Here is a 72,089-nt window from a genome sequence, read left to right on the forward strand (position 1 = left end):
AGAGCCACCGCTCCGTTCTCCCTGGAGGAGCACTGCCACTCCGCGGGGAGAAGGCAGGAGGTGGAGGGTGCCGATGACTTGGGCTTGGCACCCTGGTGGTGCCAGCGGGACTTGGTGAGTGCTGGTGCCGGATATCCGGTGATGATGGAGCCAGTCCATGGCAGGGTGGTGTTGTTGGCGGCCGTCATGGTATGGTCACTAGCGCCGGAAGCCTTAAGATGGGCGAGGAACTTCGCCTGAGTTGAGGCGACGGTGGAAAATTCCAGGAGGATTTTGTTCTTCTCCTTGAGGTCAGCCTTCAGGCCAGAGACGTTCTCCCTCAGTTTTGAGAGTGTGGGGAGACAGGACTCGCATACAGCCATCAAATCGCAGCCTGTGCTGGGGATCCGTCACCCCGGGATACAGAACCGTCACATAGAGGTGAGTTAATTTAAATTCCGGCCCTGGAGCGGAATGTCCAGGGAGATCCTTCTTTACTCCTTGGCAGGCAGCCCACTTCACGGGTTGTTTTTGGATCCCGCTGAGTTGATAAAATGTTTTAAAATTGGCGCCTCGCTAGTGCGATTCGGCGTCACGACTTCCGTGTTTTTCTTCTCCGGTGTGATCAGAGGCAACCGCAGGCCCAATCGTTAAATGCTTCGGTCCATCGTTTGAAGAAATAAATACAATAAAAGCTGGACACGAGTAATTCCAAATATGGAATCGATAAACTAAGTTAAAAACAATATTTTCCGGGGCCGAAGTGGAGGGAAACCCAGTGAAATCAAGCGACGCTGCGCATGCGTATGAGTAGATGACGTAGACAGTACAATGCAATGCAATACAATGCGATACAATACAGACCAATACAGACTAATACCAATACAGACCAATACAGACCTCTAGGTGGCGGTGGTGGCGGTGTCAGCAGTGTCAGTTTTCTTTCATAGAGGATTTACTGTCTAATCAGCTAGAATAACTGCCACCACTGCATATATGTTCATATATACACACACACCACAGCATATATGTTTATATATGTTGCGTATATGTTTATATATACACACACACTTACAATGAAACATGTGATTGACAGCTGACTGAACAGATAAAGCAGCAAGATTAATCAAGCCTCCGCCAGGCTAACGGCACAGAATAAATCTTCATGGTAACTTATGTGCCTCTGCTTTTGTACAACCAAGTCATGGATAAAGTAAGCCCGGCTTAATCCCTCATCTAGGCTTCATGCAACAGCCCCCGGTGGCACATCAATTACCATGGAGATTTATTCTGTGCTGTTATCGTGCCCAGACTAGGCTAACAGCCAAACTTGAAATTCTTGAGATAGTTCGTTCATATTGTTGTCAGAAGTTTGTTAAATAGATTATGACATGCAAATGATGTTCACTAGATGGAGCTCTTAAAACCAAGAGCTTCATCTAGTGGGATCTACAAACACAACTATTGGTTCATGAGGCCCCGTGAAGCCTCATTTACCCATGTCTCCAGATTATTATATTTATTTGTTTGGAGTAATATAAATGATTGATAAAGTTGCTGATGAGATTACAGGTAAGTCAGTGACGACAGCAAACGGCCTGGTGATTCTCCTTTCTTATTGTTGAGAAAGGACTTGCTTTTGGACGTAGACAAGAATGCTGCACACGTCTTCTCCATGATTGCCTCAGTAAATCTGTGGTCGCTGTTGGCTCTTCCTTTGAAAACTGAACACATTTTTGACATTTTTGTGTAACATTCGTGTGTGAAAAAAAAAAAATACAACAAATACATGAAAGGAAATTTAGTAAATTCAATTTTATTAACAATGCAAGTTATGACTCAAGTATGGTATGTAAAGTACCCATCAGTAGTCATCAAACCCAGGAACCTTTCAAACTGTTACGACCTGATATATTCTTGGACTGCTTTTCTTCAGTCGACCTTAACAAATTAACCTCTACTATTTCAGCATCAAAACCTTCTACTTGTCTTCTAGACTCTATTCCAACTAGGTTACTTAAAGAAGTGTTACCTTTAATTAGCACTCCTGTATTAGATATGATTAACATGTCTTTATCAGCAGGTTATGTACCAATGTCTTTTAAAGTAGCTGTAATTAAACCTCTTCTTAAAAAGCCCAGTCTTGATCCTGAGGTACTAGCCAACTATAGACCTATATCTAACCTTCCTTTTCTCTCTAAGATCCTCGAGAAATTAGTTGCCAATCAGTTGTGTGACTTTTTACATAATAATGAGTTATTTGAGGATTTCCAGTCAGGATTTAGAGCAAATCATAGCACTGAGACAGCACTGGTGAAAATTACTAACGACCTTCTAATAGCTTCAGACAAAGGACTTGTCTCTGTACTTGTCTTACTAGATCTTAGTGCTGCCTTCGACACTATTGACCATCACATCCTGCTACACAGACTAGAGCATCTGATCGGCATTAAAGGAACCGCACTGAGCTGGTTTAAGTCATATTTATCAGATAGATCTCAGTTTGTACATGTTAATGACAAATCCTCCATGCACACTAAAGTTAGTCACGGAGTCCCACAGGGTTCTGTCCTTGGACCGATTCCTTTCACCTTATATATGCTTCCCTTAGGAAATATTATAAGGAAGCACTCCATAAATTTCCATTGTTATGCTGATGATACACAATTATATTTGTCGATCAAACCAGAAGAAACCCATCAGTTAGATAAACTTCAAATGTGCATTAAGGAAATAAAAAGCTGGATGACCTGCAATTTCCTGATGTTAAACTCAGACAAAACTGAAATTATTGTACTTGGCCCCAAAGGCCTCCGAAATTCAATAGCTAAAGACATTGTTACTCTGGATGATGTTGTGTTGTCCTCCAGCACCACAGTAAGGAATCTGGGTGTTATTTTTGATCAGGATATGTCCTTCGATTCTCACATAAAACTAACAAGAAGGACTGCATATTTTCACCTGCGTAATATTGCAAAAATTAGGAACATTGTGTCTCAGAAAGATGCAGAGAAACTTGTTCATGCATTTGTTACTTCTAGGCTGGACTATTGCAATTCCTTATTATCAGGCTGCTCCAATAAGTCTGTTAAGAGTCTCCAGTTGGTCCAAAATGCTGCAGCTCGTGTACTAACTAAAACAAATAGAAGAGAACATATTTCTCCTGTATTAGCTTCTCTGCACTGGCTACCTGTAAAATCTAGAATAGAATTTAAAATCCTTCTCCTTACGTACAAAGCTCTTATTGGTCAGGCTCCGTCGTATCTTAAAGAGCTCATAGTATCGTATCACCCAACTAGATCTCTGCGCTCTGAGAATGCAGGGCTACTCGTCGTTCCTAGAGTCTCCAAAAGTAGAATGGGAGGCAGAGCCTTCAGCTACCAAGCTCCTCTCCTGTGGAACAAACTCCCAAATGTTATTCGGGAGGCAGACACTGTCCCCTTATTTAAAAGTAAACTTAAAACTTTCCTTTTTGATAAAGCTTACAGCTAGGGCTTACGATGAGACTTTATTCTGCTTAATTATGCTGCTATAGGCCTAGTCTGCCGGGGTATAATACTTTTCCTGATACTCTGAGCTTCTCTCCTCTCTGTCTGAATCATTCATGTCCCATCAATGCATGTTACTGATTCAGCTTCTTCCCCGGAGTTGTTTGTGCTTTGTCGTCTCGCAGGTCTCTGCTGATCGTGGTGGTGCTTGCTGCCGTGGTCCTACATGACGCTTCCTGCTGCTATTGTCACTGTTACTCATATATACTATCACTAGTTTAATAAACTATAAAATTTGTAGCTGTATCGTAGCTGCTATTGTCACTACTCATCATTGATCATGTTTGCCACCATAATTATTATCATTTTCATATTCTGTCACCTTAGCTGTGCTTGTTTCTACTATTCTGTTGTATTAACTGCCTTAACATATACGTCATATTCACATTACTATAAATATTATAGTTACTGTTAGGCTTTGCTTGCATCTCTGGAAGTGTGTCTGTCTGTCTCTCTCTGTCCATCTCTCTTTCTCTTTCCTTTTCTTCCTCCCCAACCGGTCAAGACAGATGGCCGTCCTCCACAGAGCTGGGTCTGTCTGACGTTCCTGCCTGCTATAGGGAAGGTTTTCGTTGCCACTGTACTCTACAGAGGAATTGTTGGGTCTATGTAAATCATAAATAAGTCATTGAGTGTGGTCTTTACCTACTCTGTAAAGTGTCCTGAGATAACTTTTGTTATGATTTGACACTATAAATAAAATTGAATTGAATTGAATTGAATTAAAGTAGCAATAATAACACTGATTCTAATAGAAATATGACAACATGAGGAACAATGGACACACTAAAATAACATGTAAACTTGCAACAACAGCATTTCTGAGAATGGAAATAGGAAAAGTTGTAGTAGGAGGCGTCAGGCAGGATTTGGCAGCGGGCATAACCACGATCCAGGTGACAACACCATCCAAGGAGATCTATCAGACGAGAAAGCGCAAGTACTTGGGATGATGTTAACTGAGCACTATTGTCAGTGCCTTTGCTTTAGGACAATACATGTTAGAGAAACCTATTAGTAGTTAATACTTTATGGTTTTACAAATTCATGAAGAAAAACAATATTATTTAATACAAAATACATGCAATTTCACACAACTTTTACCGAACTGAACTTAATCTACTTTGTCACTACTGCAGTTAAAACAACACATGATCCCCTCGTGGCCGCTAAAATAAGTTGGCATCACTACTGTCTCAACATCATAACATGCGGTTTTGACACATGATCAATGAAGGTCCTTTTCTCTGTTTTGGCTAGTGTCACAATTTGAGAAAAGCTTTTGTTTGTCATATATTGTATGTGCATAGTGTTGAGGACTTGCCAATGTCATCCTTAAAGTCTCCCATCACAGCGATTGTGTTACATAGTTGTTTCATCCAATCAAGTAACTTGCCTTACTGTTCTTTAAACAAAACTATGGGATATGATGGTGGGCGATAAACTATTGCTAATAAAATACCAAATTCTGCAAAGCTGTAAACTGAACACTCCAAATTCTTACAAGTTTTAGAATTAAGTTTAGAATGCTGTTGCACAGATGTTCCAATGTCCTTAAGCTGGTCATCTTCTGATGGTAATTCACATGTAATATACCTATCAATAAATTCCATAAATTCGAAGACCTCTTCATCTGTGTTTTTATCAATTACTGGCGCAAAACCCCAAACAAACCATGCACATGCGGTGAGCCACGCTGCTGGAATTCCACCCTATAAAAGTAGTCCTTTATTTTGCCAATATGATTAGATGGAGACATGAGCACCTCCCTCAAAAAACAATACCAGCGTAAATCAAACATTCTTCTCATTCAGTGACAGGATTGTGACGCAAAAGGATTGATCCGTCTGCCCATTCTAATTCCTCAGCTGTTTGGGCTCTATCTTTCTGTTTTAAAATACTGTTAAAGGAGATTTTTCCACCGCACATCAGCAGAGGAAAAGCTAGCAAACCAGGTTGGGATACCGACGCCACACAACACAAGCCAACAGGCCACGCTGTGTGGTTTGAGAAAAGAAACTCATCATCAAACTCTTAAAACTTTTTCAAAGACTCTTCATTGAATTGATCACTTTCTGAGTTTTACAACCTCCTTTTCCCTTTCTTTGTGCTATGGAAACATTTGACACAACTTGTTGAACCTCAGACATGTACAGAGCAAAAAATATATTCTGTGAAAACCTAGTATCAGCATTCAAAATCCTGTTATTAAAATAACATGACAATAACATGACAAGGATGCTGTCTACTATCATGATATGTAGAGCAACAACTAGGAAACAACATCGGGAAACATTTAGCTTTATTTGTAGGATCAGACAACAATTTGACAGGACTACTGCCTTCTGCTGGAGCCGCATTCAATATTTCCTAAAAAATACTGATCAGCAGATGTTTGGACACCTACATCTACATTAGCATCTTTGTCATTTTCTAACACATCACACTCAAGGTTTTTTCTCAAATCATTTAACCACGATTCATTAAACGTTATATCTTTATAATACACATTTATCTCTTTTAAATATCGCGATGCCTGTTTTACGCGCATAATATCGACGTACTGGTACTCATAATGTCCTTTATATGTTAATTTCCATTTCAGTTTCACTTGAATCAAAGAACCTTCCATATCAGAACGTGGCAGCAAATTACTTCTCTGAACTACAGTACATTTGCTGGCACACAGCTACACGGACCATGAACACCTGATTGTGAACCTGTGAAGGGCCAACATTTTCATAAATGGGAGATTTAAGGCTATTAAATGTGTTTCCAAACTATTTAAACACGCCAACTGTTTTGGAATTGGATAAACTGCTAAATTGTTTTGTGCACATTCTGCTGGCACTTGATCTTTCTTAATCTTATTATGACACGTGTGACAAATCCATAGCTGGCCTTTAGATGATTCCAACCATTGACACGGCATGACACAGACTTAACTACACTTAAATATGCATCAAAAAATATATAAAACTGCAATTAAAGTTATTTATCTCCTTGTCTTATAACCATGTGTTATTACACATTAAAAACCGATGCTTAAATAATAACCTAAAACAACAACAGCAGATAAAATCCGGCCTATCTTTTACCTTTTCTAAAAACTGCTCCATAATCAAAGTCTTTTCCCTTGTCTTTTATTTGTTGCCTCTTTAACTTATTATCTACTGTTACACACTTCTTAAAGGCAGGATTTCTATATTACGTGAAACTCGCTAGTTTGACTTTCTCTTTATGCAACTCATTTTGACTGTATTTAGCTGTACTTGCTAATTTAACACGTTTCCTATGCAACTCATTTTGACTGTATTTAGCTGTACTTGCTTGTTTTACTTGTTCCCTATGCAACTCGCTTTGATTATATTTCATTGTACTTCGTAGTTTTTAAACTATTCTGTATTACTGAAAGTAAAAATGTCCACTTCAAAATCATTAGCTGCAGCTTGAATTTCCAATACTGTTGCTCTAGCGCCAACATAATTCATTCTAGATTTCTTTAAGTACAGTGCCACTGAAACTTAACAACCTTCTTCTGAATATCAATACTATGACTCTCTCTATATATTTAACAACAGCAAGTCTAATCATACGCTGACCTTTCGCAGAACCACAAATAACTTAAGACAATGCACTAAAAAAAAGCTTTTACCATTCTCTACAATTTTAGTAGACTTACTCACAGCACCCAAAGAGCCATAAACTGTATGATCTTGAACACTCGGTTTCTGAAATTCTAAATCAAATGCAACACATATCCTCTTTGCAACGTCTGTGCATAGAGGAGAAACATTTTTTTAAACATGGCCTTACTGGCCTCATCTGCAACATAACTCAATGTCTTCATCTCATCTACCATGTACACAACGTCTACAACAGGCTTATTTTAAAAAAAGTTGCATTCTGCCTGTTTCTACTTCAGCCTTTGAGTTCGCTTTTTGAAACTTTCTTAACTTTTATTCTCCTTTTGTTGTTCTGTTTCTTCACCCGAATGAGGTTACCTTCGCTAGTTTTCGTGTTTCTTTTCGTGCTGTTTTTATCAAATCCGCTTCCACAGGGACACGCTGTCTTTGTTTACTCCGGAGAACAGCTGATCGTGATAACGCCGGTCAGCATAGCGACCAGACCAGCTGAGATTCCACCTGAATGCTGAAGAAAAAAACACTGGGGACGCAGAGGTGGGGAGCAACGGCAATAGAGGAGTGTTGTGGAAATGGATTTCTTCAATAAAGATCAACAAACAGGATCAGCTTTTTCTCCGTGGTTTATTTTGCCAAAGCATTTTCTTCTGCAGACAAAAATTCGTTCACCCCTGCGTCCTCACAAAGCCTAGAGTCTAGCAGAAATGACAACGAGCCAAATGGTATTCAGTCTTTTAGGGGAAGAGACAGGACACGATTAGCCTTGGTTGGGTGACGTCTTTAGACCAAAAAAAAAAACATGCCTTAGACATTACAATTCTGAGCATTCTGAACCTCTCTCATCACAAGGTCTCTAACACAGAGTGCAGATGCACACATATGCCATTATACCATCAAGAGTTAGTTATTCGCGTTATCCATTAAGAAGGAAAAGACAGAGGAGACGCTGAACTGTGTCGGACCTGACGAAACTATGATTATGAATTACAAATATCCAAAATCCACTTTGAACATTTGCTGCTCACTACAACAGGAAATTTGTAATTTATCTATATTTCAATTTTTGAAAAGGGTTAACATAGCATGCATCAAAACTGGAGAAAAAGCTTTTTACATTATAGAGGAATAAAGTTGATTTTGGTAAAAACAGTGATTGGAACAGTCACAAAAGGTAATTATGTAATAAATGAGTGAGGGGTAAAGGAACAAACGATAAATAGCATAATACAGATAAACCCCTTTCTTTCTTTCCCCACCACAGGCCACAAATTTACCTGATGGTTTGAAACCTCCACCCTGAAGGGGAAAAATGATAAAATATGATTAAAAAAGAAGATGCTGATACAGCATACATGTATTTGGCCAAACTTCTAACCACCGTCACCGCTCAGCTACTTTCTAATTTCTACAGCCGCCTTGACAAAGTCGGTTGTCACTCTTCACCGGGTTGAGACGAAGGATATCTAAACAATCCCCCCGCCCTTCGTAGCGGTCTGGTCAAGCTGTAGAAGGTAAAGGAGTTAAGGTCGGACAGGCAGGCAGGCAGGCAGTTCCTGAGTGAGACAGTTTGCACACAATTACATGTCATGGTTTGCACAAAAGGGTGAAAATTTGTATCGTTATCACGCATGTGGTTGTAGTGTATTCACCCTCTAACATTCACATTTTGTGTTTACATCAGTTTGACTCAATATCTGAATCCAAATACGGTGGATCTTCATCTGGGGTTATGGTGAGTCGTGGGTACTACCCAGTGGCGGAGCTCACTAAGGAAACCACGAGAGCTCTGCAGCAAGGCAGCACGCAACAAATGACCAATAACATTACCACCACCAAAATCAACTTAGGGAGTAGGAATCTGACAGCGGTGGATTTTCCATCCCCCGCATCGTGAGCCAGGACCAAAGGTCCCAGCCTTCATCGGCTTCAGAGCCTTTGCTTTTCTCTCTGTGCAACAGTTCGTTCAAGTGGGGGACAACGTGAGTCAAGTTGTCGCCTAATACAGGCACATGGGTGCAGCATTTTGTCCCGATAATGTGGCACACAACCCCTTGAGAGGCCAGGCTGTGGGTGTGCGTGAGGTTTGGTCTGCCCAGGAAAGGGCCCTTGTTCTTGCACTCAAGGTTGGTGTAGGCAGCACTCCATGCGCTGTTGCACGTGGCGCTCACTGTCTGGTTTCAAAAGGACGTGCCCAGATATTGGTCAAGTGATGTCCAGTACTTTCTTACAAAGCACACAGCTCCTGGTTGCTTGCGGGGTTTGTCGTCATTACTGAATGATGCACCTGAGAGTAGTTGTGACGTTTCTGAATCTGACTGTCGATCCCTCGTAGTTGACGGCACTGATGTTCAGAACCCCCAACCAGCGAGCGAGGCCTGCAATGGTTGAGTCCGCCGACTGCACTGGCTGGGTAAAGGCTATCATGACCCCCAGAGTTTCAGAAACATTCAGCGGCCAGGGGGCCAAAGGCAGTGCCGTGCCCACACCGTGAGGAAGTTGGGCACAAACACAGCAACTGTCATTCGTCATCAGCCTGGCGGTTAGAGCCACAGCTCGTTACCAGACATTCTGCTCTGGTCGGGTAACCGGGGAGATGTCCACGATGTGTAGTTCCTGTCCGTTTCGATCTGCGAGGCTGGAGTAGGACTCAGCAGCAGGAGTAGTAGGAGGTGTTGAGCCGCAAACAGGTCCAGGCAGCGTCTCACCCCCCCCTGGAGTGGCTGGCCTTGGAAGATCGATGCCATCAGGTTCCCTCGGATCTGTCTGTGCAAGGGCGTCGTCTGATGGCTCCGTGACTCTTTTGCAGTGGCTGGCGTGGATCCAGGTGGCCCTCTCTGCGGCCTTTACTGCGGTTTCCGTGACGAGCAGCACCTGGTAGGGCCCATTCCACCTTTGTGATCGCCAAGATTTCCTTCTCAGATCTCGGAACCACGACCCAGTCATCTGGCTCCAGGTTGTGCTGCCTTTTTGTGGTGGGTGTCGGCAGTGCGTCTTTCACCTGCTTGTGAATATCAGAGAGAACATAGGTTAGATGTGTACAATATCGCAACATCTCATCTTCACAACACCCTGTCTCAGGGAATTGCCTTGGCTCAGACCTCATCCCAGTTCGCAAAGGCCGACCAAACAGGATTTCAAACGGGCTTAGATTATTTCTGGATCTGATTCTCCCCCTCATGTACATCAACACGATGGGGAGGGCCTTTGTCCAGGGCAGTTTTGTTTCCTTACAGCATTTAGCGAGTTTGTTCTTTAGGGTCCCATTTTCACGTTCTACTGCCTCGCTGCTTGCCGGATGGTAGCTGCAATGCCGCCTCAGGTCAAAACCGAGGTACTGACTGATGTTTTAAGCGCGGCGTTTACAAAAGGGGTCCCATTGTTGCTTGATATTCGTGAGGGCACTCCCCATCTGGGAAGTATCTGTGTTAGTAAGGCTTTTGCCACTGCTGACGCATCTTGCTTTGAAGTGGGAAAAGCCTCTACATACTTTGAGAACATGTCGACCATGACGAGGCAAAATTTCTTTCCCTCACTTGGTGTTAGTTCTATGAAGTCCATTTGTAAGTGATCATAAGGTCTCCTGCTGGGGGATGGGCGCTCTGTTTGACCCTAATGCCTCTGCCTGCATTGTTAGTTGCACAGATCACGCATTTTTGCAAAGATTTTGTATAGTGATAAAACTTTTATTAACCAATGAACCTTTGAATATCACGTGTCATCCAATGTCTTTGGATATCACGTGTCATCCCCCCTTTTGAGGCGAGGTCTCGACCATGCGTCAATTTAGCGTAATGGTGAAACAAATAGTCCGGCAAACAGGGCTTGTCATTAGATCCATACCAAACGTTTTGTTTCATCACACTGCCAGCTTGCTTCCACGCCCATTTCTCTTTTGGTGTGGCTCTGTTCTGCAGTTCTTGTAAGTCTGCATAGGGTGTTACAGCGGGCTGGAAGTGATAGGCAAGGCAAGGCAAGGCAACTTTATTTGTATAGCACTTTTCATACACAAGGCAGACTCAAAGTGCTTCACAGCACAACATGTCATGAATTAAAATGCATTACAGAAAGACAAAGAGAATAAAAACATAAAAACAGTGCAGACGTTAAAAGTGCAAAGATTTAGCAGAAAGCTAAGGTGAACATAAAAGTTTTCAGTCTAGTTTTAAAAGTGGTCAGAGTGGGTGAAAGTCTAACATCTTCAGGAGTTTATTCCAGCTGTTTGTTGCATAATGACTGAAAGATGCTTTACCTTGATTTGAGTTTACTCTGCGAACCATCCATTGTCCGGCAACAGTGGAGCAAACCTGTTCTTTAGTTGAACACTTGCTTGCTGGGGAGGTTTCTTGGTACTTTTCCTCTTCTCAGCTGTCCGCTGCTGTGTCCTACGTGGCAGTGGAGTTGATGAAGCGCTACGCCTGGATGGAGATGGTAGCGCAGGCCAACCGGTCAGATCAGAGATGTCGGGGCGCTGGGTCCTGCCAGTTATCCGTTCTACCTTGTCGCAGGGAGGTGGTCTTCTCTTTGGCTTTGCACCAAGTGTGTTCCAGGGAGGATTATCGCTGGTAGATTTATTACCCTGTACAGGGACCTCCCGTTTCCTCGTAGCTTCGTTAGCTGGGTTCTAGCATGCCCCTGTCCACTGTTTCCAGTCAGTGCTAGAGTGGTGTTGTTTCCACAATATCCATTCACTTCTATATATACTTCTAACCGATTATTTTTTGTTTCCAACAGTAAAATCTTCTGTAGTGGTTTGTGGTAATCTTCCGTAGAAAAGGGAGGCATCTTCTGCTGATTACCTTTAGCACTGTAGCACAGGCTTAGGCTTATCTTGAATGGTAGGCCTCCCTGCCTAGCGTTGAGGAAGTCGTAAAAATATTGAAAAATGCCTCTGTTATCTAAAAGAAATATAATCCCACTGGTTTTGTAAGTATCCAGGAGCTGTTGCTCTTTGTTTCTTATTGAGGAGAAGCAAATAGTAACAGATAGTAGAAAAAAAATGCAAGCAAAGGCGAGAGCAAGCAGTGTAGCAAAGCAGGAAGCTGTGTTATCAGCGGTTGTTTAGCTGCGACCTTGGCTGCAGCATTTGCACGGGCATTCCCTAGTGAAACATAGTCTGTTTTATGTGTATGTGCTTCACTTTTACATATGGCGATGTGATGTGGCAACAGCAAAGCATCAAGGAGGGAAGTGACCAATTTGTGATGGGCGATGGGTTTGCCAGATGCAGTGAGAAAATCTCGATTGGCCCAAATTTGTCCAAACGAGTGGCAACCCCCCCCTACATATCTGCTATCTGTGAAAATAGTGACAGTCTTACCTCTAGCCAATTTGCATGCTTCAGTCATGGCCACAAGCTCAGCGGCTTGTGCTGAAAAGTTAGACGGGAGAGGCTCTGGCAAAAGGTTTTTGTGTAATGTGGTGACTGTGAAACCTGATTGGTTAAGGCCTGTTCCTGGATCGAGCCGTCCACAAAAAGCTCCATGTTGGTGAGTTGTGTTTCGCGTAGATCAGGTCTGGGGGAACAGATTTCGTTAATAATAGCCAGCAGTCATGGGGCTCCCTATCCTCAGCAGTAGGGAGCAACGTGGCAGGATTGAGTACAGTGCAGTGCCGTACAGTGATATTGGGCAGTTCGAGCAGAATGGTGTTGTATTTTTACCATTTTGCGGAGGACAGATGTGAGGTCTTTTCTCTAACAGAATCATAAAGACTGCATGTGGTACTAACAAGGTTAGTGGAGAGTAACCGGCAATGTTGCGAGACGCTATGACCGCCTTCTCCGCAGCTGCCACAGCTCTAAGGCAGGCTGGGAGACCGGCTGCCATAGGGTCTAGTTTGAATGAGAAGTATGCAACCGGTTGTTTTTTTTTGCCGGACATATTACCGTGCGGACGGGTGAGTTCTCACAGGGGCTGATGATGCCTGCCCTGAGGAGGGCCTTAAACCGGTGTTTGCCTCTTTCCGTAATGGACACTGTCGCTGGCAGGGCCTGTAGGAGGATTTTGGGATGATTACAACAGGTTTGGTATTTTTTTAGCAAACCTACATTGTGCTGGTGTGCCCACACTTGTGGTGGCACTCGTTTTAGTTCTGGTATGTCAGTGACATTATTAATCATTATCTTTCCGTGTGGTGCAGTGAAGTGTGATGGAGGATACCTCTGGGTTTTGAAGTTTAATCTCGACCGTTCTCGGATCAGTTACTGCTTTTTGAATTGTTATTCGTTGCACCTTTAAACCTTCATGATACTCAGTTGCGGGGTCGGCCGTTTGATTCCATCCAGTCGCCTTGATGCATTTTGTCAGCCAAGGTTCCAGATTTTGCCGCTCCTCTGTTTTGATCAAGGAAACATACGGTAACTGCGGCACTTGGAAAGAAACATTAGGCAGGCACAAAGAGCTTGAGTGTATGAATTATTCTAATTATGGTTACACATAAGATCAAAACACATCTCCCGCTTATTTTGGGTGATGTTGTCGATAACAGATTCTGTCGCTCCGGAATCTACTAGTAATGTGAGGGGTACATCTGCAACAGTGAGTGTTAGAGTGGGTAGATTCTTATAGGCAGCAGAGTTTAGTAAAGCATACATTCCTGCAAGTTTTGTGATGTGTTAGTGTTTTCTAAGCATTCAATAGCCTGCAGTACGGAATTTAAACTGTGTCGTGGAGAGAGTGTGACTGTGTTGGTGTGCTCAAGTGTTCCGTTCGGATGGCCTGTGTCCGGTCCAGATGCGCCCGTCACTCTCCCCAGCCCTCCGGCCAGTAAATCGCACCCATGTCGGAATCCCTGGCGGTTGGTCTGCCATTGTTCACGCTCTGGGCAGTTGTTTCGCCAGTGTCCATGCTTTCCGCAGATGAAACAGCTGTCGTCTTGCCCCCTTGGCCCTCGTCCACGCCTTCTACCTCTTTCGCGACCTCTGTGTCGATTGTCTCTTCGTGGTGGGTCGGAAATATTGGCAAAAAGTCAGGAGCTCCGCTGCAAATTTTTGTCCTCATCCTTGACCTTGGGGAACAGGGCGGCAACCTCTTTCATGTCTGTCATGCCGTTCGGGTTTTTGCTCCTGGTGTAGTGGGAGCCAGGCTCGTGCACGTAGGCGGGGGATTGTGTAGATGATCGCGATCGCTGGGGTGGAGTCCTCTGCCTCTTCCCCTAGATCTGCCTGTCGTGGTGATCGGCTGGCCACCTCCCCCCCTCCCCAGTGCAGTCAGGTTGTCGAGGGGGTAGAGTGGTTGGTGCGGTTGTGGTGCGGGCTGGGCAGCCTCTTGGATCTGAGGCTGAGCCTGCTGATCCTGCTGCTGGTTGGCTGGTTGGAGAGCCGGCCTGGTCGGAGGAGCCGAGTTGAGGTTGAGGGTTGCCTCTAGTTTAAGACACAGAGAAGAAGGAGGGGGAGGAGAGGTTACCCTTTCCCTGCCTGTCTGCTGCCTTCTGTCTCTCAGCCTGGCTTCCTGTAGCCAGCTATCTCGGCGGCCCAATCAGCTTTGAAAGGCTCCTTTCTTCTGCCCCTCCTGCTCTTTTGCTTTTTCCTGTCATCTTTCTCCTTCTGCCTGAGGTTCCTTTTCAGAATCCAATTGTCTGAGACTAAAACTGCCTGTATTGGGAAAACCGCACTCAGTGGCCCAAAATTTGAATTGGTCAACGCAAGATTTACCGTAGTTTTGTTCATATACTGGAGATTTGGGCTTAGGCCTATGCCTTCGTTGGGTTTACTTTGTGTTGGCCCCATCTCGCTTAGTTTAGGTCTGTCTAGGGTCGCACTGGCGTGTCAATTATGTGATTTATTGTTCCTCTTAGGATGCTATTTCTATGTTTTACTGGTAGTAAGTTTGGGTCTAGCTTACCTTGGTGATGCTAAGCTCGTCTTTAGTGATATTGACATCAATTGAACCATTAACTCTTTAGCTTTAATGCTAGCTAGTTTAGCTTTAGCTATATTGGTAATGTTAAGCTAGGTTATGGCATGACCCACAGTCTAATTTTTATATGCTATTTTTTCTCAATGCTAATTAGCTTAGCATTAGCTATGCTGGTTATGCTAAGCTAGGCTATGATAATATCCATAGTCTAATTTCATATGGTAGTTTTGCTCAATGCTAATTAGCTTAGCATTAGCTATGTTAGTTATGCTAAGCTAGTCTATGACAATAGCCAAAGTCTAAATTAATATGCTTTTTTTAGCTCAATGCTATTTAGCTTAGCATTAGCTATGCTAGTTATGCTAAACTAGTCTATGGAAATAGCTGCAATCAATCATAAATGCTAAAACTTAGCTTAGCCTTTCTGGTAGCTATACTACTTTTTCTCTGAATTTGGATCACAGCTGAGTCATATTAACCTTTTCTACTCGGAAGCATGAAAGCCAGCTGCTCAACATGCAGATAGCAGTTTGCCAAGGCACATACAGTATCTCAATTGGTCCTTTGGTCAGTCAAAACATGTCTCACACGCACCACACACATACGCACGCACACACAGGCCTGCAACATTCATTCCAATGCAAACATCCTTGTTAAAAGCGGGTCAGTCAGTGATTTACCCGTTCAGTCAAAGATTTTCTAGAATACAGTTTATGGATCTACATATATATTTATGGGTTATAGATAGGTCTTTACAGATTTATATATATATTTATTTTCGAAAGTAACTTTACCTTATTAATTGGTGCTTTACATATCATACATCCAGTGGATATATGAGTATATACTGTATATATATATATATATATATATACCTGTGGGAGTTTTCACAAGCAGAGTTTTCACCCTACCGACTGAATTACTTTATTTTGTTTCTAGTTATTTATTGCTGTTAAAAACAATCTCTCCCTATACTATCTTATGCTCCCTCTTCCCTCAGCGCGAAAGAAAGGGAGGATAGTCATGTTGATGTGACCTTGAGCTAAAACAAACCTTTACACACACTCCTCTTTCCACAGCTGTCGAACACACACGAACACACACAGATGGGGTAGAGAGGGAAAAGAGAAAAAAAGACGCTCATGGGAACAACACACACATAGACTTACAACAAACTCCCTAGCATACTGTCCGGAATCATCTCTTACTTTGGTCATGAGCTAACCAGAAACGTTGCTGTAATTCACCTCAAACAGACTCGAACTGTGAGACAACGTTTTCACAAACCAGTACTACTAATCAGACTTTAACTGAAAAGAGAGCAGCTGATCAAACTGCTGGCCGGCCCTCCCACAGACTCTCGCTGTACGTCAAAAAACAGAAGAGGGACTGGCACCCTCGTCGTCTAGACGTCAACAACAACCAAAAGAAACTCACCGGAGATTATTGAAGAGATCCTCCACTGAGTTCAGTAGGCACCAGCAGTGAAAGGACATGCCTGCTGTTGGACGTTAGGCCCCCACTTCTCAGCTGAATTTGTGGCAAGGTTAAGGAAGGAGCTTCACTCCACTGTGCACAGGTTTCACCGTCAGTCCTGTCCAGCCCGTGCCTCTCACTCCGGGTGCCCACCCAGGGACTCCAAATTGTTGTGGAAATGGATTTCTTCAATAAAGATCAACAAACAGGATCAGCTTTCTCTCCGTGGTTTATTTTGCCAAAGCATTTTCTTCTGCAGACAAAAATATGTTCACCCCTGCGTCCTCACAAAGCCTGGAGTCTAGCAGCAATGGCAACGAGCCAAATGGTGCCCAGTCTTTTAGGGGAAGAGACAGGACGCGATAAGGCTTGGTTGGGTGACGTCTTTAGACCAAACAAAAAACATGCCTTAGACATTACAATTCTGAACATTCTGAACCTCTCTCATCGCAAGGTCTCTAACACAGAGTGTAGATGCACACATATGCCATTATACCATCAAGAGTTAGTTATTCGCGTTAGCCATTAAGAAGGAAAAGACAGAGGAGACACTGAATTGTGTCGGACCTGACAAAACTATGATTATGAATTACAAATATCCAAAATTCCAACAACAGGAGGGTGGAGATGAGAAAGGCTTATGGAGAGGAGAAGATTTAAGCAGTGTTTCCCCTCTGTTGTTATGGGAAATTTACAGCTGGACTAAAGACAGGCGTCAACGCCACTTTAATTTGGCGCCTTTCATTGTACCCGACTAACTTTACAATGACCGAAACAGCTCTGCGAAGAGGATTTAAAAAGGCACACTACAGTTCCAGGTGATTAACATGGCTGTTTTCTCAGTAGATACCCTGCTTTGACAAACATCTATTCCTGCATTTATGTTCTAGCAATCGGTCATTCAAATATGTAAAAATACTAACACCTAAAACATCTGCTGTTGCTTGGATTTCCAATTCCGTGGCCCAACTCCCAAGACAATGCATTTTTAAAGTGTTTTATTTTGTGCCACAGAAGAATATTCAAATCTCAACATATTTTCATAATCAACTGCATTTCGTTTCAAATAATTGACACCAGCACGCCTCATCCTTCTTTGGTTCACCTGAGAGCCAGTCACGGCTTGGGAGACTGCTCTTAACAGTTGCAATTAGGGATGTCAAAGAACCGATACTTCTGATACCTTTCGGTTCTAAAATAAAAAAACACAGACAATGCTATTTTTTTTAGGCAGCGGAAACACAGAGGCATCATACGTTTCGGAGCTGTGTCTCTTCCGGAACTAATGGGGGCAGTATAGAGTGTTCCAGTCATACTTGGATTCAGAAGTAGGAGGTCACAAAGAAGTGTAGCTCACATGACCTAACAAACTACATGTGGAAGTGAACTACAGCGATCGCTTCGCCCCGACTTGTTGATAAAAAAGGCACTAAGAGTCATAAATGGAAGTATTTTACGCGTGAGGCAGATGTCCGTGGAGTTAGCATAAATCCACAGAAGCCACTATACAAACAATGCTAACAAAACTATAAAGACAGATCAGATAGGTAAAATTCTTTTCAACTTTGTAATGAAAGACTAAACAAGGAGGCATTCATGAAGACAGCTGGTACAGCTGCTGATTCAAGGTGATTTCTGATTCATATAAATAAACATCCAAACGTTTTGACGATTTAACATTTTCTTTTTTATTTGTCATACTGAAATAAATGTTACATGATGTTTGGATTATCGTTGACAAATCTGTTGCATTAATGCCTTATGTAATGTAGCATAGGTGACGTCCCTTTACTGTCTGCTTCAATCGGCCGAATCATTGGGCTCCGTGTTTCAATTTCCCACCAATGCTAGTGCATGAAGAGTAGGGTTGAGAGAGTCAGTTAGCTTTCTGGTTTGGTAGGCAGCTAGGGGAAAGGATGTTCCACATTGTGGCTGTTGCACTGTTTGTTTTGCTGTGTAGGTTGGTCTAACTTGAGACTTGAGTTTTGCCAGGAATTTTTGTTTCTCTCCCTTTTTGAGTCTGGTTGCTGTGGGGTGAACCATGTCTGCGGTTGAGGAGTTTTTTGCAGAATTCCAGGGAGGATCTGTTAAACACCTTCACTGAGAAGCAATTATTTAAGGTGGCTGATTATTTTCAAGTAGAAATCCCCAATAAGGCCCTCAAAGACTATATCTTGAGTACAATTAAGGACCGGTTGGTGCAATCAGGGGTGTTACCTGCTGCTGTTGAAGGCGGTGATGCTGCAAGTGGATCAACTCCTGCCTTATCTGCAGGTTTTACACAGGCCAGTCCCCCAGAACAGGCTTTGAAATTTGTGCGTCCTGTGGTTGGTATGCCTTTGACTTTTGAGCAACAAAAAGAGTTGTTGACCCTGCATCATAAATTGGAAATGGAGCGTGAGGAAAAGGTTCAGGAGAGGGCCCAGATTCTTGAACTGGAGAAACTGAAATGCACCGCAAAGTTACGTGAGGCTGAATTACTTCATATTTTGATGTATCTACATGTTTACGGTTGGTGCCAAAATTCTCAGAGCGGGACCCTGACACTTTTTTCTTACTCTTTGAGCGATTAGCCAGTAGCAGGAACTGGAGTGATTAAGAGCAGACCTTGCTGCTCCAGTGTGTGTTAACAGGGAAGGCCCAGGAAGCCTATTCTGCTCTATCGATGTCAGACAGTAAAAGCTATCTGATGGTCAAACAGGCTGTATTAAAGGCCTTTGAACTGGTACCAGAGTCATATCGGCAGAAGTTCAGGGGTATCCGGAGACAGGACCAGGAAACATATGTCGAATTTGCTCGTGAACTGTCTACTCTTTTTGGTCGTTGGCGGTTGGCTTTTAAGGTAAGACTTTTGAACAACTGTGTGAATTGGTTTTGGTCGAACAATTCAGGGAAACCCTTCCTGAGAACCTGACCACCTATCTGAGTGAGAGGAGTGCTGGAACTTTAGCTGAGGCTGCTGTTTTAGCCGACGAATATGCTCTGACTCATAAAGTCCGGGGGGAAATTGGATGTAAGGGCGGAGTTGGTGGTTATCCTAGGAGTTCAGTGAGTGACTCTCCTGCTTTCAAAACAACTAGCAATGTTGGAAAATGGGATTCTAGTCGAACTTGTAACTATTGTTTGGGCAAAGGTCACTGGAAAGTTGACTGTCCTGTTTTAAGGTCCAAGCATAAGTCTCACACAGGTTTCCGTCCTGTGAAACCTGCAGCCTTAGTTGCTCCTGTGCGAGGGACGTTAAACATGCTACGTGAAAAAGCTGAGGCTATCACTGCAGTACAGCAGCACACTAAGCCTGTTCCATTTGTTTCCAGCCTCTCATCTGAGGAGCCGTTTTGCCCCCCTGAGAAATCCTTTTCTCTGAACACTTTAGAGAAAAAACACAGAAGTGACAAGATTGAAGATATTGATCCTGGTGATCTAAAACATGTGAGTGATGGGGGTTGTTTCATTGGTAGGGAGTGAGAAAAAAATTCCAGTCAAAATCTTGAGAGATTCTGGTGCTCTGGACTCTTTCACCACGCCGACGATGTTCTCTGTATCTAACCTGTACTAACACACTAACATCCTGACACTTATTCTACCTGTACTAACACACTAACATCCTGACACTTACTCTTCTTTTACACTTTATTCTTGTGTTAGGTTAAAATGTTTTTTGTATAATTGCACTGTCGTGATTTGCTGCTCTGTGTGCCCTGAATTGCCCACCGGGGACAGATAAAGTTTTTTGAATTGAATTGAATTGTAGCCTCTGTGTTGCCATTTTCAACAGACACTGCCACTGGAGACTCTCTGCTGGTGAAAGGTATGGGGTTGAATGTGTTCAGGATCCTGTTGGTGGCAGTGTCCATGAGTGGGTCCTGGAACACCAAACCCGCTTACAGATGGCTTTCCAGGGAGCTCGTGACCGGTTGAAGGCTGCTGCAGAGTGGCGTAAGCGAAATCATGACCAACATGTCCGTGATGTTCCTCTAAAGGAGGGCCAGTTGGTATGGTTGCGAGATCTTGGTCTTCGGGGACGCCACAAGATCCAGGATCAGTGGGCCTCTGTGATGTATTATGTCTTGAGGGCACCAAGGGAAGGGGGATCGGTCTACACCATTGCCCCTAGGGATGATCCGACCAGAGCCAGACAGGTGCATCGCTCGTTGCTGAAGGCTGTGGTAGGGGTCAATCCTCCAGGTCCCGCTGCTGCTTCTTCCCCACCACCTCCTCCTGAGCAGTCTCAGCCAGAGGATGAGCTGTCAGAGGATGGTGATTGGCTGATCTTGAGGGGGCGCTGAACAAGGAGGTGGAAATCCTTCTGTCCCTGTGTCTAATGCTGTTGCAGCACTATTTAGGCCATGGAGTTAAGTTTGTTTACTTTTGGTTATTCCATCGTCGGGACGACGATTCAATTGCAGGGGGTGGACTGTAGCAGGACGCAGTCATTTGGCCTGTGACATCACGCAGGAGGCGGCCCCAGCCAATTGCGGTGGGTGAAGGCCGCATAAAAGGGGGTGGAGAGTACCTGTCTTCCTCTTGCTTGCCGGAGGCCAGGCCACGTCATTTCCTGGTGTCCGTCACTTCCGCCCCTCTGTTAGCAGAGGCTCGCTTCGGTGTTGCTGCTGGCTGCATGCTGCTCACCGCTTCGTACCGCTCCGTACGCTGCTCGCTGCTGGTAGGTGAGCTTTCTGCCTCCCGTGTCTTCCCCTGTGGCATTGCACGTGTGGCAACCTGTGTGTTTGTTTACAGGTTGTTTTCGTGTAGCGCCGAACTCTCCCCACGCTGCGTTGGCCGCGACTGCCTGACCGGTATGTAGTAGAGTGACAGTAGCTTCCTCCTTCAGCCACTTGTAAGTTTCTCATGTTTGTTTATTATTGTAGGCTAAAGATGTCTATGTAGCGGCTTAGCGCCGGCTAATCTGACCACTAAACCACTGCTGTTTTGCCTGGCCGGAGCTGCTTTGCCTGGCTGGAGCTGCTTTGCCTTGCTGGAGCTACCGTGTCTCGCCGGACCTCCTTGGCGTTTAGACACCGCTTATTGCTGCAGATCGATCGCTTGCCGTACCACCTTTTGCTGCTGTGCTTGAGCTCCCATTGCCGCCTCGGCCGCCTCGGCCCCCCGCCTGCTCTGTTAGGCTTTGACTGTTTGGCTGGCTGGGTGTCTTCGGTGCTGCCCGTCGCTGCCTGGGCGTACCTGTGGTTCAGCAACGCTGTCGCTTCATTTACTCTGCCACGTCTTAATGTGTGTGTGTGTGTGTGTGTGTGTGTGTGTATGAGAGAACAGTGTGGGAATGTTTATGGTGGTTTCTGTTATCTTGTGTGTTTGTTTAGTAGTTGTTTGCTGTATGTTCATTATTATAATTTTCTTTTCTTTTGCAACCCATAGATTTGGTTAGCCATTATTTCTTTTTGAGGTTTTGAGGGTTGTGATTTTGTATATTTTGGGTAAGCTATTTGATTTGCTATTGTGCCTAATTATTGTGTGTATATATTGTAAATTCAAGTTTATTCATTTCTTTACTTATTAGTTATTATATTGTTTTCTTTGTCCCTAAACTGTTTCTCTGGTGTCCCCCCTTTCAGGTGCTGAGCCTATGGTGGTGGATTGGTGTCTGGTGGTGGTGCCTTCCCTTTTTTTGTGTTGTGTCTACACTGGCTGAGTTTTCACTTTATCCTTATTTTGCTGCACGTGTGGTGTTCCTGGTATCCCCGTTTTGTTGACCCATCTGTCACTAGTAGGTCTCAGCCCTGATTGGTTTCATTTAATTTCCCCATAGTGAATGGGTATGACGTCCCTGTACTGTCTACTTCAATCAGTACCTTGGAGGAAAGCCTCGAAGCAGTGGGCCGTCCTAAGCAGACCCCACCTTAGGGTGTGGCTTCATTGATAAAAGGCCGCCTCAGTAAGTCTGACTGCTGCTATGGCCTACAACTTGCTGTAGTGTTTGTCTCTTATATACATATACACATACACATGCACACACACACACACACCTGCACACAAACACACACACACACACACACACACACACACACACACACACACACACACACACACACACACACACACACACACACACACTCCATTTGATGCAACACTCACCCACATTACATTATGTTCTTTTGGGGTTGTTTAGTTAAATAAACACTACATTATATTCAGAGCTTTGTGTGTCTTCTCTCCTTTGTTTCAACCTGAGAGCTGTAGATTTAACGTTAGCCTGTACCTCGTAGCAATGCAGCCTTGGTTAATCAGTTAGCACGCCTCAACAAATTTTTTTAGCATGAACTACCTGCCACCAGCATATCTGTGTTTTGCTGCATGTACTGTAATTGTGTGTTTGTGTGTGTGTGCATGTGTGTGTGAATCTTAACTTTGTTATATTCTGTTTGTCTGTTATAGAAATTACATTTTATGTATTTGCAAATTTGCTAATGAAGAAGTTCATGTTTAAGTAATCTTAGGAAATCCTTTTTATTGTTTACCGTGGTATCGAATTGGCATCGAGAATCATGTAATTTCACTGGTATTGGCACCGACTACTGAAGTTTTGGTATTGTGACATCTCTAGTTGCCATCACCTACAATTTCCTCTTTTGTACATGGCCTACCCAGGGAAACAGGTGTACTGCATGAACAACATCAAACCATGCAGCTCTGCCTGGGTTGTATTTGAGGCACAACCGCTCTTTTTGTGTGTCCCTTCTGGCTTCTTATGTAAAAAAACAAACTTCAGCCACATTCAGGACAACTGTATTGGTTCAACTCCTTGATCGCATTTACATTCCCAGCCGAGTCACCTATGGACTGAGCTACTTGCCCCATATGTCGTCATCAAAAGAATGGGGACACATTTTGTGATGACGCCCCTAGATGTCAGTCTGATCAGAAATCCCTGATGCCTTATCAGACATCTAATCTCCCTCCCTGGCCTGTCTTTGCCTTATCTCTGTTCCTTGACCCAGCTACGAACTGGCCCTCCCTTCTCTACTCTCAGGACATTTTGGAGGAACCTGAAACTCATTGAAGAGTAAACAAAATGACGTCAAGGTCATTAAATGAAGAACCATGAACCAAGACTTATTTATGTTAGACAAACAGACACTGTCAAAAGGGGAAATTTATCTGTTAACTAATGGAGTAAAGGCTTTCTCAACAGATAAGTTTATTGCACCCTGACTCTAACTCAAGACCCTCGAATTTCCTCACAGAGACCTTTGACACTTTTTACGACTCTGAGCAACCCACAGACCTGATCTGATAAGATCTGATTAGAAGAGACGGAGACTTACATTTTGAATATGTTCTTAAATAAAACTATTATAGGAAGTTTAAACTGTTATAATGAGTATTTTATTCATTTGTAAAGAAATTAGTATTGTTTGGAACGACTGGTCGTTCCATGATCAAGATTGCCGAAGTTACAGAAATGTGGTGATATTTAACCTGATTATGTAGGTATTGACATTAAGGATCCACTAAGGGTTATATTTTAAGTTTGTCCCAGTCTGTATGCATGTATCATTCAATCATACCGTATATTATGTCAGGATCCCAGTTCTGGCAGCCCTTTCCCTTTTCCTTTTGTGCTTGTGTTTGTCTCCCTCTGTCTGTGTTTCCCTGTATGGGTCTCCCCTCTCTGTGTTTGTGTGTTTGGAGACGGAAGGCGTGGTTCTGGACCAACTGAAGCCCACTAATCACCTCCCCAACAGTATAAGAAGCCGGATGTTCGACACGTCCGGCGCCAGATCGTTTCATCATCTACTCGGTATCGCGTCATTGGCTCCATGTTGTGTTTGAGAAAGTTAGTTTGTTCCATGTTTTCTGTGTTCATTATTTCTTTGTTTCTTTTTGTTTTAGTTTCCTGTGATCCTGTTTCCCTGCCCGCACCCATTCGTGTTTTTTCCGTGATCACTTCGTTGTTTGTTTATTCACCGTCACTGGACTGGCTCTTTTGGACATTGTTCTTTCATTAAAGGCTTGTTTAAACCTGACTCCGTTTCCGTGTTTGCATTTGGGTCCCAGCTCTCTGTGTTGTTCTCAGAACCGTTCATGACAGAACAATCTGGCCATAACATGGACCCTGCAAACACTGAAGCGGACCCTCAGGGTTTTTCCGTCTGTCAGGCAGTGTCCGCCCAAGGAGTTATGCTCAGTCAACATTCTCAGATCCTGCAAGATATCCTAGAAAATCTTAGTCAGCTAGCCACCTGTGTTTCCCATGTTGAGGGAAAACAGGCTAGGCCTCTCGTTACCCCCTCTGCCCCTGCTGACACCCGCTACACCCGTGAGCAATTTCCTACCCCGTGAACCATTTGTCCCGGCACCAGAGCGATATGATGGGAAGCTAGGAGAGTGTAAGATTTTTTCGGTTCCAATGCTCCTTTGTGTTAGGGTTGCTTACAGGCAGGGCCAGGAATTGGGGGGCAGCATTTTGGAACAACCCTCTCACCCAGTATTTCTACCTTTCAGCAGTTCTCAAATGAGATTCTCACTGTGTTTGACCACCCGGTTTTTGACTGTGACACCAGCAACCAGCTGCTCAACCTGCGCCAGGGCTCCACCAGTGCTGCGGATTATTCAGTTGATTTTCGTATCCTAGCAGCAGATTTGAGGTGGGATGACAGGGCTTCACAGAGCATATTTTTCAAGGGATTAAATGAGGAGTTTAAGGTTAAGGTTTAGTGGGTAGGTCCAGCAATAAAGAGATTTCCCCCTTCAAGCTCTTATCGACTCAGGGGCGGACACTAATATTATCGACACCGGGTTGGTATTTACTAATTAGTTCCCGACTATTTCCGTGGAGACTCCGTTGGTAGTAAACGGTCTTAGTGGTGACGAATTAACTCAGATCCAAGCCGAGACGGTTTCCATGACCCTGTCGCTAGCGGGTAATCACGTTGAAACCATAGCTTTTCACATTATTTCATCTGCTAATGCCCCTGTAGTTCTTGGGCTCCCCTGGCTCATTGATCACAATCCGGTTATTGACTGGGTAGCAGGTAGGGTTGGGAGTTGGAGCAGCGGTTGTCACTCGTCATGTCTTCGTTCAGCCCCACCTGTCTACCATGACTTAGCTGAGGTTTTTAGCAAGACTAAGGCGTTATCCCTGCCACCTCACCGCCCCTATGACTGTCCAATAGATTTGCTACCCGGGTCGACCTTCCCTACTAGTTGTCTCTACAACCTGTCAGGGCCTGAACGTGAGGCCATAGAGACCTATATTAATGACTCCCTCAAGTCAGGGATCATTCGTCCTTCCTCCTCTCCCCTGGGAGTGGGTTTTTTTTTCGTGGCCAAAAAGGTCGCTACGGCCATGCATCGATTACCGTGGTTTTAATCACTGTGAAGAACAAGTACCCTTTGCCCCTGATTAACTCCGCTTTTGACGCGTACCATCTGGTGAGGATCAAGGAGGAAGATAAGTGGAAGACCGCGTTCAACACACCACTAGGCCATTTTGAATACCTGGTCATGCCTTTCGGTTTAACTAATACCCCTGCCGTCTTCCAGGCATTAGTAAATGACGTTCTTCGGGACCTGTTGAACCGCTCTGTTTTTGTTTACCTGGATGACATTCAGATTTTCTCCAAGGACGTGTCGGAGCATGTCTTACAGCGTTTACAAGAGAACCAGCTGTTTGTCAAGGCGTTTCCTCAGTGTCTTTCCTGGTCTACATCGTGGAGAGTGGGCAGGTGAAGGCGGATCCGGCAAAGGTCCAAGCGGTGGCGTAGTGGCCGCCGCCTTCTTCCAGGAAACAACTACAACATTTTCTGGGGTTCGCTAATTTCTATCGTTGGTTCATCTGAAATTACAGACAGGTTGTTTCCCCGATGACCAGATTTACCTCTCCGACTACTCCCTTTGTGTGGTCTCCTGCTGCTGAGAATGCGTTTCAGGCTCTGAAGAAGCGCTTCTCTTCCGCACCTGTGTTGGTCCAGCCCGATCCCTCGTGCCAGTTCATTGTGGAGGTGGACAACAAGGTGCACCCCTGCGCTTTCTTCTCCAAGAAACTGTCCCCGGCAGAAAGGAACTACGACGTAGGTAAAAGAGAACTGCTGGCAGTGAAGTTGGCCTCAGAGGAGTGGCGCCACTGGAAGGAGGGGGCAGAGACTCGATCTGTGGTCTGGATGGACCACAAAAACGTGTCGTACATTCAGACGGCCAAGAGACTGAACTCTCGTCAAGCCTGGTGGGCGTTGTTTTTTGGACGATTTAACTCTACCCTGACCTACATTCCTGGAAGCAAGAATGTCAAGCCGGATGCCCTATCCAGACAGTTTGGACTGGCTGAGGAGGAGGAAGCCGGTTCAGACCACATCATTCCCTCTTCCTGCGTTATGGCCGCCCTCCCCTGGGAGATTGAGACAACGGTGAGACAAGCTCAACGCACTGAACCCTGACCCTGGTGGTGGTCCACCGGGTCGTCTGTTTGTTCCCGCCAGTGTTCGTTCTCAGGTACTCCAGTGGGGTCACTCCTCTCGACTCGCATGCCATTCCGAGATCACTAGGACCTTATCTCTCCTTCACCAGCATTTCTGGTGGAGATCTATGACCAAGGATACCCGGGAGTTTGTCCAGGCCTGCACTGTCTACGCTCATCGTGCCGTTGATGTTATTGTGTCACTGACTGTCATGATCACATCAGGGTAACTCCCCCTCTCCTTTTTAGTCTCTGTTTTTGTCTCCCTCTGTCTGTGTTTTTCTGTATGTGCTCCCCTTTCTGTGTTTTCCTGTTGTGAGCTCGTTTTCGCTGCAGGTGTTTTTTCGTTGGAACTGATCACCTGCCTCTCAGTATATTAAGCCGGTCCTGAGTCTCAATCGGGGCGGGATCATTATTCCATATACTCCAGATGTCTCCCAGCGTACCTCCCTCCTGTGCTCATTCCCTGTGACCAGTTTTTGTCAGTTCTCTCCGTGTTTTCCCTTTGTTCTCTGTGCACCTTTTTGTTGAGTAAGTTTATTAAATCTGTTAAACTGACTCTTGAGTTCCGTGTCTGCATTTGGGTCCAATCCTCCATGTATTCCCCGTCACCTCCCATGACACTGACACTTCCACAGGATTATTAACTAAGAGGAACATGTGTGTAATCACTGTTAAATTCATACACTTGGCCTGATTTGTATATTTATATGAAAATCTCTTTATAGACAAAGGAAAGAGGGAGTTTCTCCCACTATAGGCAGGGAATGAATGCATCTCATTATCCAGGCCCCATCTTTGAACTTAAAGGTGGCAGACCCAAGCTGTCTCTTCAGATTTCTGGAAGATTTCCTCAGACTTCTCACTTCTTTTTGTCTTAGTCTTGTCTATTGTACAGTCTTTTATGTTGTAACATATATCTAGTTTATTTCTGTCTTTATTTTTATAAGTAACTTTCTGCCTGACTATGTTTCTGACTTTGTTGACTTTGTTTTATGGACTGCTCAAGATGGCCGCAGCAAGAAACAAAGGCTAAGAAAAGCTCAGGCAGTTCGTCTTAAATTTATCATACTAAATGGAATAATTATGCTGTAATAAGCAGTGTAATATAACAAGGGAATAATTATGATTTGAACATCCTGAAGATGTGGCAGATGAACTAATTGTGCAATTTCAAGCTCAAAGCAGACAAACAAACAAAGGTGGGCCCACTTGGGGTCCATTTCACAAAGCAGGTTCAACAAACTCTGAGTCTGACCCTGAACTCTGAGTTGATCTACTCTGAGATAGGAAACTCTGAGTTTTCGGTTCCAGAACAGCTGATTTGCGTTAGATTTATCAACTCGGCGTAGTTTCACCTGGAAATAAGCACGTGCACCAGTGACGTGCGGTCAGGGGAGGCAGGTGAGGCTGTGCCTCCCCTGTCATCATGAGAGGAAAAAGAAACGAAATAATAAAATAACACAAGTATTAATATTTGTCCTCTGGACTATGATTTTGGTGTGGTTCTTAATGTATTTTGACCGTTTTTATAGTAAAAATCGCAGAAAATTCATTCTGTATTTCCTGCTTAAATAAACGGAGTCTCTTCGGAGACAAGAGGTGAGGCACGGACAGCCGTGCCTCCCTCCAGATTGCGCAATCACTAACAAACTGTATTGAGCGCGTGCAGAGGGCGCGTGCTTGTTCCCATTTCTGTTTATGTTTCCAATATGATGGTTGAGGACACTTTTATGAAATAAAAGCATATGTCTTCTTTTCCATGGTGTTCAGTAATGTATTTTACGTATGTGTGTAATATTTACATCTTATTGATAAGACATAAATCCACAGGGCAAATGCTGCCTTGAGGCAGGCAGTACCTCTGCCTCAAGGAAGGCGGCGATAGTGAGCAGCCTGATAGCCTGCAGCCAGATCACGGTAAACTCTAACCTGTGTGCAAAAAGTAAACACAAGAAGTGTACTGTGCGACGCTGTAGAGTTTAGCGACAAGCTGTCATTTCTCCCCCTGAAAATGGAGGATTTGATTTCTAAACTAAGACATTTTTCAAAGCTGGACTTTCAGTCAGTAAAGGTAAGATATACTGCAATATACAGTCATTTACAGTAAAGGTAAGATATGCTGCAATATATAGTCATTTACAGTAAAGGTAAGATATACTGCAATATACAGTCATTTACAGTAAAGGTAAGATATGCTGCAATATATAGTCATTTACAGTAAAGGTAAGATATACTGCAATATACAGTCATTTACAGTAAAGGTAAGATATGCTGCAATATATAGTCATTTACAGTAAAGGTAAGATATACTGCAATATACAGTCATTTACAGTAAAGGTAAGATATACTGCAATATATAGTCATTTACAGTAAAGGTAAGATATACTGCAATATACAGTCATTTACAGTAAAGGTAAGATATACTGCAATATATAGTCATTTACAGTAAAGGTCAGATATACTGCAATATACAGTTGCACTGGTGTTTTAAAATGGTTTTCAGCATCCTATTCTCTCCTCCTATCCTATTGGAATCCTACTGTATGTTTGTAAATCTGACTTGTGAGTCAGTGCCTCCCCAACCCCAACCCTCACTGCACGTCAAGTATAAAAAGACAGCATCAATGGAGCCCCGATTCGATGAGTCACAATGGCAACGGGGTAGAGGAGGGCTACGCTGCCACTGGAATTGGAAATATTAATGCACTCATAAGGTGAGTTTGAGCCCGTTTTTTTTTACAAAGTGTAACACCGCTGCAGCAGCAAAAGAGAGGGAGACGGCGTGGGAGAACATTGCTGCTTGGGTCAATGTGTAAGTTTAAATGTAGTCCTTTGCAATCCCCATAATATCACAGGGAAAACTGCTTGAGTGGGAGCCTATTAGTTTATTTAATTTAAGTGCAACCCCACGGGAGAGAAGCGCACTTGGCAGCAGCTTAAGATGAAACATAAAAACATTGTTCAAACAGGTAAAACATCGGCAAAATCTCATGGTGACGCCTCATTTTGAGCATGTTTTACATGGTAAAGTAAATATTACCGTAAGTGGCTGTTTTTTATAAAACATATAAATGTTGTATAAAAAACTCCCATTTGCAAAAAAACGCAGCGCAACACACAATATCTGCTGTGATATGAGAGCATTACTGGTTGTTAATGTTGGAAATGTAAGGAGGGATGAGATGGACTGTGACATGAAACGGTGTTGTGCCGTATTCAGAACCCCTGCCGTGAAATGCACCCCTCGCATTATAGGTGATATTCTGGATCAGAAGGCTATATAGGAGTAGTTTATATATCGGTAACCCAACTAAAAGCACACACTTTGTGAATTGCAAGAAAAGCTGGGATTATATTTAGGAAACGCTGAGTCAAATACATTCAACTTGCTCAAAAGATCCATTTCATTCATTTTGTAATTATGGCTGCAGTATATTAAGGACGTCTATGCGCGGTCTGATAATCATCTCCCGACGAATATTTAATTCTCTTTGCTGTAATGCGTCACCTTCATCCACGGGATCGTTATCAAAAGGACATGTCATGGTAGTGAAATAGTCACCACCTAATATAACTTCTATATAGGCCTACTGAATGATTTTTATACATTGTATACAAAAACTCCTGTTTGCAAAAAAACGCAGCGCAACACAGAATATCTGCTGTGATATGAAACGGTACCGCTCAAAAAGGGAATTGCCTGAAAATGCAAGAACATCTATAATCAATAGTTTGATAATCATCTCCCGACAAATATATAATTCTCTGTGCAGTAATTCTGCACCTTCATCCACGGGATCATTATCAAAAGGACATGCCATGGTAGTGAAATAGTCACCACCTAATATAACTCATAATGTCTGATTTTTGCAGTGATTTTCTGAAAAAACAGACGGAACTATACTACGCCAAAACTCGCCCGCTGACTGGATGAATGAGGAAATCAAACGCCGTGTGTGGCTGAAAGAGGGCGGAGACAGAGAGAAAGTCAAGGTTTTCTGAGAAAAACCTGGTCCTGACCAGGTTAGTTTCAGAGAGCATGTTACCATGGTAACTGACCGAGAGGTTAAGTTACCTCTCTTTGTGAAACAGGCTAGAGTTACCCCTCGGTTTCTTTGTGAAACGGAAAACTCAGAGTTTCCCTCATTTCAGGGTTAACAGACTCAGAGTTTTCACTAAACCTGCTTTGTGAAACAGGCCCCCGGTTGACGATGTTGTGACCTGCGGATATATACTTAAATGGTTAATTGATTTAAACTATACAACCTGTAGGTGCAACCGGCATCCCAAATATGATTGTTCATTTCTGGATTAATGTGAACTTTCAGTTTGATTATGAGAAGGCTTCGGCCTGATCAAACAAAGGAAAAGACTAGGCCCAAAAGCCTGGTAGCCTTGTCCCTGAGTTCATGGTCACAGACAAAAGAACTGCCATGCAACCCTTCCCCAAAAGGTCACGCCCAGGTGTGAACTCCCCAAGGGACCCAAAACTGTCAGTCCATTGGCTGACTTGACCTCTAGTGATGACATTGTGGAGTTATCCTACATTTGTTGTAATGTCATAGTGACCTCTTGTGGTAGCAATCCCCCCTCTTTAGGTTATGTGGGGCGGATCCTTTTTTTTTTCTGTATTCATGCTGTTGTTTTGACTGGTGAAGCTGAGCTGCTGAGTTAAGAGATGTAATGTGATTACACCTTATGTTGAATATTATAAGCATGTTCATTTAAGCGGATTTTACAGTGCATAATATGTCGTGTCATTAATATTGTGGATTTGTTTTATTTTGTGTCATTTCAGTTGATTACCTGGCGAACTGCACGGTTACTGGTCAGGCGCTAGTTAGCATAGCCTGCTTGTAAAAGAAAGCTTATGCAAATAAACAAGTGGAAGACAGTAATCAGATGTCCAAGTTTGAGTGTGACACTGTTTCACCGGTTGAACCCTTTACTGTGGGAGTTATCACCAGACATCACCATCATATAAAACTGGAGGACACCCTCTTGCTCTCTCTCTTCTTGGATTCTCTTTCTTGGAATTTCTTCACTCGACTCAACTCTCTTCTCCTGGATCCAGGGACCAGCGGCCCGCTTTCCCTAGGCCCTGAACATGGCCTGAATGGAGTAGGATCATCAGCCAGGTTAACCAACCGGTTACCAACCCAACTGAGCAGAACAAAGAGCGATCTGATTCCTCTTTTGTCTAAGAGCAAACAGCAAGGACAAGAAACTTTTCTTCAACCAGCTTCCTTCACAAGGACCAGCCACTGGCATCAAAGCAACCAGACTTATCTTTCCCATCTCATGGACTGGTAACTAATCACTAACTGGGTATTACTACATGTTATAAGACTTTATGAACGGCTAAGCACAGAACTGTGACTTTGTTACGACTGATGTTTAATGGTGATTATGTGTGACTGTGTTGATTCAGTTGGGGATGTTTGTTAGCAATGTTCCACACAGTTATTGCACGCACTAACACTCTTTTAACTATAACTGTATTTGAACAGACTACACACACATAACCTGAATGTAGAACTTCTTAGGTCTTCAGCCTGCTGGCTTTTGTGTGACTTAAATGTTCACAAAATCTCGGCAGGGGTCCAAGCCCACACCCCCTCCTCTCCTCTTTGACACACACACACACACACACACACACACACACACACACACACACACACACACACACACACACACACACACACACACACACACACACACACACACACACACACACACACACACACACACACACACACACACACACACACACACACACACACACACACACACACACACACACACACACACACACACTTGTTGTTTAGCTTTAGTTTATTGTGTGATTTTTGTTTGTGCATTTATTAATTTGTTAATTAATGTTTGTGTTTACCATATGTCTAATTAGTAGTTTAATATGTTTAATGAGACTTTTAAATTAGTTGTCACTCCATCTGTGACGGTGGAGGAACTCTAGTTTAACTAGAGTCATTTTAATTAATTTAATTAAACTGTCAGGAATGGTACGGGGATAGCACAAAAGGTGGACCCAATGCAGACACGGACAAAAAGTAAAGTTACAAATGAAACGTTTAATATAATAGACGCAAAAACGCAAAACACTACAGAGAATACAAATACAAAGATTAACTAAACGAACACGGGAATAACAGGAACAGGAAGACGACGGAAGATCAGGGAGACGGACGGGAACACGGGAAACTACGGAGAAAAACAGAAAACAAACACGATTAATCAACTTACTTTGGGGTGTGTGAAAACCACAACGAGAAAGGGGATGCCAGTCCGAGGGGAATAGTTTTACCAATACAGGGTCGACGACGGTCCGGGGCTGCATGCCTGTCAGCTTCAGGTTTTTATGGTGGTGGGGTAATCAGCATAACAGGCTGCAGCTTGGGGAAACGCCTGCCGGACCTAGACAGGGACAAGGGAAGACACATGCAGGGAAACACAGAGAGAGGGAGACAAACTCACACAAAACGGAAGAGAGGAGGGTACTGACAGAACCAGATCTTGACATGACCTGACAAAACTATGATTATGAATAACAAATATACACACAACGTGCTGGTGGTTAAGGGCTTGACTTGGGAAACATGGAAGGTCGGGTGGATTCTGAGGGACGCAGGAAGCTTCAGGCGGACAGCACTGGGGTTCATGATAGCTTCGATCTCGAAGGGTCCAATGAAACTAGGGGCGAGTTTCTTAGACGAGACACTCAGGGGAATGTCACGAGAATTCAGCCAAACCTTTAGTCCAGGTCTGTATTTGGGTGCAGGGGTGCGATGACGATCTGCCATCTTGCGGTTCTGCTCCGCCGTTCGGAGCAACGGAACGGATGGCACCACTATCTCGGCTTCCTGGGCCGGGAACAAAGCCCAACGAAGCCTCGAAGGGGGACATACCTGTAGCGGTGCTGGTCAGGGAGTTGTGCGAGTACTTGACCCAGGAGAGCTGCGAAGACCACGAAGAAGGGTTGCGGGCACAGATGCAACGAAGAGCAGTCTCCAAATCCTGATTCGCCCTCTCCGTTTGGCCATTCGACTGGGGGTGGAACCCCGAGGATAAACTGACCTTGGCCCCTAAGGCCTGGCAGAAGGCCTTCCAGACCCGGGAGGTAAATTGCGGACAACGGTCAGAGACGATGTCCGCAGGTATGCCATGGAGGCGAAACACGTGGTCCACAAGGATTTGTGCCGTCTCCATGGCCGACGGCAACTTCGGGAGAGGAACAAAGTGCACCATCTTGGAGAAACGATCCACTATCGTAACGATGGTGTCTTTACCTTGAGACACGGGGAGTCCGGTAACGAAATCCAACGCGATGTGGGACCATGGTCGACCGGGGACCCGGAGAGGACAAAGAAGACCAGCTGGAGGTCGATGAGATGCCTTCCCTCGGGCGCAGACGGTGCAGGCCAGGACAAACTCCTTCGTATCTGGCACCATGGATTTCCACCAGAAGTGGCGATGAAGAAGTTTGAGGGTTCTGGTGATACCGGGATGGCAGGAGAGACGAGACGAGTGTCCCCACTGGAGTACCTGAGAGCGAACACTGGCAGGAACATACAGGCTCCCTGGTGGTCCACCACCAGGATCGGGATGCGAGCGCTGCGCCTGCCTAACCGTAGCCTCGATCTCCGAGGTCAATGCTGCCATGACACAAGACGAGGGGAATTGCCGTGAAAGGGCATAAGGCTTAACGTTCTTACTTCCTGGAATGTATGTCAAAGTGAAATTAAAGCGACCAAAGAACAAAGCACATCGGGCTTGGCGGGAGTTAAGCCTTTTGGCCGTCTGGATAGACAGCCAGCAACTCACGGTTTCCGACATCATAATTTCTTTCTGCAGGAGACAGTTTCTTGGAGATGAAAGCACAGGGGTGAACCTTATTGTCGGACCTCGCTAGCTGGGACAAAACCGCCCCTACTCCCAGATCCGAAGCGTCCACCTCAAGGATGAACTGAAGACCAGAGTCAGGCTGCACTAGCACAGGAGCGGATGAAAAACACCTCGTCAAAGTCAAAATGGCGCTGTTGGTGGCAGGGGATCAGTCGAACGGAGTAGAGGGAGAGGTCAACCTGGTCATTGGAGAAACTACCTGACTGTAGTTGCGGATAAATCGTCGGTAGAAATTGGCGAAACCCAAAAACCTCTGAAGTTGTTTGCGAGAGGTAGGTGTGGGCCACTCAGTCACAGCCGTGACTTTCGCAGGGTCAGTCCTCACCTGTCCGCTCTCAACAATATAACCCAAGAAGGCTACCGACGATACATGAAACTCTCATTTCTCGGCTTTCACAAATAACCGATTCTCCTGGAGACACTGAAGAACCTGACGAACGTGCACCACGTGTTCGTTCAAGTCCTTAGAGAATACCAGGATGTCGTCTAGGTACACAAATACGGAACGGTTGAGCAGTCATTAACTGGGGAAACGCCTGCCGGACCTAGACAGGGACAAGGGAAGACACATGCAGAGAAACACAGACAGAGGGAGACAAACTCACACAAAACGGAAGAGAGGAGGGCACTGACAGACACAGATCATGACATAAACACTCCAACAACAAGAAGGCGATTAAGGAACTATCTGAAAAATGGAAAACCTAACAAAGGGCTTAGATTTAGTTTGGCCAAAAGATTGGACAGTCGGTGTGGGACTGTGTGAGGACATGAAGCTTCGTATTAAAGAATACAAAGCAAAGGATAAGAGTAATAAACGACAGCGAAAATGAGATAAAGAACTAGAAACATTAAAACTATTCAGAGATGAAGGCATTAATTAATTGGGAAAACATAAAGAGAATTCTAACAAATAAAAAGGCATGGAAAAGGAAACGCCTAGATTAGCAGCCGCCCTGAGAGGGGGGAGAACAGCGACAGTTGATAGGACATGCAATAACATTCACACCCCAGATAGATGCACTGACCCTGGTCAATATCCAACACTGATAAGGGGTCACAGGGGGATTACTCCCCTTGGCAAACCCAAGACCTTGAGGCATTGATCCACAGATTACCTGAAATCCACGAGGGAGCTAGCCATTGGCAGGAGTTTGGGGCATAACCACAATGGAAAATTTTCAGCGAGACAAGTCCTGAGAAAAAAGTATCCTGTCAAAATTGACCCTAAAACATTGAAGGGTGAGATCCTCATTGACACAGAAAATACAGCCATAGACATCAGCCGTCAGCTGAAAAGAGGGAAACAAAAAACTGAGGACACGGCTGAAAATAGCTTACTGTTGATGAGTTTTTTCAGAACCTCAATTGTGGAAACATTGCCAGGTCCAGCCCAAAACAGACTGGATGAGACATTCAAATGAAACTTGCTCAACTTCAGCTCAGAGTGATAAAACATGGGAAAAAGATTCCCTATTCAGAGAACCAGAACTGTCCAGAAAATCAGTGACTGGATCCCAAAAAGATGAAGAGGGGTTTTTGGATCAGCCACCCAACATAGACTAACAGGCCAGTGTATCAGTGGGTGGGTGTGTAATTTCAAATTCAAAGGTTGATTAAAAATAAAATAAAAAATAATAAAATGTTTACGGGAACAGAATGTTTAAATAAAAAGGTAACCAGAACGTGCACAAGTGTATTGGTTTGAGGACGTAACAGATTCAGTAGTCTAAAGGTTATGGAGCAGGAGAAGTTATACATGTTCATCAAAATCCTAAAAGCTACAAAACAACACTGAAACTTGGTAACCCAGTAAGATAGAGCTAAAGCCAAACATGAAGCAGCTAAAGGAGTTTAATATTTTTGAAATCTAATGATTGCTAGACCAGTAATATTGGTTGACATAAATAGTCCCTGTAAATCTCCAATATCACCAGTGTCACTGGCAGATACATTTGAAATATTAACTGATTCAAGTTTGCAAGTGTAAGTCAAGTAAATTCTAATAGTGATTTGTGTGTAATTGTTTTAGCATTTCTGCGGCTGAAGAATCCAGGATACCTATTTGTTTACATGTAAAGACGTAAGCAGTTTACCTACACCTATAGTTATTAAAGGACACGTAATGACAGTATATGACGTTTAAAAAAATAAAAGTGGCTACTTTGAAATCATTAGCATCACCAGAGTCAAGCAGCTGAGGGGGGTGAAGGTAAATTAGAAAGAATTGTTATTGGTAACCAGATTCGCACAGGATAAGTCACTGTGCGGGGGGGGGGGAATGAGAACAGTAAAACAGAATAATGGGAAGTTGGGCCTTAAACAATGAGTGGAAATAAGTAAATAAAGCAGCAGTGCCTGAAGGGCTGGATCCAAACAATGATCAGAGGCAGGAATCAGATGAGTATGATGCAACGGCACAGGCGTTAAAAAAAGTAGCAGACAGAGAGTCAAGCCCAACTCAGGGTTTAGCTCAGAAGTTACCTATTAATAAGGTGGCAGCTCCAACCAGAGCTGACATCTCAGAATTAAATATATCACGAATAGAACAGAGTTAAGATGCTAAGGTCTCATCACACAAAGGCACAGTTAGACGTTCAGAGTCCTTTTCCAGTGTACCTACTCTAAAGACAGGTTCTACACCCAATCTCCCAGTAAGGAGCTTAGACCACCCCTCTAGACAAGACACCTGTTTTAACAATCCTAATCCTACTAAGGTTGAGGTCACTACTAGCCCTGCAGACGAAATAGTATGTAGACGTATAGCTTTCAGGAGTGTGCTAAGGCACAACAGACGAGTGTAGAGAAGGTAACTTCACGCCCATAGAGTGCCCAGAAAATTTTAGGCTGCCTATATACGGCATCCAACGTAGATGAATCTATGGATCACAACATAAACATCACTTGTTAAAACCATCTTTAAGTTTCGAGAAGCATGTGTAGACTTTCAAATTGCAACATCCCAGAGCGAGCCCCCCAAAGATTATAAAGAAGATACACTGGCTGAATATGAATGCTTCGTCTGTGAATGATTTTCAGAGACGAGCAGGAACAGGACTGGAGTGTATGTAGATAAAAAAAACTTGGGTGTTATCTTGGTCTCCACATGCTAACATGCCTTTCAGTTTCCCAAATAGACCAGTGTGGTTTGAGAATCCTGGCCCAACAGATCAAACTTGTCACAACATAACTCTGACACTACACACGTTACATGTGCTGAGTGAGCGGACATACACAGTAGCGGTTAGCTATTGGATGTGCTGGAGATTAACATTCTTCCACCACATTGGATCTGTCTTTGTACTTAAGTAAGAATTAAAATTCCAATACAGGTAATTTACAAGGGAGTGTTGTGGGAATTTGGGATATTTGTTATTCATAATCATAGTTTTGTCAGGTCATGTCAAGATCTGGTTCTGTCAGTACCCTCCTCTCTTCCGTTTTGTCTGAGTTTGTCTCCCTCTGTCTGTGTTTCCCTGCATGTGTCTTCCAGGCGTTTCCCCAAGCTGCAGCCTGTTATGCTGATTACCCCACCACCATAAATACCTGAAGCTGATAGGCATGCAGCGCCGGACTGCCGTCGACCCTGTATTGGTAAAACTATTCCCCCCGGACTGGCATCCCCTTTCTCGTTGTGGTTTTCACGCTCCCAGAAGTAAGTTGATTAATCGTGTTTGTTTTCTGTTTTTCTCCGTAGTTTCCCGTGTTCCCGTTTCCCGTCCGTCTCCCTGATCTTCCGTCGTCTTCCTTTTCCAGTTATTCCCGTGTTCGTTTAGTTAGTCTTTGTGATTGTATACTCTGTAGTGTTTTTGCGTTTGTCCGTTCTTTATATTAAACGTTTGTTTTATAACTTTACTTTTTGTCTGTGTCTGCATTGGGTCCACCTTTTTGTGTTCATGACAGAACGGTCCGGCCATAACATGGACCCCGCAGACATGAAAACTGAACCCCCGGGTTTTTCCGTGCGTCACGCTCCTCGGTAAACATTCACAGACGCTGCAAGGAATTCTGGAGAATCTCAGTCAGTTGACTGCCTGCGTCACTCGTCTGGAGTCAAGACAGGTGGGACCTTTCCTTGCTGCTCCCGTGAATGTTGAGTCACCCACTACTACCGTGAGTACTCTCCTCCCTCGTGAGCCCTGTGTTTCGGCACCAGAGTGTTACTGTGGAGCGTTGGGTGAATGCAGAATTTTTCTTTTCCAGTGTTCTCTGGTGTTTGGTCAACAGCCCCGCACATATGCTAACGATAGCACCAAGATAGCATATGTGCTAGGCTTGTTGTCAGGTAGGGCTCGAGCCTGGGGAGCTGCGTTTTGGAACAATCCCCTGACTCGGCAGGCAACGTTCCAACAGTTCTCCAGTGAGATAATGTCTGTATTCGATCATCCCGTCTCTAATAGCGATTCCAGCAGCCGGTTACTGGATTTTCGCCAGGGTTCCGCTAGTGCTGCAGATTACGCCGTTGAGTTTCGCACGTTAGCGGCAGAATTAGGATGGGATGATCGGGCTCTTCAGAGCATTTTCTTTAAGGGGCTTAATGAGGAGGTTAAGGGCAGTTTAGTGGGTAGATCTGAGACTGCTAACCTTCAGGAGCTCATTAGCCTCTCTATCAAGATTGATAACCGTCTGCGTGAAAGATGCCGCGAGAGACGGTCAGGTTTTCCCGTAAGAAGGTCGCGGCGGTGACCGAGTGGCCCACACCTACCTCTCGCAAGCAACTTCAGAGATTTTTGGGTTTCGCTAATTTCTACCGCCGGTTTATTCGTAACTACAGTCAGGTAGTCTCACCTATGACCAAATTGACCTCTCCCTCTGCTCCGTTTGACTGGACCCCTGCCGCCAACGTCATCGTCGAGGTGGACGCTTCAGATCTAGGAGTGGGGGCGGTCTTGTCCCAGCGAGTGGTTTCCGACAAGAAGATTCACCCTTGTGCGTTCTTTTCTAAGAAACTGTCCCCAGCAGAGAGAAACTACGATGTCGGAAACCATGAGTTGCTAGCCGTGAAGCTAGCACTGGAGGAGTGGCGACATTGGCTAGAGGGGGCAGAGGTTCCATTTGTGGTGTAGACGGACCACAAGAATTTGGCCTACATTCAGACGGCCAAGAGGCTTAATTCCCGTCAGGCCAGGTGGGCCTTGTTCTTTGGGCGATTTAACTTTACCTTTACCTACATTACAGGGAGCAAGAACATCAAGCCTGACGCACTTTCGCGGCAGTTTGGACCTGCCGAGGAGGAGGAGTGCGGCGTGGAGAACATTGTCCCTTCATCTTGTGTTATGGCAGCATTAACCTGGGAGATCGAGGCCACTGTCAGGCAGGCGGAGCGCTCACATCCCGACCCTGGTGGTGGACCACCGGGATGCCTGTTTGTTCCTTCCAGCGTTCGCTCTCAGGTACTCCAGTGGGGACACTCGTCTCGACTCTCCTGTCATCCCGGAATCACCAGAACCCTCAACCTTCTTCGTCGCCACTTCTGGTGGAAATCTATGGTGCCGGATACTAAGCAGTTTGTCCTGGCCTGCACCGTCTGCGCTCGAGGGAAGGCATCTCATCGACCTCCAGTGGGTCTTCTTCATCCTCTCTCGGTTCCCGGTCGACCATGGTCGCACATCGCACTGGATTTCATTACCTTGACTTCCCTTGTCTCAAGTAAAGACACCATTGTGACTATAATTGATCGCTTTTCGAAGATGGTGCACTTTGTTCCTCTACCGAAGCTGCCGTCTTCCATGGAAACAGCACAGATCCTCGTGGACCACGTATTTCGCCTCCATGGGATACCTGCGGACATCGTCTCCGACCGTGGCCCCCAATTCACTTCCCGGGTCTGGGAGGCTTTCTGCCAGGCCTTAGGGGCCAAGGTCAGTTTATCCTCGGGGTTCAAATGGTCAAACTGAGAGGGCCAATCAAGATTTGGAACTGCCCTCCTTTGCATCTGTGCTCGCAACCCTTCTTCGTGGTCTTCGCAGCTTTCTTGGGTCGAGTACTCCCACAACTCCCTAACCAGCACCGCTACAGGTATGTCCCCCTTCGAGGCGTTTTTGGGCTACTTACCACCTCTGTTTCCGACCCAGGAAGCGGAGATTGCCATGCCATCCGTCCAACACCATCCCCAAAGAGTGCGTCGGATTTGGAGGGAGACCCGTGGGGCGTTACTTCGAACGGCGGAGCAGAACCTTAAGATGGCAGATCGTCGTCGCATCCCTGCACCCAAGTACAGACCTGGACAAATGGTATGGTTAAACTCTAGAGACATTCCCCTGAGTGTCTCTTCTAAGAAACTTGCCCCTCGATTCATTGGTCCTTTCGAGGTCGAGGCCATCGTGAACCCCACTTCTCAGGATCCACCCAACTTTTCATGTTTCCCAGCTCAAGCCAGTAACCACCAGCACGTTGTGCCCTCCTGCCGTCGTCCCACCACCCCCCCTTACCGTTGACGGCCATCCGGCGTACACAGTCAGGACAATCCTAGACATGCGACGTCGTGGTCGGGGGTTTCAGTACCTGGTGGACTGGGAGGGTTACGGTCCAGAGGAGAGGAGCTGGATCTCCAGAGCTCTCATCCTGGATCCGTCCCTAATCCGGGATTTCTACCGGGCTCACCCTGAGAGGCCCAGTAGAGCGCCTGGAGGCGCTCGTTGAGGGGGGGGGGGGGGGTACTGTCAAGATCTGGTTCTGTCTGTACCCTCCTCTCTTCCGTTATGTGTGAGTTTGTCTCCCCCTGTCTGTGTTTTCCTGCATGTTCTCTCCCTCGTCTCTGTGTAGGTCCGGTAGGCGTTCCCCCAAGCTGCAGCCTGTTATGCTGATTACCCCAACACCTTAAATACCTGAAGCTGACAGGCATGCAGCGCTGGTTGCCGTCGTCGACCCTGTATTGGTAAAACTATTCCCCCCGGACTGGCATCCCCTTTCTCGTTGTGGTTTTCACGCTCCCCGTAGTAAGTTGATTATTCGTGTTTGTTTTCTGTTTTCTCCGTTTCCCGTGTTCCCGTTTCCCGTCCGTCTCCCTGATCTTCCGTCGTCTTCCTGTTCAAGTTATTCCCGTGTTCGTTTAGTAAGTCTTTGTGTTTGTATACTCTGTAGTGTTTTTGCGTTTGTCCGTTCTTTATATTAAACGTTTGTTTTGTAACTTTACTTTTTGTCTGTGTCTGCATTGGGTCCACCTTTTTGTGTTCATGACAGAACGGTCCGGCCATAACATGGACCCCGCAGACATGAAAACTGAACCCCCGGGTTTTTCCGTGCGTCACACTCCTAAACATTCACAGGCGCTGCAAGGAATTCTGGAGAATCTCAGTCAGTTGACTGCCTGCGTCACTCGTCTGGAGACAAGACAGGTGGGACCTTTCCTTGCTGCTCCTGTGAATGTTGAGTCACCCACTACTACCGTGAGTACTCTCCTCCCTCGTGAGCCCTGTGTTTCGGCACCAGAGTGTAACTGTGGAGCGTTGGGTGAATGCAGAATTCTGGTATAACACCTGTACCGTTCAGACACAGTTCAGTGTCTCCTCTGTCTCACCTTCTTAATGGATAATGCGAATAACTAACTCATGATGATATATTGGCATATTTGTGCATCTGCACCCTGTGTTAGAGACCTTGTGATGAGAGAGGTTCAGAATGTTCAGAATTGTAATGTCTAAGGCATGTTTTTGTTTGGTCTAAAGACGTCCTGTCCCTTCCTCTAAAAGACTGGCCACGATTTGGCTCGTGGTCATTCCTGCTAGACTCTAACTTTGTGACGACGCAGGGATGAACGTATTTTTGTCTGCAGAGGAAAATGCTAAACCACGGAGAGAAAGCTGATCCTGTTTGTTGGTCTTTATTGAAGAATCCATTTCTGCAACAATTTGGCGTCCCTGGGTGGGCACCCGGAGTGAGAGGCACGGGCTGGACAGGACTGACGGTGAAACCTGTGCACAGTGGAGTGAAGCTCCTTCCTCAACCTCGCCACAAATTCAGCTGAGAAGTGGGGGCCTAACGTCCAACAGCAGGCGTGTCCTCTCACTGCTGGTGCCTACTGAACTCGATTGAGAATCTCTTCAATAATCTCCGGTGAGTTTCTTTTTGTTGTTGCTAGAGGATAGGGTGCCAGTCCCTGTTCTGCAAATGGTTCAAGTCCATTTGTTTGTTGTTGACGTCCACTAGGGCCCTAGAAGACGAGGGTGCGGGACCCTCCTCTGCAGGAAGTTTGAGTCTTTCTGTTTTTTGACGTACAGCGAGAGTCTGTGCGAGGGCCGGCCAGCAGTTTGATCAGCTGCTCTCTTTTCAGTTCGAGTCTGATTAGTAGTACTGGTTTGTGAAAACGTTGTCTCACAGTTCGAGTCTGTTTGAGGTGAATTACAGCAACGTTTCTGGTTAGCTCATGAGCAAACAAGAGATGATTCCGGACAGTATGGTAGATAGTTTGTTGTAAGTCTATATGTGCATTGTTCCCATCTGCGTCTCTTTTTCTCTTTCCCTCTCTACCCCATCTGTGTGTGTGTGCGTGCGTGTTCCACAGCTGTGGAAAGAGGAGAGTGTGTAAAGGCTTTGTTTAAGATCAAGGTCACATCAAAAGTACTATCCTCCCTTTCCTTCGCGCTGAGGGAAGAGGGAGCATAAGATAATATAGGGAGAGATTGTTTTAACAGCAATAAATAACTAGAACAAAATAAAGTAATTCAGTCGGTAGGGTGAAAATTCAGCTTGTGAAAACTTCCACAGGAATATATATATATATATATATATATATATATATATACAGTATATACTCATATAACCACTGCATGTACGATATGTAAAACACCAATTAATAAGGTAAAGTTACTGTCGGAAATAAATATATAGATCTGTAAAAACCTATCTATAACCCATAAATATATATGTAGATCCATAAACTGGATTCTAGAAAATCTTTGACTGAACAGGTAAATCACTGACTGACCCACTTTTAACAAGGATGTTTGCATTGGAATGAATGTTGCAGGTCTGTGTGTGCGTGCGTATGTGTGTGCGTGCATGTGAGACGTGTTTTGACTGACCAGATGACCAATTGAGATACTGTATGTGCCATGTTGAGCAGCTGGCTTTCATGGTTCCGAGTAGAAAAGGTTAATATGACTCAGCTGTGATCCAAATTGAAAGAAAAAAAAGCAAAATAGAATTGTTACATCCATGCTGTGAATCAAACAAATGAAGTTTTGCGGGCGTCGTCATTTTGACAATTCAAATTCAAAGTTGGGTGTGGCTATAAAGGCTAATCGCCATTTTGGAACAGTGGCGCAGAAGAAAATCAGAAATAGGTGTGGTTGTGCTATCAATCGCCATTTTGAAGTTGGGGCGCAGTTGAAATTTAGGTATTGGGCGTGGCTTGGAGGCCCGCCATTTTAGAACCTGGTCGCCATTTAAATCAAACGTTGTACAGTTTAAATTCTTGGTACACGTCACTTTTGCCAGGAGTGGTTTGGCAGAGCACCAGACAGGAGGGGGTGCAACAGATAGCACCAGCTGAGAGGAACTAGTAGTTAGCCATAGGCCCTAGTAGCATAGCTACCAGAAAGGCTAAGCTAAGTGTTAGCATTTATGATTGATTGCAGCTATTACCATGGATTAGTTTAGCATAACTAGCATAGCTAATGCTAAGCTAATTAGCATTGAGCAAAACTACCATATGAAATTAGACAATGGATATTGAAATAGCCTAGCTTAGCATAACTAGCATAGCTAATGCTAAGCTAATTAGCATTGAGCAAAATAAAAACCTAGCATATCAATTTAGACTGTGGGTTTTATCGTAGCCTAGCTTAGCATAATTAGCATAGCTAATGCTAAGCTATTTAGCATCGAGAAAAATAGCATATACAAAATTAGACTTTGTGTATTGCCATAACCTAGCTTAGCATTACCAATATAGCTAAAGCTAAACTAGCTAGCATTAAAGCTCAAGAGTTAATGGGTTAAAATGATTTCAATATCACTAAAGACGAGCTTAGCATAACCAAGGTAAGCTAGAGCCAAACTTACTAGCAGTAAAACATAGAAATAGCATCCTAAGAGGAACAATAAATCACATAATTGACACGCCAGTGCAACTCTAGACAGACCTAAACTAAGCGAGATGGGCCAACTCAAAGCAAGCGCAACGAAGACATAGCCCTAAGCCCAAATCTCCAGTATATGAACAAAACTACAGTGAATCGTGCCTTGACCAATTCAAATTTTGGGCCACTGAGTGCGGTTTTCCCAATACAGGCAGTTTTAGTCTCAGACAATTGGATTCTGAAAAGGAACCTCAGGCAGAAGGAGAAAGATGACAGGGAAAAGCAAAAGAGTAGGAGGGGCAGAAGAAAGGAGCCTTTCAAAGCTAATTGGGTCGACGAGATAGCTGGCTACAGGAAGCCAGGCTGAGAGACAGAAGGCAGCAGACAGGCAGGGAAAGGGTAACCTCTCCTCCCCCTCCTTCTTCTCTGTGTCTTAAACTAGATGCGACCCTCGACCTCGACTCGGCTCCTCCGACCAGGCTGGCTCCCCAACCAGCCAACCAGCAGCAAGCTCAGCAGGCTCAGCGGCTGCCCAGCCTGCACCACAACCGCACCAACCACTCTACCCCCTCAATGACCTGGCTGCACTGGGGAGGGGAAGAGGTGGCCAGCCGGCCACCACGACAGGCAGATCCAGGGGAAGAGGCAGAGGACTCGGCCCCCGACACGCGATCATCTACACAACCTCCCCACCTACGTGCACTAGCTGGCTCCCACTACACCAGCAGCAAAAACCTGAATGGCGTGACGAACATGAAAGAGGCTGCCGCCCTGTTCCCCAAGGTCAAGGATGGAGGACAGAAATATGCAGCGGAGCTCCTGACTTTTTGTCAATATTTCCGACCTACCACGAAGAGACAATCACCCCGGATGTCGTGAAGGAGGCAGAGGGCGTGGCCGAGGGCCAAGGGGGCGAGACGACAGCTGTTTCATCTGCGGAAAGCATGGACACTGCCGATACGACTGCCCTGAGCGTGAACAATGGCAGACCAACTGCCAGGGATTTCGACACAGGGGCGATTGACTGGCCGGAGGGCTGGGGAGAGTGAGGGGTGCATCTGGACCGGACACAGGCCATCCGAACGGAACACGTGAATACACCAACACATCCACACTCTCTCTACGACACAGTTTAAATTCCGTACTGCAGGCTATTGAATGCTTAGAAAACACACACACACACACACATCACAAAACTTGCAGGAATATATGCTTCACTAAACTCTGCTGCCTATAAGAATCTACCCACACTAACACTCACTGTGGCAGACGTACACATACCAATATTGGTTTGCATTCACATTTTAAGGTAAAGCATCAAGTTTACCCGACTGTGTCAGGGGCTGTCCTTAAGTCTGCCACAAAACAGCGCCTTAATGGCACATGTGGATGATTTAGTGATTTGCTCTCCTACATGGGAGGCTTGCGTCACGGACATGCTAGCCTTGCTAACACACATTATATCGCAAGAGGGGAAAATACTTTCCCAAAAGTGCATCTCTGCCATCCAAGAAATCCCAAAACCAATCACAAAGAAACAGGTTATGAGTTTTCTTGGCTTGACACCATACTGTAGACAGTGGATCCCTGACTATGCAAGCATCGGGGCACCTTTGGCGGCCAATGCTCATGGTCAGGGTCTAGCAGCACGGGACAAAGTCGCCTGGACACCCGATGCAGAAAAAATATTCCACCATCTAAAGCTAGCTCTACAGACAGCACCGACTCTGGGCCTCCCAGATTGCAACCGTCCATTTACACAAACCGTTGATAAAAAGGGACACTACATGACCTCCGTCTTACTGCAGGATTACGGGGGGGGGGGGGGACAAAAAAACAACAAAAAAAAAACGGTTGCATACTTCTCATTCAAACTAGACCCTGTGGCAGCCGGTCTCCCAGCCTGCCTTAGAGCAGGCAACTGCGGAGAAGGCAGTCATAGCTTCTTGCGACATTGTCGGTTACTCTCCACTAACCTTGTTAGTACCACATGCAGTCTCTATGATTCTGTTACAGAAAAGACCTCACATCTGTCATCCGCAAGATGGTTAAAATACAACACCATTCTGCTCGAACTGCCCAATATCACTGTACGGCGCTGCACTGTGCTCAATACTGCCACGTTGCTCCCTACTGCTGAGAAACGGGAGCCCCATGACTGTGTGGCTATTATTAATGAAATCTGTTCCCCCAGCCCTGATCTTCGCGAAACACCACTCACCAACCCCAACATGGAGCTTTTTGTGGGCGACTCAGCATCAAGCGACCCGGGAAGAGGCCTTAACCAATCAGGTTTTGCAGTCACCACATTACACAAAACACTTTTGGCAGAGCCTCTCCCGTCTAAGCATGCAAATTGGCTAGAGGTAAGACTGTCACTATTTTCACATATAGCAGATATGCATGGGGGGTTTGCCACTCGTTTGAACAAATTTGGGCAAATCCAGATTTTCTCACTGCATCTGGCAAACCCATCGCCCATCACAACTTGGTCGCTTCCCTCCTTGATGCTTTGCTGTTGCCACATCACATCGCCATATGTAATAGAAGGACATACACATAAAACAGACTGTCTCACTAGGAAATGCCCGTGCTGATGCTGCAACCAAGGTCGCAGCTAAACAACCGCTGATAACACAGCTTGCTATCACTTCCAGCCCGCTGTAACACCCTACGCAGACTTACAAGAGCTGCAGAACAGAGCCACACCAAAAGAGAAATGGGCGTGGAAACAGGCTGGCAGTGTGATGAAACAAAACATTTGGTATGGGCCTAATGAAAAGCCCTGTTTTCCGGACTATTTGTTTCACCATTACGCTAAATTGACGTATGGTCGAGACCACGGATCAAAAGGGGGGATGACACATGATATCCAAAGACATTGGATGACACGTGATATTCAAAGACATTGGTTCACAAAAGGGTTTCTCACTATACAAAAAATGTATGATCTCTGCAACAAACAACGCAGGCAGAGGCATTAGGCTCAAACAGAGCGCCCATCCCCAGCAGCGAGACCTTTTGATCACTTACAAATGGACTTCATAGAACTAACACCAAGTGAGGGAAAGGAATTTTGCCTCGTCATGGTCAACATGTTCTCAAAGTATGTAGAGGCTTTTCCCACTTCAAAACAAGATGCGTCAGCTGTGGCAAAAGCCTTACTAACACAGATACTTCCCAGATGGGGAGTTCCCTTACGAATATCAAGCTGCGATGGGACCCCTTTGTAAACGCCGCTCTTAAAAACCTCAGTCAGTACCTCGGGTTTGGACCGAGGCGGCATTGTAGCTAGAAAATGGGACCCTAAAGAACCAATTAGCTAAAAGCTGTAAGGAAACAAAACTGCCCTGGACAAAGGCCCTCCCCATTGTGTTGATGTACATGAGGGGGAGAATCAGGTCAAGAAATAATCTCAGCCCGTTTGAAATCCTGTACGGTCTGCCTTTGTGAACTGGGTTTGGGTCTGAGCGAAGGCAATTCCCTGAGACAGGGTGTTGTGAAGATGAGATGCTGCGATATTGTACACATCTAACCTCTGTTCTCTCTGATATTCACAAGCCGGTGAATAGCTGGATCCAGGTGACTGGGTAGCGGTCCAAGATCTGAGAAGGAAATCTTGGCGATCACGAAGGTGGAACGGGCCCTACCAGGTGCTGCTCATCAAAGAAACCGCAGCAAAGGTCGCAGAAAGGGCCACCTGGATCCACGCCAGCCACTGCAAAAGAGTCACGGAGCCATCAGACGACGCCCTCGTACAGACAGATCCGAGGGAACCAGATGGCATCGATCTGAGGGGGTGAGACGTCACCTGGACCTGTTGCCGACTCAACACCTCCTACTACTCCTGCTGCTGAACGAGTCCTACTCCGGCCTCGCAGATCGAAACGGACAGGAACTACACATCGTGGACAAAGCCGCGGTCACCCGACCGGAGCAAAATGCCTGGTAACATGCTGTGGCTCTAACCGCCAGGCTGATGACGAATGACAGTTGCTATGTCTGTGCCCAATATCCTCACGGTGTGGGCATGGCACTGCCTCTGGCATCCTGGCCGCTGAATATTTCTGAAACTCTGGGGGTCATGATGGCCTTTACCAAGCTAGTGCAGTCGGTGGACCAAACCATTGCTGGCCTCACTCCCTGGTTGGGGGTTCTGACCATCAGTGCCGTCAACTACGAGGGATCGAAAGTCAGATTCAGAAACGTCATAACTACTCTGAGTCAGATGCATCATTGAGTGATGACGACAAACCCCACACACCAATGAGGAGCTGTTTGCTTTGTAAGAAAGTGCCAGACATCACTTGACCAAAATCTGGGCACGTCCTTTTGCAACTAGAGAGTGAGCGGCAAGTGCAACAGCGAATGGAGTGCAAGAATGCGGGCCCTTACCTTGGCAGACTGAACCTTACACACACCCACAGCCTGGCCTCTCAAGGGGGTGTGTGCCACATTATCGGGACAAAATTCTGCACCCATATGCTTGCATTAGGTGACAATTTGACTCATGTTGTCCCCCACTTGAACGAACTGTTGAGAGGAAAGCAGAAACTCAGAAGCCCTTTGGTCCTGGCTCATGATGGGGGGATGGGAAACTACCGCTGTCAGATTACTACTCCCTGTGTTGATTGTGGTGTTGGTAATGTTGTTGTTCATTTGTTGCGTGCTGCCTTGCTGCAGAGCTCTTGTGGTTTCCTTAGTGAGCTCCGCCACGGGATAGTACCCACGAATCACCATGACCCCAGATGAAGATCTGTGGGTACCACCGTTTTTGAACTCAGATATTGAGTCAAACTAATGTCAACACTAAATGTGAATGTTGGCGGGTGATTACACTGCAACCACATGCGTGATGACAACAATAAAATTCTCACTCTTGTGCAAACCATGACATGTAATTGTGTGCAAACTGTCTCACTCAGGAACTGCCAGCTTGCCTGTACGACCTTAGCTCCTTTACCCTCTACAGCTTGACCAGACTGCTACAATGGGGGGGTTTAGATATCCTTCGTCTCAACCCGGTGAAGAGTGACAACAGACTTTGTCAAGGGGGCTGTAGAAATTAGAAAGTTGCTGAGCGGTGACGGTGAGTGGGGTCCCTGTGGTAGAAGTTTGGCCAAATACATGTAGCATACACCTTATTTTTAATCATATTTTATCATTTTTCCCCTTCAGGGTGGAGGTTTCAAACCATCAGGTCAATTTGTGGCCTGTGGTGGGGATAGAAAGAAAGTGGTTTATCTGTATTATGCTATTCATCAGTTGTTCCTTTACCCCCTCAATCATTTATTACCTGATAATTACCTTTTGTGACTATTCCAATCACTGTTTTTCCCCAAATTACCTTTATTCATCTATAATATAAAAAGCCTTTTCTCCAGTTTTGATGCATGCTATTTAAAAAATTGCTAAAAATTGAAATATAGTTAAATTACAAATGTCCTGTTGTAGTGAACATAAAATGTTCAAAGGGGGGGACTGTTGTGGTAATTTTGGATATTTGTAATTCATAATCATAGTTTTGTGTCTCCTCTGTCTCACCTTCTTAATGGATAATGCAAATAACTAACTCATGATGATATATTGGCATATTTGTGCATCTGCACCCTGGGTTAGAGACCTTGTGATGAGAGAGGTTCAGAATGTTCAGAATTGTAATGTCTAAGGCATGTTTTTGTTTGGTCTAAAGACGTCACCCAACCAAGGCTATTCGCGTCCTGTCCCTTCCTCTAAAAGACTGGCCACGATTTGGCTCGTGGTCATTCCTGCTAGACTCTAACTTTGTGACGACGCAGGGATGAACGTATTTTTGTCTGCAGAGGAAAATGCTTTGGCAAAATAAACCACGGAGAAAACGCTGATCCTGTTTGTTGATCTTTATTGAAGAATCCATTTCTGCAACAGGAGTTAGTGACTTAATTGGGGATCAGAGGCCTACAGATACAGGACATAGGGTAAAGAGGCAATATGTCCAGGAGTCACATGTACATTTGGATTAGATAATGATCTCTAGAGGTATCACCCATGAGTTTAAAGCCAAGATGAGGTCAGAGCTGGGATAGAATCTATATTCCTCTTGGTAACGCCAAACAAGAATGTAGCATGGACAAATTACATTTATCATAATCAACAACGGTTTATGAACTACACGAACAAGGCCCTTAGTGGCTTAGGAGAACAACTTCACGAAACTAGTAGGAGGGCTTGGAAGAGTAGACAAGTGTTAGATTGGATGTTAGCTGAAAAAGGTGGTGGGTGCGAAATGTTTTGAGAAGAATGTTATGCTACACACCAACAACCCTGCTCCCGAGGGAGCGTTTTCAGTGGAAATGTCAAAACTTAAAGAATCAGGACAGGAAGTGGAGGAAAATGTAAACAAACAGGGGTCATGGGATTGGTTGATTCTGAAACTCTGTCGTTTAGGAGCAACAATAGTTAAAGTAGCATTAATTCATAGTTTTGATCGTAGTTATTCTGTTAGTTGGTTGCATCATGCCCATATTGAGAAATGTCCTCACCAGAACTGTGCCAAACTGATGAATGTGACAGAGATGGAGCTTCAGTTGAGCTGGTGATTGGGAAACCGGATTTGTTTCTTATACCTGATTATCTGAAGAATATGGACGACAGTGGGATTCCCTGACAAGGGAACTGTGGAACTGGTAACCAATTAAGTCAGACCCCAATGAGTTTTAAAGGGTTCTGAGTGTGAACTGAACTTCGCAACCGTTGCAGGATCTTGAACTTTGTGAGTTTCCTGTCATTGGGAGTTGCAAACTGTTAACATTCTTTTTGGATTCCAACCTTGAACATTGGACATCGTATATTGTCACTTCTCCCTCGAGATTAGAAAAGAGAAGAGGGGTGTAGTTGCAAACGGCACCTAAAGATGATTGTTCATTTTTGGATTAACTCAAACTTTCAGTTTGATTATGAGAAGGCCTCGGCCTGCTCAAACAAAAGGAACGACTAGGCCCAAGCAAGCTAGCCTGGGAGCCTTTGTTCCTGAGTGCATGCTGCCATGCGCTCTCCCCCACAGGTCACACCCAGGTGTGAATCCTTCAAGGGACCCCCAAACTGTTAGTTCATTGGCTGACCTGACCTCTGGTGATGACATCATCTGTGTCTATAAAACTGTAGGACACCCACTTCCTCCCTCTCTCTTGGACCCTCTCTCTCTCTTGGACTCTCCTCTTGCACTCAACTTGACGCTCTCCTGCCGGATCCAGGGACCAGCTGCCCGCTGTCCCTCGGCCCTGAAAATGGCCTGTATGGTGTAGGATCACTAGCAAAGCTTAACCAATTGGTTACCAACTCAACTGAGCAGAACAAAGAGCAATCTGAGTCCTCTTTTGTCTAAGAGCAACAACCAGAACAGGAACCTTTCTTCAACCAGCTTCCTTCACAAAGGACCAGCCACTGGCATCAAGGAACGCAAAATCTCCCATCTCATGGACTGGTTACTAATCACCAACTGGGCATTACTACATGTTATAGGACTGTATGAACGGCTAGTTAGAACTGTAACTTTGTTATAACTTGACTCTAACTTCTGAGGTCTTCAGCCTTCTAGCCAATGTGTAACTTAAATGTTCACACCATCCCTGCAGGGGTCCAAGCCCCACACCTCTCCTCTTTGTTTCTCACACACACACACGAACACACAAACACATTTGCTTTTAGCTTTAGTTAGTTTATTGTGTTTTGTTTGTTGCATTTATTAATTTGCTAATAAATGTTTGTGTTTACCATATGTCTGTTTATTTAATACTACACAAAGATGAATGAGCCAGCCTCTACTAAGAAAATAACTTTTAAATCCTTCAACTGATTAAACTATTACATTTATCGGTGTTCAACCCTTAAAATAGTAGTTAAATATATTTAATGAGACTTTTATATTAGTTGTCACTCCGTCTATGAGGGTGGTGCCCTGAGGAACTCTGGTTTAACTAGAGTCATTTTTATTATGATCTCTGATAATTATTGGTGATAGCTAATATTTACTTGATTATAGATAAGTTTATTGAGAATACTCAATCTCATAATCTGAACGTGAGTCAAGGCCCTACCTTTAATTGGTTCTCCGTCTGAAGTTTTTAATAAATTAAGGTTATTAATTTTTAGTAATTTTTCTTTATTAATTTTCTTTTTCAAATATTTTATTTGGTAGTCACACTTTTGATCCAATTAACCTAAAGTACCTACATTGGTGCCCTGTGCGAGGCTTAGTTATGTTGGCTGTTGGCAATAATTGTGTGATATTAATATTGGTAATATTTTTGGACATTTTATACATTTTTGGATTTTTCATCCATAATTTTCCAAAGTCGTTTCATTGAATTCCACTTGTCTTCCACAGGAGTAGACATCCAGCTGTACTTACAAACAAATATAAAGTGGTGTCATTTCATGAATTCTTCAAATTTAGCTAAAGCAATCTGAGATTTGATAGTCACACTTTTGATCCAATCAACCTAAAGTACCTACAGGGGTGTTTTCATTCTTCACGTTTAGTTTAAGGTTCATTTTCAGACAATGTATCACCTATTACTATAACGTCAGGTAATTGATTAGTTATCAAGAGATGCCTTTTACATATACTCACCTATATATTTTTAAGTAATCTTTTTACTTGTACGTAATCATATAGTGTGAACTGAATATGTTGGGTATGGGGATATGTGGAATGTGTTTGAGTAAGCCATTATAATGAGAATTTGGGATTCAATCAAAGACCAGCATATTTTGATTTATACTTATCATCAACTAGTCCATCTGACTTATTCTGATTTTGCATCTATCATTCACAGTTAATTATTCTACATTTTGCAGTATTACAAGTCCCAACTCTATGGATTTGATCACTTAACATTTAACAAGAGTCAACTTGGGTTTGTTCACCATACTTACAAATGTTTTATCACTAGTTAATTTTTTACGACATTCTAAATGGTTAATGTGAAGAAATCAATGCACCCGCTGCTCGCGCCTAGTGCAGTCGGCCATCATCTATGTTATGTTGTAGGTGCAACCGGCGCCCAAAGATGATTGTTCATTTTCTGGATTAACTCGAACTGTCAGTTTGATTACAGTAGGCCCACAGCCTGCTGGAACAAAGACCTCAAAATGCCTTCACCCCCACAACAGGTCACACCCAGGTGTGAATCCTCCAAGGCACCCAAACTGTTCATTGGCTGAATTGACCCCCAGGTGATGACATCATCCGGGCCTATATAAAGTGAAGCACACAATCTCTCGCCCTCTTTCTACTGACTCTTTCTACTGGATCTTGCTCCCGGATCTTCCTCCCACTCTCTCTCCCTGATCACTCAACTCCAGGAGACCAGCTTCCAGCTGTCCCCTCGGCCCTGGACCTGGCCTATGGCGTGGGATCACCACGAAGGTTAACCAACCGGTTATCCTCAACTGAGCACAGCATAGAGCGATCTGTTTCCTCTTTTGCCTAAGAGCCACAATCAGACAAGAACTACCACGGAGCTTCCTTTCTTCACCCAACCACTGGCATCAAGCAATGCGCAACATATCCCATCTCATGGACTGGTAACTAATCACCAACTGGGCATTACTACATGTTATAGGACTGTATCAACGGCTAGATACCATTGTAACTTTGTCATAAGAACTGAGAGATCAGGCTTCCGGCCTTTGTGTAACAAAGAGAATGTTCACACCTTCTTCGAGCCCCCACCTCTTCTCTTTGTCTCTCTCTCTCTCACACACACACACACACATACACACAAACATACGTTTGCTGTTAGCTTTAGTTAGTTTATTGTGTTTTGTTTGTTGCATTTATTAACCTGTTAATAAATGTTTGTGTTTACCATATGTCTGATTATTTAATATTACACAAAGATGAATGAGCCAGCTTCTACTAAGAAAAGAACTTCTTAAATCCTTCAACTAATTAAACTATTATATTTATCGGTGTTTAACCCTTAATTAGTAGTTTAATATATTAAATGAGACTTTAATATTAGTTATCACTCCGTCTATGACGGTGGTGCCCCGAGGAACTCTGGTTTGACTAGAGTCATTTTTATTATTATCTTTGATAATTATTGGTGATAACTAATATTTCCTTGATTAACGGTAAGTTTATTGAGAATACTCAATCTCATAATCTGAACGTGAGTCAAGGCACTATATTTGATTGGTTCTCCGTGTGACGTTTTTAATAAATTGAAGTTATTAATTTTTAGTAATTTTTCTTTATTAACTTTCCTTATCAAATATTTCATTTGATAGTCACTATTGATCCAATTAAACCCAAAGTACCTACATTGGTGCCCCGTGTGAGGCTTAGTTATAATTGTGTGATATTAATATTGGTCATATTTTTGGACATTTTACAATTTTTGGATTTTCGTCCAAAATTTTCCAAAAGTCGTTCCATTTAACCCCACTTGTCTTCCACAGGAGTAGACATCCAGCTGTACTTACAAACAAGTACAAAGTGGTGTTATTTGATTAATTCCAAATTTAGCTAAAGCGATTTGAGAATATTGATAACCTCTGTAAGCCTGATAGTTACCCTTAAGATTTTGCTATTGCTGCTAGCTAGTCAAGTTTGGTTTAGCATTTGAATATCACATATACAATGCAATCTAATGAGTCTTGTCATAAGTTGTTGCTAAATTAAGTGCTGCTTCCCATTTACTCATAGCGTGCCCCCGGCCCTATGAACCCGAGAGAATGAACTGTTGGAACTGCCTTGCATTTCAACCTGAGTGGAGATAGATAGAGCCACAGTGTGCTACCAGCCCTGTGAAATAAAGTTACATACCCAGCTGTTTCTTCCACGTGTCTCAGCTTGAGTAGTACTTTACAGATATAATTCCCTGACTGACGGCCCCGCATCTCAGTTAGTGTAAATTCTGGTCCCAGAACCACATGGTGCTGTAGTTGCCCCTCCCCGCACAGGAAGCAAGATACCCACAAAGTGTAGATCAGAGGAACTGTTGTTTTAGGCTAGTGTACTACCCAATTTACATCACAAGGTGTCTGCCAAGCAACACCAGAGCCAAAACAATTGCATTGTTGTACTAGACAACAAGTTTTTATCTCACCTTCCATTTTAAACAATGGAGAACCCATGTGTAGAGAATTTCATTTCTTCCCTAGCACAGAGCCTTAAACCTGGCTTCCCTGAGTTCATTAACACATTGGACTTAAGTGAGTGCAGTAAAGAAATAGACTCCCTTCTCAGCGACACATCTAAAGGGTCAGTGTTGAAATGTTTGCTCCTGAACTTCCACCGGCAAATTAACATTGTCTGTCAGAGCAAAATAGCATTAGAAAAGGAGATAGAATCCCTTAAAGCTCAAAATGCTAATCTCATCAGTGAAGTTCAGATAGCAAATCACAAAGTCCTGCGTTATTTAGAAGATTTGCACTCAGCAGAGTCACAGCTCTTCTCCCACAAAAAGGAATTGTTAGGGCTTAGATGTGAAGCTCTTGCCCCACCAAAGTCGTTCAGCCTTGCTGATTCTGGCTTTTCAAATTCAAATTCCTCCCTCAATGAGAGATTAACGCCCTCTCCAGAGCCGACCAGGGTAGTTCAGTCCTGCTCTCCCTCCTCACTGCATCACTTTGAAAGTGATGACAGAGCTAGCATAGTCTTGCCTTCACAAACGGTGACCTCACAACGTCCCCGCCTTGAAGAGCTTGAGCTTCTAGCTAAAGATATGGACGTGTTTGATCCAGACAACTGCGATCATAACATTGAGGACCATTTTAGGGAATTAGATCAAAATCTAATTGACCTGCCCAATGCAACACAGAGAGAGAAAGTTAAACTTGTGTGGAAAACCAGCTCAAAAGCTGTCCGCAAAGTTATACAGTCTCAACCTGCCATAGTCAGAAATGACTACGATGAGCTCCGTCATGCACTGACAGAAGAATTTGCTTCTACTGCAGACGAAATCTCTTCTTTGGTTGCAGCTAGTCAAATTAAACATTCCCGTCAAGAGAGTCCCAGAAACTACTTTAGACGTTTGAGACACGTATACTTTCAAGGAAAGAATGCACCAGGCTTAGAAGAGAACCCAACCTTTAAGTCCCTGTACTTGCAGAACCTTCATCCTTGTATACGTACACACGTTATTCTTGAGACAAGAAAAGATAACCTCTCTCTTAACGAGGTTAGGAAAATAGCACAGGTGGCTTGGGAAACTGTTGTCAATTGCAAATCAAGGGAAACAACATCTGCTTCCAGCAGCTCAAACACCGTGAGGTCAAACAGACCTTCTGTCTCAGAACCCCACCCTCAGAACAGATCGAAAGGGGGGGACAAAACACAGCATAGGGACGCAGAGCGTAAACGCCATGTCCGCCAGCTGCCACGGGATAGTCATGCCCAGAGCAGGAGCTGTAGAAGGCCATATTCTGAGATCCTGGCCCAGCATAATGACCTGCCAAACCACTGCTCAGATGATGACCACAGCATCTCTGACCGCAGCTCAGAACCCGACAGTGACAGCGCCTCTGAGTGTCTTTCTGTACACGGCTACAGGCAGCGTTACAGCCCTGAGCCACGAGTTAAGAAGAACTTCAAACAACAGAGCTCCAGAGTCCGATCCTCTCGGTTCTGTAGGTAACAGTCCGTCTGCACTGATAGTAAGATTAATGCAAGCTCAGCACCCTTACTTTTCTTACAATTAAATTGGTAAACTTTGATTTGTTAGCAGCCGCAGCAAACTCAATAAGACCCAAATTGTAATTGGACTTAACACCTTGTACAAACTTTGCAAATACTTTTGGATCAACTCCTTGTATTTTGTAATAAGCTCACTGGTAAACACTAGTTTAGGACACATCTCATGATTGAAGCACCAGTCATACAACTGTCCTCATGCAACTGACAGCTGCATCTCATCTGTATCTCACCCCAAGTCATTTACATAACTAACACTTCTGTTCTCACTAACCTGAAGAGTAGCTGAGAAACAATGTTTATTATGTATTTCGTATAGTGCCATTGTCATGTTTAGATTTTGTTTTGTAGCTTTTGTTCTTGCCTAGTCGAGATATTAGTAGTGTTTAGCCAATTCCCAGTTGGTGAAATAACTGCCCAAAACGTTGCAAACACTAAATGAACTGACAAATGAACTCTGTACATCTATGGACTGTGAAAGATGCCCTTAAAACAGCACATCGGGTGCAGTCTCAAGGACATCGGGGGGATATGTAGGTGCAACCGGCGCCCAAAGATGATTGTTCATTTTCTGGATTAACTCGAACTGTCAGTTTGATTACAGTAGGCCCACAGCCTGCTGGAACAAAGACCTCAAAATGCCTTCACCCCCACAACAGGTCACACCCAGGTGTGAATCCTCCAAGGCACCCAAACTGTTCATTGGCTGAATTGACCCCCAGGTGATGACATCATCCGGGCCTATATAAAGTGAAGCACACAATCTCTCGCCCTCTTTCTACTGACTCTTTCTACTGGATCTTGCTCCCGGATCTTCCTCCCGCTCTCTCTCCCTGATCACTCAACTCCAGGAGACCAGCTTCCAGCTGTCCCCTCGGCCCTGGACCTGGCCTATGGCGTGGGATCACCACGAAGGTTAACCAACCGGTTATCCTCAACTGAGCACAGCATAGAGCGATCTGTTTCCTCTTTTGCCTAAGAGCCACAATCAGACAAGAACTACCACGGAGCTTCCTTTCTTCACCCAACCACTGGCATCAAGCAATGCGCAACATCTCCCATCTCATGGACTGGTAACTAATCACCAACTGGGCATTACTACATGTTATAGGACTGTATCAACGGCTAGATACCATTGTAACTTTGTCATAAGAACTGAGAGATCAGGCTTCCGGCCTTTGTGTAACAAAGAGAATGTTCACACCTTCTTCGAGCCCCCACCTCTTCTCTTTGTCTCTCTCTCTCTCACACACACACACACACATACACACAAACATACGTTTGCTGTTAGCTTTAGTTAGTTTATTGTGTTTTGTTTGTTGCAGTTATTAACCTGTTAATAAATGTTTGTGTTTACCATATGTCTGATTATTTAATATTACACAAAGATGAATGAGCCAGCTTCTACTAAGAAAAGAACTTCTTAAATCCTTCAACTAATTAAACTATTATATTTATCGGTGTTTAACCCTTAATTAGTAGTTTAATATATTAAATGAGACTTTAATATTAGTTATCACTCCGTCTATGACGGTGGTGCCCCGGGGAACTCTGGTTTGACTAGAGTCATTTTTATTATTATCTTTGATAATTATTGGTGATAACTAATATTTCCTTGATTAACGGTAAGTTTATTGAGAATACTCAATCTCATAATCTGAACGTGAGTCAAGGCACTATATTTGATTGGTTCTCCGTGTGACGTTTTTAATAAATTGAAGTTATTAATTTTTAGTAATTTTTCTTTATTAACTTTCCTTATCAAATATTTCATTTGATAGTCACTATTGATCCAATTAAACCCATAGTACCCGCATGTCAAAACAGAGGCCAATGGGAACTATGCAGGACTTTTCTCCTCAATAAAGTGATGAAATGATCAAGAATGATTATATGATGAAGAAATGAAGGCCAGAGGTTTTTCACCTGCATGAGCCGTGGATGGCGACGTGATTTCTGAAGATAACACTTTTTCTGAAGATTCTGACGACAATACTTTGATGAGGGTTTAGGAACCATCAAAGGGGGGATATGTGGAAGAAATTAAGGCTTTATCAGTGTGTGTATGTGCAACAATAACAGGGAATAGAGGACAATAAGATCACGTCCTGCCAAGTGAATAACAGGACTATTTATGGGCATGTTTTGATGATGTTCTGGACACACAATTCCACTGGGAGAGCCTGGGAGATGATGGCCAGTGTAGGAACCTCGAGGTGAAAGTTCTCCTTTTTTCGGACACACATTCCTAATCCTCCCTTTCTCTGCTAAGCGTCGCAGGAGTAGAGTGGGAGATAAGACGTTTTTATACTTGTTTCAATGTGAGATAAGGTGTGTTTTACAACCTCAACCCCTACTAGGGTAATTAAAACCCAGAACTCCAGGACATCTCCTCCAGGATGGAGGACCTTTTATCCTAAATCAACGTCAAATCTGACCGCAATTTGAACTGAAGGGTCGGTCTCAGGAGACAGAGGGACGTTCAGTGATAAGGACAAGAAAGTTGGAAAAACAGTTAAAGTCCGCTGTTTCATCGCAACTGGCTGTTCAAAGACATTCTTTCCAATGTGTAACTGTGTATGCATTATTTGTATCTTGTTTGTGATTATGTTTATGTGGTTTCAGAAGTGCAAAGTCGTTCCTTAAATATTCGGTGTTTTAATAATACTTCCCTTCACTCAGTAGGGTTATCTGTCTGCCTAAAGATTTTGGTTAAATTGGATATCAGAAAGATTAATAACGGAAAATCACCCGGAGATAGTTTAATCTTCCCTGTTAGAATGCTGGAGTATAAAGCAGCTAATTCGCTCAGAACGCATAGGGTTGGGTTAACCGAAGACCCCCTTCTCGCTCCCCCGGGGGAATAAAGGAACACCACAGAGATCGCTCTCCCCACTCTTCTTCCTCTTATCGCTCTCACTTCACTTACTCTTCTCTGCCCTCTCTTCTCCCCCTCTTCTGCGCTTCCTGCATTTTGTTTTCTTTTGTTTCTTTTGTTCAACTTTGTGATCCAAGAGTCTGCAAAAGACGTTACTTTATATTTTGTTTTCTTGTTAAAATATTTTTGTTTTTAATCTATTTTTATAGATAGATTTATTTATTTTATTTTTATAAGTATAGTAAAACCTCTCGTGCTGTTTTTGCCTTTTTGTCCGGCCGGCAAATTGCATCGAACTTGCGACACCAGCCCCACAGAACCGGTCAGAACTCCTTTTTTGTTAACCAACAAACAACAGCCAGATGCAAGCCATGTGCAGAGCTGCAGCCACCTGAAGAGCTGAATCCAAGCCGGGACGGAAGCACACAAGCCCGGCTGATCCAACTGCGCAGCCGACCCAGTCTACAGACCAAAACTCAGGTCCGCCAAACACCGGGACTCTGACCTACAAGTTATGATCCGAGTTCTGTTGACAGGCTAATTAGAGCCAGTTTAAGTCCGCCAGTAATATTACAAACCAGCCCCGTAGATCTGAATCACTCTGGTCTTAAATTTTTTCTATCCACGTTTAACCCTTTGTCACTCATCTATTCAGTATTGCACTTTTCTGTATTATCCTTGCTAGTCAAATAAATGTTTATAACCTTACGTCGTTGTGAGAGTATTCCCTTCTGTGCAGAAATTGATGGTCCCTGATAAGACTGTGGTACGAACTAACACGTTCGAGACGAGACTGATAAAATTTAAATAATCAATTACTTTAAGTTACGAACAGGTATTAAACCTTCACCAAAGTTTAATAAACATCCTATCTTATTTTGGTGTGGTGCCCTACTTCGAGGTAAATTAAATCCTAAATTTTAACGAGTCGAGTTAATTCATATTTAATTCGGCGACTAATATATTCAAGCCATAATATGTGTAGGCTAGAGAGTAAAGGGAGTGTATTTTGAGTTTTTACACCTTGTTCTTTCATTTTTGGGAGGATATTGTACTCAGCTGCTGTTCACGTTGCTGGATTCTGTTTATTTCATTTTTTAACGAGGATTTGATAAGTGGAAAAAGCTAGTGTGTGTATTAGCAGGTATCCCTTTGTTGTATGAGTTCAGTGTGTACACGATATTACTCGCAACCAAATCCGTTCCTCGCCCTGGTGTTGCTGGCAGAGAATGGTGTCCCAGGTGTGTGGGAGCAAGTATGCCCCCTCGTCCATGTTCATGGTGTTGCCCCCACGCCTCCTTATTTCTATGGCCTCCTTTATCCATCTTCTGTATCTGTTTGTTTCTGATGTGATGTTTTTATGGAGGACCTAGAAATGAAAGCCACTGCACCCCTCAAACCCACACTCTGGAAACGTTATGTAGACGACATACTACAAGTAATTGAGACTGGCCACTCACAAGAACTCACTGCCCACTAAAATACAAATTCTGTCGTTCTTGTCATGTCTGTCAGGTTAGTGGAAAACCAAATCAGGTTATTCCTCCCACTCCGCTGCAGCCATCCCAGTCATCGGCGAAGCTTTTGAACACATTATCTTAGATTGTGTAGGACCACTGATTAATTTATTTTCCACTTTTGGTCTGCCAAAATCGATCCAAACAGACCAAAACTCAAATTTCATGTCCAGGCTGAGAAGCAACTGAACCGTTTTGATTTTCCCACAGAGTCTGTTTTTTTCTTAGCGGCCACCAATGTTGGATTTGGATCATTAGGAAATGAGGATGTGATGTGGCCATCCTCATTACAATGAAAACAGTACCATGGCTTTGGTCTGCTGCTTGGCTTTGGTTCTGCAATGGAAGTGGACTCTTTGGGCTTGTATCGTGACTATCAAAAACCAAATTAGTCACTGAGAGGGGAACACAGGGTTCTGTCCGACGCGCTTTATCCAAAAAGGAAACGTGAAGCCGTCACTGCAGGTTGTGGGTGTTTATTTATCCTGTCAATGAAAAAATACTTTTGTACATACAGTTTGAGGATGGACTTGCAGAAATTTACTATATGATGGTAACAAGCTTTAGCAGTCAACAGAAATATGAGCACCCTGCCTCTCCACTCTCTGCATCAAGCAAACAATTTCCCAGTTAGACGCAGGTAGCATTCATCAAGCAATCAGTCAGCTCCAGTGACACACACACACACCCTTGACTCCGCCGGCACATAGACATACCTCCAGACACAAGCAACACATCCATGCCGCTACAGGGCTTAATCGGCAGCTTCACATTGAACTTTGTGACACTGGTCTTGGTCTTTGGAGGTTTCTGTGCTTTTAGGGTTGTGAGCTGGCTCTGAAGCTGAACCTGTCTCTTTAATTCAGCGACAATGCTATCTTGAGAAGGCAGATTGTGCTCTGCTTTCGATGCCTTTAGTCTGGTAAGTTGACTTTGCAGCTCAGTGACCTCACTGACATGAGGAAGCAAGTCACTATCTACTGGTGTGTCATTGACAAGGGGGCTTGCAGTCAAGCGATGCGCACCAACCTTTTACTTCGATGAACCAAGGTGCTTTCTCAGTCGGTTTTCTTTTGCAGAGTATGTATCCTCCTCCACACGTAGCTGTAACAATTGCTTACAAAAAGTAGGTGGGTCATCCCTTTTACGCTCAAGTTGCAGGTCAGCTATTAACACATCATCCCAACACCCTCTCCAAAATTGTCCCAAAAGGTGTTTGTTAGCTTCACTGGCAGATACACCGCCTCTTTTCAATGATTTGTCAAGAACTGTCTGCAAGACGCAGGAGAGAAATCATCTCACTTCCTGTACAGATTACAGAGTATTAAGGAGTTTGGCAAAAAGCACGTCTTCTACTGTTCCGAAAGCTGAATCAAGTAGTTCGAGGTAAGCCGTAGGCAAAGCTTGTGGACCTAGATGCTTTACAACATCAACAGCTGGTGAAACAAGGCTATCCAAAATTTTCCTCGAACGCTGCAAATCTGAAAGGGCTGTGTCTTGCAGAAGGAGCTTGACACTCCGCCAAGTATCAAAGTCAGCCTCATGACTGGGGCAAGGAGTTTTGCCAGAAAAACTTCTGGGTCTGAAAGACACATTCATTTGCGATACTGGGGCTTCGCTGTTCTACAACCATTCGCTGCACTTCTGGAGGGTTAACATAACTTATGGCTCCCTTGGGTGTTTTGTCTCCTTTAGTGTGACTGGGTGTGTTGCTCAAAGAAGTTTCTCCCAGTTCTGCTGTCCTTTCTGAATAAGTTTGATAAGTTACTTGAGGCTAAGAATAGGGCGATTGTGCCTGCGAGCTTTGGAGCACTGCCGCGGAAGGCTCACTTGCAGGCTCACTCATGGACTCTTTTCCTACAGCTACAGATTTACTGCATTCAGAGAGCTGCTCATCCAAGATTTCTTCAAAGGGTCTGCCACTGAATTTAGCAATATTCTGCAGTTCGCTCAAAAAGCACTGGGTGGCTTGGGGTTATGTACTCTTATTGTTTTTTCAACACGCCAATATTTTTTCAAGAAATCAGTTAATTCCTCATCTGACTCAGTATCAGTGAGCCCACTAACAATAATTGAGTTAAGCACTTAAATATCCTCTCTTTGTACAACTTCCATATTGCTGGACGTTTTTAACTATTTTAGCTCCTTTAAAATAGGTTAACTTAGTATTTCTTTTTTTCCTTTTCTTTATATGGACTAGCAACCACTCCTGGCTAACAGCCACTGTTGTAGCACTTCAAGTATAGGACCAGAGTCTAGGTTCAGGTGAGTGGTTGGTCCTAGTGTTAAGAATAACAGACCAAAGACCAGTGAGTGAATTTTAACTGCCGGCTTTTTATATATAGAAAAAGACACAATTGGTACCAAACACTTTTACACGCATGAATTGTTCAATCTCCCTTCAACCATTCAGAATGAAACCAAATTCTCAGGAAAATAAGGTTATGTTTGCCTGTTTATCGCACTTGGATTTAATCCAACCTATTTGAGTTGAGATATAATTGTGTACCTAGGTTTCTTATATTGGTTGTTTAGTTCCTGGTTTAACTGGTTCTAATTTGAGTTTACTCAGTCTAAATTCTCATTTAATCTTAGTTAGGCCTATTTATGAGTTTAGTTCTATGTTTCTACTTTCTCTTTGGTTTGCTTAACCAGCTTTATTCAAGATGTATCTCACTTTATACAACCCATCCAGGTAATACCAATTTGGCACACGATAAGGTAAAATTGAATAAATAAGAGAAAACAATTCAAGAAAATGTATAAAAAATACCACTCAATCCGATCTCACAGAGCAATATAACCATTAACTCAGATTTCCAATGTTTGGTACATGACCAGTCTTTTGGTAAGTCCTTTATCAGTCCAAATGAAATCCACTGTGTGTTGCTGCAAAACCTTTCAGTGTTGTCCTACCACAATCTGAGTGTTAGAATCCGTGTCTTTGTCCACACGTGCAGGTGAGTTTTGCAGAATAGGTGATCATCAACTCGACTCTCTCTCTCCTATGGGTGGCTCGCCATCTTCTTTCCAAGGTTCTAGGTTTATTCACACACCAGCAATCCCGACTAAAAAACCTGGCCTGCCATACAACAAGGCAACGCCCATGCAGGCCTCCCATAAATCATGAAATTTAATGAAAATAGTGTACATACAAACTGCACCCTAAAATACCGGCCCTGCCCTCGCCTCCACTCCACTGTGAGGCAGACTTGACCGTGTATGCACTGTTTTTTTTAGCTCTTAACTACACATTGCACAAATAATTATGCCCCTGTCTAGGTAAATTTTATGACATAACATAAGTAGGAAAAAAAAGGCTACTATATCATCAAGGTACACCTCGCAATGATTTACACCAGAGAGGACTACGTGCATTGATCGCTGAAATGTTGCAGGTGCATTCCTGAGACTGAAGGGCATGACGGTGTACTGTAAAACGTTATCGGGGTGACAAAGGCAGAGATGTCGGACGTGCGAGGAGTTAAAGGGACCTGCCAATAACCCTTTAATAAGTCAAGTTTGGTGTTGAACGTGGCGGAACCAACCCGGTCTACACAATCCTCAATTCGGGGAAGAGGATATGAATCTGGAGTGGTGATGGAGTTAACTTTACGGAAATCTGTGCAGAAGCGCAGCGTTTTGTCCGCCTTGGGCACAAGAAGACAGGGAGAACTCCACGGACTACGGCTCGGCACAGCTAACCCATTTTCCAGCAGGTAATCTACCTCCCTCTGGAAGATTGGGTTGACGCGGTAGGCATGCTGCTTAAGCGGAAGATGATTACCAACATCAACGTCTTGCAAAAGGACAGTGGTCCGGGATGGGACATCTGAAAAAAGACATTTATTATATTATTATGATCATGGTCACACTGACCCGAGGACAATGTCAGGGGGTCTGTATAACGCATCCCTGGGTCACACTGACCCGAAGACAACTTAAAGGGGTCTGAATAACGCGGTGGTGGGTCAGTGTGACCTGAGGACAATGTCAGGGGGCTGTAAAAACACCAGGGGTCTGTATAACGCGGTGGTGGGTCACGCTGACCCGAGGACAATATCAGGGGTCTGTATAACGCTTGTCCCTCGTTGATTTAGACACCATCCCAATTAGAACAAGTCAGACAGAAGGGAACCGAACAGCCTTTGCAGATGTACTTGTTACACCTACGACACACAGCATGCGTTTTGCAGTCCTTGTTCCTTGGGCAGATCCGACACCTCTTCCTCTTGCTTAACGCCGCCGCTGGGGCTGCCGCTCGGGCCCCCGCTGAGTCCGCCACTGCCGTCGCTGGGGCTGCTACCGCTTCCTCTTCAGCCGAAGCTGTCGCTGCCGCTGCCGCTGTCGTTTCCTCAGGTCGATCACGACATCTAGCCCTCTCAACGGCTTTCACAACTGCTGCGGAGGCTTCCGTGCGGGGCAAAGTGCCACGTCTTTGAATGAGTGGAGTCACGAGAGCCTTTCCCAGCTGCTCCAGGAAGAACCTCCTCTTGTTCCGCTTACCGTTCATCCAGTTAGGGTTGAGCTCTCTCCAAATCACAAAGGCGTTGTAGGAGGACACGTCAATCATGTTGTGGAACACGACCAACGGCCAGCGGGCGGTCATCCTCCGGCAGCTGTATGTTCCGATCACCTTGTCTAGGTTGTCCACACCACCCTTGTTGCGGTTGTAGTCCAGGAAGATGAGCGGCTCCCTGTCATTGCGATCGCTAATCGCGGGCCCTCCTGTGTGCAGTGTGCTCAAGAGTACCACATTCTTGTTTTTCTTTGGGAGATAGGAGAACTAAAGTGGCGCTGGGCATGAAGGCGAACCTGGAGGAAAAAAGCTCTCTGCCCTTGCACGCGACCCGCGCAGGCGGGAGTTTGGGCTTGTTCTCTCCAGGAGCCGCTGTCCCAGTTCTAAAGAGGTGAAAAAATTGTCACACGTCACACGTCACGTTGCGAGCCCTCAGTCCCTCTGTCACATCGAGCACGACCCGCATCCCCTGATTCTTCTCTGGACCTCCGCAGCTCGGCTTCCCGGTGTAGACCTGCATCCTCCATGCGTAGCTGGACTTGGCGTCGCAGGCCACCCATGACTTGATCCCGTATTTCGCCGGCCTGCTGGGCATATACTTCCGGAAGGGACAACGGCCTTTTGTTGTTGTTGTTGTTGTTGTTGTTGGTGTTGTTGTTTGTTTTTGGGAAAAGTAGGACAGAAACAACAGATTGACACAGGTAATTAGCATGGCACAAGGGACATTGATGGGGTAACTCACTTTTGGGGTGCGTGCGTGCGTGCCTGCGAGAGAGAGAGAGAGAGATTTTTTTTTTTTTTTTTTAAATCTACTTTATTTGGCATTCATTTTTCAACTGTACACAATGTACAAGTTAATGCCTTATAAAATATCTTTCTTTTTAAACGCAGCCTTAATAATGAACAAATAAATAAATAAAACATTTAGATGAGGAAATTTGCAAACAACAGTTATCCAGCTGTGACTGAACACAACACATTTTGGAAACACCATATATCTTTAAAAGAGTCCAGGGGCCTGTTTCACAAAGCAGGTTTAGTGAAAACTCTGAGTCTGTTAACCCTGAAATGAGGGAAACTCTGAGTTTTCTGTTTCACAAAGGGAGGTAACTCAAACCAGAGACAGAGGGGTAACTCTAGCCTGTTTCACAAAGAGAGGTAACTTAACCTCTCGGTCAGTTACCATGGTAACATACTCTCTGAAACTAACCTGGTCGGGACCAGGTTTTTCTCAGCAAACCTTGAGTTTCTCTCTGTCTCCGCCCTCTTTCAGCCACACACGCTGTTTGATTTCCTCATTCATTCAGTCAGCGGGCGAGTTTTGGCGTAGTATAGTTCTGTCTGTTTTTTCAGAAAATCACTGCAAAAATCAGACATTATGAGTTATATTAGGTGGTGACTATTTCACTACCATGGCGTGTCCTTTTGATAATGGTCCCGTGGATGAAGGTGCAGAATTAGTGCACAGAGAATTAAATATTCGTCGGGAGATGATTATCAGACTATTGATTATAGATGTTCTTGCATTTCCAGGCAATTCTCTTTTTGAGCGGTACCGTTTCATATCACAGCAGATATTCTGTGTTGCGCTGCGTTTTTTTGCAAAAGGGAGTTTTTTTTATACAACGTATGGAAATCATTCAGTAGGCCTATATAGAAGTTATATTAAGTGGTGACTATTTCACTACCATGGCATATCCTTTTGATAACGATCCCGTGGATGAAGGTGACGCATTACTGCGCAGAGAATTAAATATTCGTCGGGAGATGATTATCAGACCGCGCATAGACGTCCTTAATATACTGCAGCCATAATTACAAAATGAATGAAATGGATCTTTTGAGCAAGTTGAATGTATTTGACTCAACGTTTCCTAAATATAATCCCAGCTTTTCTTGCAATTCATAGGTTCAAAAGTGTGTGCTTTTAATTGGGTTACCGGTATATAAACTACTCCTATAGGTGGAAACAACAGCCTTCTGATCCAGAATATCATCTATAATGCGAGGGGGTGCATTTCACGGCAGGGAAACACCGTTTCATGTCACAGTCCATCTCATCCCTCCTTACATTTCCAACATTAACAACCAGTAATGCTCTTATATCCCAGCAGATATTGTGTGTTGCGCCGCGTTTTTGTAAATGGGAGTTTTTTTTGCAACATATAAAACAGCCACTTACGGTAATATTTACTTTACAATGTAAAACATGCTCAAAATGAGGCGTCACCATGAGACAGTGCTGAGGGTTTACCTGTTTGAACAATCTTTTTATGTTTCATCTTAAGCAGCTGCCAAGTGCGCTTCTCCCGTGGGAATGCACTTAAATTCAATAAATTAATAGGCTCCCACTAAAGCAGTTTCCCCTGTGATATTACTGTGATTGCAACAGAACTACATTTAAACTTATGCACTGACCCGAGCCGCAATGTTCTCCCGCACCGTCTCCCTCTCTTTTGCTGCTGCAGCGGTGTAAACCTGCTCAAACTCTCCGTATGAGCGCATTTATATTTCCAATTCCAGTTGTAGCGTAGCCCTTCGCTTCCCCGTTGCCATGGTGACTCGTCGAATCAGGGCTCCATTGATGCTGTCTTTTTTTACTTGTGGTGCACGCACTTAACTCCAGGTGAAACTACTCTGAGTTGATCAACCTAACGCAAATCTGCTGTTCTGGAACCGAAAACTCAGAGTTTCCTATCTCAGAGTAGATCAACTCAGAGTTCAGGGTTAAACTCAGAGTTTTTTGAACCTGCTTTGTGAAACGGACCCCAGGTCCCCTGCAGTTTTATAGAAACTAAAATCCACCAGCAGTCTGGCCTTTATCATATTTACACACACAGGGACCGACTCCACCTGCAGGTTCTCCTCCACCATTCTCTTCCTGGTCACATACACTGCCATCTAAGCCTGCCCTTAACTAAGTTTAAAAGCTGGCTCTTGTGTTTGTGCTAGCGAGTGTATTTAAAACCACAAATAAAAACCTGCTTACTAAAACTCTCTTTAAAACTGGTAAAAAATAACTTGTAAAAACAGAAACAGTGCTGACAGACAGTGACACTCATAAAAGCAGTGGAAAATTGTCTCGCTTAAGCCACAGAACGGGCATTTGTTCTCCACAGAATGATTAATCATGGACACAAAGGAATTTATCGCCACGATGCCGTGGAGCAGTATCCACTGTAAGTCTCCGTGTCTCTTGCACAGTGGAGGTTTGTAGAGACACCTCCACTAAGGCCTGGATCCCAGGTCCAGCCCTAAAAAAGTTCTCCAAGGAGTGTCTGTCCGTCCATCCAGTTTTTTACTGTTTAGTGTCTTTACCAATAGTTTGTAAAGAGTTTTCCCTGAGGCTCCCACCAGGGAGACCGGGTGTATTTCCTCCAACAGAGGCCCAGAGCAGTCTTTAAAATCCACAGCCAGAAAAGTGGCAGGAAAAGGGTCCTCCATGCTGGGGGGGAATCTGTCTGTGATAGTTTTTAAAAGCAGGGTGGTCAAGACCAGTCAGTTTGTTTCTCCAGTGGTCAAGCACTTTTTGGATTTCCCTGGTAAGCCCAGTAGGGTCCTCCCGCTGGGGCCCAGCCAGCTCCACCACCTGGCCCAGCGTGGAGACGCCTGCAGCAGCCTGGTCAGGGAGGGTCCCGCCCAGCTTGGGTGGTCCAGCACCGACCCGTACAGGACGTGCTCCTGCAGCAGCCAGTGAAGAGAGTCCCCCTGCTGCTGCCTCTCTTTTTTAAGCAGGTTCCAAACAATAAAAACACTCTTATAAAAACCAGAAAGAGATGGTGAAAGGACCTTTCCATCATTCATTAAAAACAAATTAAAATCAAGGCTGTTAAAATGTCTCAGGATGCACCGGGATAAAGGTTTCCACAGAGTGTCCTCTGGCCCAGTCAGTAGTTTAAAAGACACATCACACTGGGGGAAACACACATCGTTTAAATTGTTCCTAAGTTTATAGAGCAGAGGCTCGATGGCCAGAGATTACAACATCCCAGAGAGAGAGCGGCCCTGCCTAACCACTCTCTGGACGCCAAACGGAGCACTCAAACCACCATTTATCTTCAGGACACTCGCAATGTCACTATAGAGAACCCGGATCATGGCTATAAAGCCTGGGTTGAACCCAAAGGCAGCCAGAGCCTGCCATAAATACTGGTCTTCAACCCGGTCAAAAGCCTTTTCCTGGTCTATGGAAATAAGACCAGTTTCTACGGCCAATGAACTGGAGAGGTCCAAAACATCCAGAATTAAAGTGACAGTATCACTTATGAGCCTGCTGGGCACACAGTAAGTCTGGTCAGGGTGGATGACGGACGCCATCACCTCCCTCGGTCTCAGGGCCAGAGCTTTGGACAGGATTTTATAATCCGTGCACAGCAGCGAAACCAGCCTCCAGTTCTTCAGGTCCTGCAGGTCTCCCTTCTTCGGCAGCAGGGTGATGACGGCCCTCCTGCAGCTCAGAGGAAGTCTTCCAGTCATTAGACTTGGATTTATCACCTCCAGCAGGTCCTGTCCTATAATGGACCAAAAAGACTTATAAAAGTCAACAGGAAGGCTGTCCATCCCTGGAGCTCTGCCATTTTGCATGCTGGTCAGCGCTGTGAGAAGCTCCTGCAGAGTCATCCCTGCTGCCAGCTGGGAGTTTAGGTCAGCATTGACCTGAGGGAGACCACTGAGGAAGCTGCTGTGCACATCTGGAGAATTTGTCCACTCACTCTTAAAGAGGTCTCTGTAGAAACCGGCAGCAAACTTCCTGATCTCAGAAGAGTCTGAGACTTCAGAGCTGCCACCCGTGCGTAAAGAATGAATGGTCTTCCTTTGTCCGTTTTTTTGCTCCAGCCCAAAGAAAAATTGGGAGGGCGCGTCCATCTGCGAGATGTTCATGAAGCGAGACCTGACCAGAGCTCCCTGTGCTGAGACGCCCAGCAGGTTGGCTATGGCCGATTTTTTTAACTTGAGGGAGTCTAAATGCCCTCGATCTCCTGTAGAGGCTGCTAAAGACTGCAGTTCTCCTACCTGTCTCTCCAGATCCTTCATTGACCGGATTAAGTCTCTCGTGACATTCCGAGTGAACTGCTGGCAAAGTTGTTTGATTTGGATTTTCCCAAAATCCGACCACTGCTGAATGCTGGGGAAGGCAGGCCTGCTCTCTCTGTGGGAAAACCAGAACAACTTAAAAGCAGTTCTAAAAGCCTGGTCTTTTAAAAAGGTTGTGTTAAAATGCCAATAGGCTCTCTTTAAACGAACATTTTTAATAAAAACAGAGCAGGAGACAAGACAGTGATCAGTAAAACCCACAGGCTGAATAAAACACCTTTTAAAAATATTAAAACGGTGTTTAAAACAATAGAGGCGGTCCAGTCTGGCCAGAGATAAAAGGTTTCCCCTTGTGTGACTCCAGGTGTACTGTCTGTGATTACTGTTAAAAACCCTCCACAGGTCAGACAGCTCGTGCTCTTCTATGAGCTGTCTGAACCTGTGGGATGAAGCAGGGTGTGGCTCTGGGTGATTCCTGTACAGTTAAAATCCCCCCCTAAAAACATAAAATCATCACTACCACCAGCTCTAACAGTATCGCTTAAAATGTTTAAAAATGCCACCCTATCCACCCCAGTGGTGGGCGCGTAGACATTT

The sequence above is a fragment of the Echiichthys vipera genome (assembly GCF_963691815.1).
Source record: "Echiichthys vipera genome assembly, chromosome: Y".
Lineage (NCBI taxonomy): Eukaryota > Metazoa > Chordata > Actinopteri > Perciformes > Trachinidae > Echiichthys > Echiichthys vipera.